General features: G+C 39.6%; 2 protein-coding genes across 2 annotated transcripts; both read left to right on the plus strand.

The window, feature by feature from the left end:
* Positions 1-3804: 3804 nt before the first annotated feature.
* On the plus strand, positions 3805-5727 carry LOC110942945. The gene is made up of 2 exons (XM_022184706.1): positions 3805-3991; positions 4145-5727. Exons 1-2 carry the CDS (start codon positions 3805-3807, stop codon positions 5725-5727), a joined length of 1770 nt encoding a protein of 589 aa, XP_022040398.1.
* Positions 5728-35331: 29604 nt separating this feature from the next.
* On the plus strand, positions 35332-36231 carry LOC110942946. The gene has a single exon (XM_022184707.1). The coding sequence runs from the start codon at positions 35332-35334 to the stop codon at positions 36229-36231; it is 900 nt and encodes a 299-aa protein (XP_022040399.1).
* Positions 36232-60948: the final 24717 nt, after the last annotated feature.

A 60948-nucleotide genomic window follows, 5' to 3' on the forward strand; every position in this document is an offset into this window, starting at 1 on the left:
TATAAATTTGTAACAATTCTTTGCATTGTTGTTTGTACTATGTGTATTGAAGTTTGTATGATGGTTTTAAGAAACCATGGTAAATAATAAATAAGCAACACTTTTATTTTTTATAGAGTTGTGCTCTTAGCATGAAGAGTTTTTCAAAAAAAAAAAAAAAATTGATTTTTCACTTTGATGCCCATACTTTTCATCTTTTTGCAAGTTTTTGCTTTACGTTTCGTTCTATATTTTGCAAGTTAACACGCCGCAATGTACGTGTGGGGTTCAACGTTTTTTCGTCATTTTTTCCCATTTGGCAGACCCGTTGCAACATGTCTATTTTTCCCTGTTTGGCAAGTTCGTCACAATGCGCGGGTCCTAGACCATCTTAGTTATTTTTTTCTATGTTTTACGATTCGGTCTGATTTCTTACATTAACACGCCGCAACGGGCGTACGTGGTTCAAAGATTTTACTTTGCTTTTCGTTCGGTGCTATTTCTTTCTTTTTAATTTATTTTGTTTTTATAAGCTTTTATGGTGTTGGTGGTCACTGACAATGGTGTAGCATTGGTGTAGCTTGGCCATGGTTTTACGGCCCCGCCGCAACACGGGTATGGTTTAATACTAGTTGTTATTAATCATGATAAAAAAAGGGAAACCAGACTTGGATCTAGTGTGCGATCGTGAGAAGCCGGGGGGGACTCCTTCCCTCTCAAAATCCTAAATCACTAAAATTCCATCAATTGAAAGCCAAATTAGTGAATAATCGAATGCATGAGCTAAGAATTCTGATTGTCTAAGTATTTGATGTGGGGTAAAATATACATATTTGTCCCATGTAGATTGTATAATTTTTGTACAGTTTTTATTTGCTTTATTTAGTTTTAGTATTATATTATATTATATTGTTTTTGTCAGGTCCTGGTGCAAATGAAGCAAAAACGATATGGAAATGACCAGCCAGTTGAGCAGAGTGATGTGCCAGAGACCGAAGTAAAATTGCCTCATAAAATTTGGGCTGCTAAGATATCCGTTAGACGAAAGCTGGCTATTGATATCTAGAAATCAAAAAGTCAACATATGCACAATGCCTTGAACATATGCACAATGCCTTGAACGAATGATGATCTCCTGGACAAATTGAGTGCAACATTATATTGGCCGAAAATAATTGAAAGGATCTCTAGTAGGCCATCAGCAAGCTACTTTGTGAATTTTAAGATTAGGCCATGGAACAATTATCTAAAACATAATGTTGATTATATATTATACCCTAATGTATACATCAGATAAGGGGCCGAAGCCCATTTATTGTTTAGACGAAAAAGAGAGTTAGACAGCAGCCGAAGGAAGCATAGGCATATATAGACGGCAGAGGGGTCGCACAAGATCAGTTACGAAGGGAAAAAAAAAGGAGGAAGGAACTCAGACCTGGACGAGATGTGAACATCAGTTAGAAGCTTTCTTCGCAAGGAATAAAAGACAAGAATCATTGGGTTGAAGCAGAAGCTTAGAGATCAAGAATTAAACGGGTTCTATTTATTCGGTTCTTTATTGTTTTCTTAGTCATTTGTTTCTGTGTCAATGAATTCAGATTTTAAACCTTGTTTATTTGTTTTTAAGACTATGTTGCTCGGCTAAACATTTAAGCCACCTAGACTTGATGAATGGATTGATATAGAGTTTTTACTGTTTTCGTTATTTGCATGAATATTATGGATTGAACGTGTTTAGTAAAGAGTTTGTTTTATTGAATTGATGCACATGCGTACTTTAACTTGGTTTATTATTGTCAATTGCTTCGTATGATTCTTAGTGACGGTCTTTATCACAACATAGAGTCATGCTAGGGTTTAGATCTTGGTGAATGTCTATATCACGTAATAGATCTTAATTCTTTAGGGTGGAATTGGCCAATAACCCCTATAAGTAATTGTTAGTAATTTGCTAGGTTTAGTGTTCTGCTAGTCCCAATACCTGGAAAGTGAGGGGCTATTGATAGGTCTTACCCGACGAATTGCTTTAGATAGTCCTTGGAAAAGGTCGTGTCTTAGTTGACCTGTCGGTTTTATTAGTCTATCAAGTCAAGTTAATTAATTCAAACTACCCTAGATCTATGATTGGAAAAGAGTAAGTCAACATTAGGGTACTTACACAATAATTAGACAACTTGAAAGGCGTCTAATAACTGGTAGGATTAACAGCCTAGGTAGTTCCACAGGTTTCTCCTTGAGAAGGGTCGAGGGGCTTAGTTGGTTCTTAATAGGTTTAGTACTTTAAGATCCCGGTTCCATAATTCATGCATTTAACTTAATTGGTAATTCTTTAAAAGTAATCCAGGATTCTTGTCTAGGTGGTCTCGTTCTCCATATAAGAAAAGCCCTTAGTCTTCATTCGTCTTTAGTTTAGCTTTAGTTAATTTTGTAGTTTAATATAGATTTTCTTAGTTTTTCCGTACCCCCCCCCAAAAAAAAACAAATAAACAAGTTAAGTCGTGTCTGTCAGAGTCTAGTTTACGTGATACATAGAGTCTCGTGGTTCGATATCCGAACTTTCTAGGGTTATACTACATTGATCGATACACTTGCCGATTGTGTGGTTTAGGTCGAGTCTGGAATTAAAGCTTTTTAGTGTCTAGCTTAGAGAGTCTAATTTAGTTAATTTTTATAGTCTGTTTAGCACACATCAAGTTTTTGGCGCTGTTGTCGGGGACTCTTGGCAATCGCGTTCATTAGCTTTGATAGACTTGTTTGACATATACGTGATACGTGTTTAGTTTGTTTAAGTCTTTTATTTGTGTTTTTATTTTCGTTTGAGTCATAGTGACCAGTGTTGCTTTTCTTACATTTAGGTTTTTGCTTGTAGTGGATGCCACATCTGCGCTCGCACGGACCGCCACCGAAGCCACCAGTCACCTAGTCATCATCATCATCTCGGTTGGGTCAAGGCCCACAGGTTAGTATTTCATCTCAGTTTCCAAATTTCGATTCCACTCCATTACCCACCCCACCTCATTCACCTAAAACATCACCTAAGGTTTCCCCACCCGATTGCCCTACTTCTAGTACCTCTAGCATCCCAGAAAACTTAGAACACATGGCCAACGCTAGGCAAACCGTTCACCAACAAGCCACCCAAGGCTTCACTGGTCTTGCTTCACCCATTACCGTTCCACCCATAGTTAGCGAGAACTCATGGCAGATTCCATCTTATGCCATGCAGCCCATAACCAATAGCATCCAATTCCATGGCCGAGAGGATGAGGACGCCCCGGCCCACATTAACCGTTTCTCCCGTATCCTTGCTACTTTTAGCCTTCACGAAGCCCCAAATGATGCTACTTACCTTCAGCTCTTCCCATTTTCACTAGCGGGGCGTGTGGCTACTTGGTTGGACTCTCAGCCAACTGGTACTTTTACCACATGAGCGGGCCTTCATCAAGCGTTTTTGAACAAGTATTTCCTGCCCGCGAAGGCCTCACGCCTTCGTGATCAGATTCACTCCTTCCGCATGGAGCCCGACGAGCCTTACTACCTTGCTTGGGAGCGTTTCCAAAACTTAGTCGCTCGTTGCTCCCAGCATGGTCTTTCCGATTGGGCTCTTTGTGAAAAATTCTATAACGGTCTCACCCAAGAGACTCGGGATCGATTTGACACTGATGCGGGGGGTCACATGATGGGTATTCTCACTGTAGCCAGTATTTAGAGCGTTTTGAGGCATTTGCACACTCTCAATCTCAATCGCAAGCCGATCAGCGGTATCAAAGTGGTAATTCTAATACCACTACTAGTGCACCCGCCCGAGGGGTGAACCATGTCACCATGGATCCTAGTTTAGCCGTTGTTTTGGAAAACATGTCTAGGGAACTTAAGGAAATTAAGGCTAAGGTAGACAAATGTGAGTATTGTCGAGGGGGTCATGATACGAGTACGTGTCCATTGCTAGTTGGTGAGGAGCAAGTTGATTTCGTAGAAGGAGGTTTCGGTAGAGGTCAATCTAGCGGGTTTGGTAATAATAATTTTGGTTCGGGTTGGCGTAATAATAATAATTATAATAATAATAATAATAATAATAATAATAATAATAATAATAATAATAATAATAATAATTTTGCTAATAATAATAATTTTCGATCAAGTGGACCCCCTGGTTTTCAAATAGCTCAAAATCCAAATAGGGGTCTAGGTTCACTCTTTGGTGGGGGTTCAAATGGGCAGGTCAAAGAAGGGGGGTCAAGTAGTCAGGTTCAAACAGGCCAGGGTTCAAGTTATGATCTAGGGGGTAGTCTAGAAAGAATGGAAGCAATGATGAGTCAATTAATTGTTAAGGACCAAACCACCCAAAAGAAACTTAGCGAACATGACCTTATGCTTAAGAACCACCAAGCTACTTTCCAAGACCTTCAAAGGGTTGTAGGTGATATGTCTAGGAAGTTAGAGGAGAGATTACCCGATCATTTTGCGGGTAACACCCAACCTAACCCGAATGCTCATGTAAAGGCCATTACTACTCGTAGTGGCAAAACAATAGGGGACCCTAGTGTTGAGGAGAGAGTAGTTGAGGAAGATGAAGAGATTGTAGATGAAGAGATTGAGGTGGAGGCTCCCGGAAAAGTGCAATCGAGGCTGCGCCCAGCAAGTACCGCACAGCCAGGTGAGTCTCAAGGTGAGAAGAGAGTAGAGAAACCTCCCGTAGTTGTTAGGCCTTCGCCTCTAGTAGACCTTTCGCGTGTCCCGTTTCCTTCACGTCTTAGGAACCAAAAATACTCTAATGAATATGGGCACTTCTTAGATATTTTCAAGCAGTTGAAGATTAATCTTCCTTTTATCGAGGCACTCCAGTCCATGCCTAAATATGCGAAATTTTTAAAGGACCTTCTTAGGAATAAGGAGAAGTTAGGGGAGTTGTCGAATGTCCCATTGCATGGAGGGTGTTCGGCCGTTGTCTCAAATAAGCTTCCCGAAAAGCTTACCGATCCCGGTATTTTCACTATTCCTTGTCTTTTCGGTAGTAACACCAATACTAAAGCTTTAGCCGACCTAGGTGCTAGCATCAATTTGATGCCCTTTCCTCTTTACGAGAAGCTAGACTTAGGCGAGCTTTCACCTACCCGAATGACATTATCCTTAGCTGATAGGTCTGTGAAACACCCGAGGGGCATAGTTGAGAATTTGCTTGTTAAAGTTGACAAGTTTATTTTTCCGGCCGATTTCGTCATTCTCGACATGGAAGCCGATGAAAACGTACCGTTAATTTTAGGACGCCCGTTCTTGAACACTGCTAAAGCTCCCATAGATGTCTTTTTAGGCACCATCACACTTAGAGCGGGCGAGGAATCAATAGTTTTTAAGGTTATGAATTCGAGAGGGCCTAGTGATAGAGTGCAGGTGGTATCGTTAGTGGGTGAGTATGAGAAGGACGAGAGATATGAGGAGAAGGTGATGAGTGATCCGAGTCTAGAGAAGGTGATAGGACTCAAGTGTGGGGATCCACCGGATAGGAAAGTAGAGGAATTAGAGGAGAGAATGGTGCATTTAGAATCTAAGATAGAGACGCTGAGCAAAGCTCGGTGTGGGGATAGTATTCGATATGGAGAGTATAGATTCAAACCGCCAGGTGAGGAGTTGAGAGGTGGTGAGAGAGATAAGAGTGTTTGGGGTGATTTAGGAAATGATAGGTATAATGGTGCTACAGCCCGTGAGTGTGTGTTTGGAGGTGAGCTGCATCTCTATGATCCTCCATAAGTATGTGAGAAGTTGTTACCCATTTGTAGAGTTTGTATTTTGAGTCTTTTATTTTGTACCATGAGTCTAAAGTAGTAGTTTTTGAGTCGTTTTTAGAATTGGTACTGCTTTGGGTTTTGTTTTGCTGTGTTTGTGCAGGTTTGGATTGTACCACCCGTACTCAATCTCCATTCGGGTGAGTTCGAAGCTGCCATATTGATAAACCCAAGGAGACTAGGCAACGATCGCGAATGAAATGCTATACGATCGTTCATTGGATTAAAGACTCGTACGGCTGGCACTGACTTTTGTCCTAACCAGCTAAGTCTTTTCCAACTCTCTCTGTATTTTATTTCTTGCTTAGTTATTGTTAGTTTCCGTCTTTGCATTAGGGGCAATGCAATCCTTAAGTGTGAGGATGGAAAACTGTCGTTTAGGTCTTAGCTAGTGAGTCTTGAGTCATAATATGAAAAATCAAAAAAATTAAAAAAATTTCAAAAATAAAAAAAATTGAAAAATCAGAAAAATGTCCTTTGAAATGAGAAGTTTGCAAATTAAAGCGGAAAATGATAGAAAAGATGAATTTTTGCTTGGGTTCGAATAATAATAATATGATTAAATAAATCGAGCTTGTGTCTAGTTAGGGATATGTGGATAGGCCCGGGTTTGGTTTTAAGTCCCTTTGAGTTAATACACCTTAATTGTCGGTCTGGTAGTGGGTTTTCGCCTGGGAGATATGGGAAAGTGATACTGCCGATAATAGTATAAGGGGCACCGTTATAAGTTAAAACCGTTAAAGTTTGTGATCATGCGAAAAAAAAAATAAAATAATGAGCTAGAAACTAAATGAAAGTAGCGCATTTCTATGTAGTCTGGGTTGGGGATAGTGACTTTACAACCGGATTACCGCTAGGATGTGTGAAATCGATCTTGCAAAGAAAAGAAAAAAAGTACCGAAGCCTAAGTAATCCGGGTTGGGGATAGCGACTCTACAGCAGGATTGCCTCTTGGTTAGGCAAAGCAACGTCTACGCTCATTAGGAAAAAAAAAAAAAGAAAGAAAAGCAATGAAAAAAAAAGATGAAAAAAATTTTGATTGTAAACTCTCTTGGTTTTGATATAAGACGGTTGGGAATTGGTCCAGTGATTGTTCCTTTAGTCCTATAAGCTTGAGGCGGGAGTAGGTGGAACGTAGATTCTAGCGTGAGGCCCTATGTAGATTGACCGCACTTAAATTAAAATCACATGATAAGGGCTTGAGATTGGATTCGGGCTTAAAGTGACAAGTATATTCGCAATCGCGGCTAACACAAGTTTTGGTTTTAATAAAATATACATAAGTTTTTGACCCGAGTAATTATTTGTCTCTGATTCCGTTGCATAATTCTTTTTCGGGGACGAAAAAAGGTTAGTGTGGGGATATTTGATGCGGGTAAAATACACATATTTATCCCGTGTAGATTGTATAATTTTTGTACAGTTTTTATTTGCTTTATTTAGTTTTAGTATTATATTATATTATATTGTGTTTTGGCAGGTCCTGGTGCAAATGGAGCAAAAACGAATAATATGGAAATGACCAGCCAGTTGGGCAGAGTGATGTGCCAGGGACCGAAGTAAAATTGCCGGATAAAGTTTGGGCTGCTAAGATATCCGTTAGACGAAAGTTGGCTATTGATATATTTGTTATTATTCTTAATATTAGAAATCAAAAAGTCAACATATGCACAACGCCTTGGACGAATGATGATCTCCTGGACAAATTGAGTGCAATATTATATTGGCCGAAAATAATTGAAAGGATCTCTAGTAGGCCATCAGCAAGCTACTTTGTGAATTTTTAGATTGGGCCATGGAACAATTATTTAAAACATGATGTTGATTATATATTATACCCTAATGTATACATCAGATAAGGGGCCGAAGCCCATTTATTGTTTAGACGAAAAAGAGAGTTAGACAGCAGCCGAAGGAAGCATAGGCATATATAGACGGCAGAGGGGTCGCACAAGATCAGTTACTGACGACGGGGTAGCCCAAGGATAAACAAAATGATTAATATGCAAAGAGCTTAAAAGGTTGAAAGGTTCATCGGATAAAAAGCTGCAAAATGAGGAAATCGAGAAACAGTAATCAGTCATGTCCAAGGACTAGTCTCACCAACCCATGCTCACCAACTCACAAAGTCAGAGCAGGTCTGCACAGGCACACTCTATTAACCAGGGGTCCAAAGCCTTCAACCCCAAAAGGGGAAACCCTCCATATGCAAACAGGTCTCGCTAGTATAGTTTATGCCATTTCAGGAGGAGTCTTCCACTATAAGAGGACAGCTCCTGAACACTTCAAAGACATTCCGAAAACACAGAGATTCCTTAATCTCTAGTCATTCAAAGAGTTCTTTGTCACTTCCAAACAACTCTTCACCTGATTCATCTTACATTCGTTCCATTTGCTTTCTTTTCTGGATCCGAGCTGGCCTCGGAGAAAGAACCTCAAAGCAAATAACAAAAACATACTAGTGAACCTCCTTCCACGTTTTGCAAACGTGGAGGGACCCCGCGACCTGCGTTAGGCAAAACTGAACCCTTCAGCCCTTTTGCCTAACCAGCTTAGCTACCATCCTTGGTCCCGTGTTTGTTGAATCAACAAGTTGGCGCCCACCGTGGGGCTACGCCGCTGTTTCTCCTCAAAAGAGACCTGGTACGTGTAGCTCCTTTCATTCAAAACCACCATGTCAGAAAGTGGATCTCCGGGAGAGGTAAACCAGATCCCTAACACCTCTACCCCGGGAAGTGGTCAAGCTCACACAACAATAACAACGCCTTTTTTCAACTCCGGGGAGTACACCCGAGTTTCTTACCTTTAACACACCAACCCCATCCAGATCTTGAGCTCCGTCTCCCAACGTTGGTGTGTCAGACACTCCGGCACGTGTTGAACTTACCCCCGAGGGGGTCGCTAATAACTTCCTTGAGCTAAGATCACTTCTTAACCAACATGTGAACAGAGAAAGGGAAAAAGGTGTAAGGATTCGTCTAGATTACGACGAACCTGAGCCAACGTTGTCTCCTGGGCCACCTCTACCACCCTTCGTTACAAGAAGTGAAGCCGGTCCCAGCAACCCTTTAAACCTTCACCCTTATCTGTCCACTGTGACAAACCCCACTGTTCACCCTATTCTCTCTTCCCAACCAACTGTTAGTGGTACTCCTCTGGGACACGAGTTAACACTCGACCAACTCCTACAATCCCCGGTGACCAGTTGTCCCACTTCTCTAACTACCACATGGGAGCAAGCCCTATCCGTGCTCCCTTTAGCACGAAGTGCCGTTGCCAGCACCCCTCTTGGGGTAAGTTGCTCAGTTGGTCCGGGAAGCTTTCAAGGTTTCAATTTCATACCCAACATGATGTCTCAGATGATGGCCAACTTCCCCTGGCAACACTTCATCAATCAAGTGCTTGCCGCCCAGGGAAACCATGGCAATAACAACAACGTAGGTACAAGACATGAAGAAGACCTGGCTAAACCTTACAAGCCAAGTAACCTTTCATGCTTTTCTAGACAGATAGCTGATTATGATTTTCAGTCTAAAATTAAGATGCCAGCTCACATCAGAACGTATGATGGGACTGAAGATCCCGAAGATCATCTTCAGATCTTCACTGGAGCTGCTCGAATAGAAAAATGGACGAACGCTGAATGCTGCCTAATGTTCATGCAGACTCTTGTTGGGTCCGCTAGAATCTGGTTCAACGACCTACCTGCTCAAAGCATTCGAAGCTTCGACGATCTCAGCAGAGGCTTTCTGGCAAACTTCTCCCAACAAAGGAGGTACGTTAAAGACGTAACAGTGATCTTTCAGATAAAACAACGAGATGATGAAAGCCTACGGGCATTCATTGAACGATACAAGAAAGAAGGGCTAACCTATGTGGGGGCTGATGAGAAAATGAGGGTTGCCGGTTTTATGAACGCCATAACCTCCAAGTATCTCACACGAGATTTCAATAAATCTCTGCCCAAAACCTTGGAAGAAGCCCTTGAAAGAGCCGAGGCTCACATTCGGGGAGAGGAAGCTGTGGATATCAAAGAACAAAGAAAAAGGGGTCCTAGCTGGCGAAGCAGTAGCCCAGCCAGAAAGAGAGGAAACTTTAACTCTTACGACAGACGCTCAAAGGGTTCAGACCCTCGAAGGGTTGAAGGGCGAAACCCTTCAAGCAGAGATAAAGGAATGAGTTTCACTCCCCTCACCAAAACCCCTCAAGAAATCCTGGCGACGGAAGAAGTCAAGCAAAACTTTAGACCTCCCAGACCTCTTCCCAAGAGTCGAAAAAATGAGAACTCCTCTCAGTTCTGTGAATTCCATGAAGAAAAGGGACACCACACCAATGACTGCTTCCAATTGAGAAAGAGAATTGAAGAGGCTGTTAAGTCAGGAGAACTCGCCCATTTGGTAAAAGGGGTTCGAGACAAAATGGCTGAAGGCAAAGGGAAGGAAGTAAACATGGTATATTCTGACGAAAAGGTCCCTTACAAGAAGCGACGGTTGGAGGATTGGGAGCTTCAGTGTGTCTGCTTCCCCCCAACAAGGAAGGACCCACTCCCTGGTCCCCTTGTGGTTGAAGCCATCGTGGGTACCTTGCAAACATGCAAAGCATACATAGACACGGGGGCAGCCACTGAAATCATGTTCGAGAAGTTTTTCAATCAACTAAGCAACGAGGAGCGTTTAAGGCTTCAACCCTCCGGGACCTCCATAAAGGGTATCGCTGATATAACCCTGAAGCCTTTGGGGCAAATAACCCTTGATGTCTGTCTTAAGGAGGGATCAAAGGAAAGAACCCGATCACTAACCTTCGTGGTTATCAACAGCCCTTCTAACTATGACGTAATCATAGAGAGGCCCGGACAATGTGCATTCTACATGGCAGTGTCCGTTGGCCATGGCACTGTCAAATTTCCCACTGAAAGAGGAATTGCAACCCTTCAACCCTCTCAGGAAGCTTATCTAATCGAAGGGGAAAGTTCGAGCGGTGAAAAAGACAAGCAAGGGTTAGTCATCAACCCTAAATACCCCGAGCAACGAATAAGGGTCAACCCCAACCTTTCTCAAGAGACCCTTTCATACCTTGAAAAGCTGCTGAGACATCACAGCGATGTATTCGCCTGGTCTCCCAAAGATATGACTGGGATCCCTCGAAGCATTGCTGAACACGAGCTAAGGATACCACCCAATGTAAAGCCGGTGGTTCAAAAGAAAAGAAGCTTGGCACCTGAGAGAAGCCTGGCAGCTTGCCAGGAGGTCGAAAAACTTGTATCAGCTGGCATCCTCCGAGAGGTCAAGTACCAATCATGGATTGCAAATCCTGTTATGGTCAGAAAACCCGACAACTCTTGGAGAATGTGCATAGATTTCAAAGATCTTAACAAGGCTTGTCCCAAGGATTGCTACCCTCTCCCGGAAATCGATCTCAAGGTTGATTCTCTCACAGGGTATCCGTTTAAGTGTTTTCTCGATGCATACAAAGGTTATCACCAAATCCTCATGAAGAAGGAGGATGAAGAAAAGACAGCCTTCCACACCGACAAGGGCATTTTTTGTTACCAAAAGATGCCTTTTGGCCTCAAGAATGCGGGTGCCACCTATCAACGACTCGTCGACAAGGCCTTTGAAAGCCAAATCGGTAGAAACATGGAAGCATATGTCGATGACCTAGTGATCAAAAGCAAAATGGAATACCAAATGCTTGACGATATCCAAGAAACCTTCAAAAACCTTAGAAAGATTAACATGAAGCTTAACCCGGAAAAATGCTCGTTTGGGTTTGATGAAGGAAAATTCCTAGGCCACATCGTTGGAAAGCAAAGTATCAAAGCCAACCCTAACAAGGTAAAAGCTGTCCTTGAAGCTAAACCACCAAGAACCAAGAAGGAGGTTGAAAGCTTGAACGGGAAGCTTGCAGCCTTGAAGCGTTTTACCTCAAAACTGGCCGAAAGGTCTCTACCATTCTACAAGACGCTCAAGAATTGCTCCGATAAAAGAGATTTCAAATGGACCGATGAAGCTGAGGAAGCTTTCAATCAAATGAAGCAGCACCTTGCTTCACTACCAGACATTGCAGCACCAGAAACTGGGGAGCTCATATCAGTGTACCTTTCAGTTGCCGACGAAGCCATCAGTGCAGTTCTCACTATTGAAAGAGACAAGGCTCAGGTACCCGTTTATTTTTTCAGCAAAACTCTAAAACTAGCTGAAACCAAATATCCTCCCCTTGAAAAACTCGCCCTAGCCTTGGTCCAAACAGCCAGAAGGCTTAGAAGATACTTCCAAGCACATCCTATACAAGTGGTCACTGACCAACCTGTCAAGAATGTGCTTGAAAAACCTGAAAACTCAGGTAGATTGGCAAAATGGGCAGTGGAACTAGGTGAACATAACATCACCTATGTCCCACGAAAAGCAATCAAAGCTCAGGTCCTGGCTGACTTCCTGGTCGAAGTCCCAAGCCAAAAGACTGAAGAAGTAAACACCACAACCACTGAACCCTCCAACCCTGAAGCCTGGAAACTATTCACCGATGGGGCTTCAAGCGTCGAAGGGTCAGGAGCTGGTGTAATTCTAATCAACCCTGAGGGGCTAGAATTCACATATGCTCTTCGTTTCAACTTTCAGACCACCAATAACGAGGCTGAATACGAAGCACTGATCGCTGGTCTCCGGCTAGCCAAAGAAATGAAAGTCAAAAAGCTTGAAGTGTTCACTGATTCACTACTAGTATCAAGCCAAGTTAATGACAGCTATGTCGCCAAGGAGCTAAACATGAGAAAATACAAAGAAAAATCTAAGGAGTTAATGAATACCTTCCAGGCATGCAACATCAAACAGATTCCGAGATCCCAAAACAAAAAGGCCGATGCCTTGAGCAAATTGGCATCTCTCACATTCGCCCACCTCACAAAAAAGGTGTTGGTTGAAGTGTTGAAGGCCATGTCGATTGATGAAGTGGAAGTACAAGATGTGGTCACCGAGGAAGATCCAAATTGGATGACTCCTATCAAAAAATTCCTTCAAAACAATGAACTGCCTAATGATCAAACGGAAGCTGAAAGGGTCAAGATCAAAGCAAGACAATATGTGTTGCAAGGAGAAACTCTCTATAAAAAAGGTTACCTTGCACCATTGCTAAGGTGTGTAGGCCCCGAACAAAGCAAGTATTTGGTTAAGGAAGTGCATGAAGGAATATGCGGAGCTCATTTTGGAGCTAGGTCGGTGGTTGCAAAACTCATGAACTTGGGATATTTCTGGCCTTCAATGCATCGTGACACCGTCGAGCAATTGAAGAAATGTGATGCCTGTCAAATCCACTCCCCAATACCAAAAAGTCCCAAGCATGACTTGGTCCCCATAACCTCAGCATGGCCATTCCATAAGTGGGGAATGGACATTGTTGGACCATTCCCTCCAAGCAAAGGGGGAGTAAAATTCCTGTTGGTAGCAATTGACTACTTCAGCAAATGGCCAGAGGTCAAACCCCTTGCCAAAATCACAGGAAAGCAAATCATAGACTTTGTATGGGAGAATATCATATGCCGCTATGGGCTGCCAGGGGTGATTGTCACCGATAATGGGAAACAATTCGCTGAGAAACCCTTCAGCCATTGGTGCAAGGAGTACAGGATCAACCAAATCTTCAGCTCAGTGGCTTACCCGCAGTCAAATGGTCAGGTTGAAAGGACCAACAGAAGCATAGTGGAAGGCATCAAAACAAGATTGGGGAGATATGAAAGTAATTGGCTGGAAGAATTGCCTAGCGTTCTATGGGCAATCAGAACAACAGAAAAAGCAAGTCACAGAAAGACACCTTACAGCTTGGTATTCGGATCCGAAGCCGTAATCCCTGCTGAAATAGGAGTTGTAACCCAACGAATTGTCAACATGGATCCCGAGGTAAACACACAAGAGACCATGTTGAACTTACAACTCCTAGAGGAGGCCTGGGATCAAGCAGCAATACAAGAAGCCAAATACAAGCAAAGGATGGAAAGCTATTACAACAAGAAGGTCAAGAACGAACGATTCAGGCCAGGGGATCTAGTCCTCAGAAACAACGAAGCAAGCAAAAAAGAAAATCAAGGGAAACTAGGCCCGAAATGGGAAGGTCCATACACCATCCTCGAAGCACACAAAGGAGGGTCCTACAAGCTGGGAGATCTGGAAGGCAAAAGGCTCCCAAGGCACTGGAACGGAAAAACCTTGAAAAAATTCTATGTTTAGAAAGTTTGGTTTGTAGCAAAACAAAAACCTTTTGTAAAAGCAGATGTTGCTTGAATGAACGAAGTTACTTTATCAAACTTGTCTTTCTATCCTAATATCAGGTTGAGAACCTAGCAAAAAACTCCATGGCAAGGGCCATGTAAGGGGATGAGCTCCCAGGCCATATCGCTCAATAGGTTCAAGGGTTGAATGGACCTATATAAGGGGTGAGTTCCTAGATCAATACAACTCCATGAGACTCATCAAAGAAAAACAACAATGTCTCATAGACAGGTTCGAACAGCCTACACCAATCGTTCCTTAAGTCTAAAACGTGTACTCAATAAATAGACTTACGAAATCAAACAAATTACAACGAAATAAAGAAAAGGATAGATACTACGTCTTGATGATAAACACTAAGGCAAAGTGACTGCAGCACTGAACCCTTTAAAGTGTAAAAAACATAAAGACAAAGTAAACAAAGGCAAGGCAAGAAAATAAAAACAAGGGACAAAAGATAAACGAACTTATCAACTAACCATGCAAACCAAACCAAAAGGTACCCAAATTTCAAGCCAACAGAAAACAAGCTTGAAAGGTTAAAGGCTTCAACCCACTAACAACTACACAAAAAGCCTGAAGGGTTGAAACCTCACAAGACAAACCAAGCAACTAGAGCAAACAAAAATAACACAAACAACAACCATCATGTCATAGTTAGGAAGGCCATAAAAGACCTTCAGAAAATAGTCAAAGCAAGCCCTAGTGACTTGCAAATAAAACTAGTGTTCAAATGGCCATACAGGCCCAACCAACCACAGGAACCTTAAGGGTTCCCAAAAACCTAACATTGTTTAAACCATTACAGACATAAAAGTGTTTGCTAAGAAAGCTACGAATAAATATCAGTTAATAGAAGGCTTAGAACCTTCAACTTTAGACTTCTTGGCTTTCTTAGTCTTCTTCATCTTAGCCCCTTCTTCACCACCAACCGCAGAGGTCTCTAAACCGGCATCCTTCGAAGCCTCAGGCAAACTCGAGAGGGTATCATCACTATCCCCAGAGTATGACCTCTTCCTTGACAAGGAATCCAAAACCTCGGCACAAACTTTCTCATTCAAACCCTCAGGCTTCAATCCCTGTAAAACAGACAAAGGCTTACCAAAGCAAGAGGATACCTCATGAATGTAAGGGTAGGTTAGCCTCTCCATCTGCTCAACAGAAGCCTTGAAGATATCAGAAGCCTCGGGGCGAAACATGGGGGACTTCTCCAAAGGTTGTCCAGATTCATAAAGTTTATAGCCAGCAGTAAGGCCTTGATGCTTCCCCAGGTTCAGCAGCTTTGTGTAAACATCACCAAGGGCAGAGTTAAATTCCTTGGAATGCAAAAGGTAAGTAACCACCTGCTGGAAACCATGCTCGATCAACCATTGATTGTCCGCAGTCACCTGACCAACTGAAGCTTTCAACCCTTCCTTTTCTTCACGAAAAGCCTGCTGCTGGACGGACAAGGCCTCTCGATCAGCCTTCAACTTCAACAAATTTGCTTCAAAGCTCTTCCTCAGGTCACCCATCTCAATATCATGCATCTTCTTCAAACCATCAACCTCCTTCTTCCACGCTGCCTCCTTCTCTGCAAACCCAGCCACTTCCTTCTTCAGTGATGCTAGGGAGGATTTCATCTTGTCCTTCTTTTTAGAAAAATCCTCATACTCCCGCATCCTTTGGCGAAAGCGAGTAATCCCTTGGGGAAGCATGGCAGCAAGGTTACAAGTGGTTAAAACCATGCGAGATAACATAAAGTCATCGTCCATCTCAGCAATGGTTTCACGAACAGAGGGAGGAGCAAGATGACTAAGAGCATCCTCACAAACAGCAGCATCCTTGAAGGTATCATCATTCTTCACTTGCCAAGCAGGCACATAAACACCTTCAGGGTCCAACCCTCCAGCGTCCCTGCTTGAAGATTCTTGAACAGGAATAACCTTCTTACCTCGAACCTTCTTACCATGAACAACCAACTCCTTATCTTGTTCAACACCCGCTTCAACCTGATCCTCCGAAACCTCAATATCATCAGTCAAATCCACTGGCTCAGTGGAAGTGGATTGAGGCCCAGCTTTCAGCAAACGACGAGAAGATCGGCGACTTGAAGACTTAGGGGCAGTAGACTTGGTAAAACCCGTAACATTAGCAACCTTAGCATAACCCGTGCCCTCAAACCTTTGCTCGGAAGTTCTCACCACAACATTCTCACCCGGAACAGTCGGGGCATCCTCAAAAACAACATCAGACGTGTCGTCACTTTTGATAAAATCCAAAGCAGACATAACTGGCAAAAAACAAATAAAGAAAAATAAGTCACAAACAAAGTAAAGTAAAAAGGCATAAAAGGGGAAAATGCATACCAAGGCCATTTCTCATTAACACCGGATCCCGATCGGCTTTTGCCCAAATATTACTAACCCCTAAAAGCACTAACAAATGTTCGGGAAAGGGACGAACCCTCGAAGGGCACCCCCGAATGGCTGAAAGAAAGGCATCGTTCAATTCAGACTCAGAAGGCTCCGGATCATTAAGAACAGCATCCGGACGCCTCCATACCATTTTGAAAGGAATGATAGAATCAGAAACCCAGAAAAACTGATCCTTCCAGGATCCAAGGGTTGTAACCATGGATGAAATGAGACAAGTATCAACCTTTGTCGTTTCAAAAGTAAACCAATCGCCATTTTTGGCTAAACGAAAAAACCTCCGGAAAAGCAACAGAGAGGGATCATAGCCAAGAGCACGACAGAGCACTTCAAAGTGCAAAACCCTAGCCATTCCTTTTGGATGAACTTGCCCAAAAGACACTCGGTAATACTCAAGCAAGTTTAGAACAAAAAACGAAAAAGGGTAACGAAGATTGGACCATTGAAAATGGCGACAATACAAAGCAATCGAACCAGGAATCGGTTTGTCAATAGAAACATCGCAAGAAGGGGCGGTTGGATTAAACTTTTTATCAATACCATATTCAAGGCAAAACAGGTCTACTTCCTCTTGTGTCATTCGAGAAAATGACCTCGCTAAATCCTTAAGGGCACCCATGATTGAACAAAGCAAAAACGAAAATGAAGGAGAGAAACTAACCTGAGGAAGAATACTGTGAATGATTGAGAGTAAAGTGAAGAAATTTTCCAAACACAAAATAAATATGATAATAAAGTAAGGGTAATAAAGGTAAATAAATGGTACCTGCAAAACCGCCGCCTGACACATGTCAATCAAATCAACTATCAAATCGTTTCAAAATCAAAATTCAAAAAAGTAACTGCCTCAAACCTCTCAAGCCTCCAAGCAACGAACCCTTGAAGCCTTTAAAAGACGTGCATAAAAGTCAGAAGTCTTTGAGTATACTACCCCAAAAACCTCTGACTTAGGGGGCTGACGACGGGGGTAGCCCAAGGATAAACAAAATGATTAATATGCAAAGAGCTTAAAAGGTTGAAAGGTTCATCGGATAAAAAGCTGTAAAATGAGGAAATCGAGAAACAGTAATCAGTCATGTCCAAGGACTAGTCTCACCAACCCATGCTCACCAACTCACAAAGTCAGAGCAGGTCTGCACAGGCACACTCTATTAACCAGGGGTCCAAAGCCTTCAACCCCAAAAGGGGAAACCCTCCATATGCAAACAGGTCTCGCTAGTATAGTTTATGCCATTTCAGGAGGAGTCTACCACTATAAGAGGACAGCTCCTGAACACTTCAAAGACATTCCGAAAACACAGAGATTCCTTAATCTCTAGTCATTCAAAGAGTTCTTTGTCACTTCCAAACAACTCTTCACCTGATTCATCTTACATTCGTTCCATTTGCTTTCTTTTCTGGATCCGAGCTGGCCTCGGAGAAAGAACCTCAAAGCAAATAACAAAAACATACTAGTGAACCTCATTCCACGTTTTGCAAACGTGGAGGGACCCCGCGACCTGCGTTAGGCAAAACTGAACCCTTCAGCCCTTTTGCCTAACCAGCTTAGCTACCATCCTTGGTCCCGTGTTTGTTGCATCAACAGTTACGAAGGGAAAAAAAAGGAGGAAGGAACTCAGACCTGGACGAGATGTGAACATCAGTTAGAAGCTTTCTTCGCAAGGAATAAAAGACAAGAATCATTGGGTTAAAGCAGGAAGCTTAGAGATCAAGAATTAAACGGGTTTTATTTATTCGGTTCTTTCTTGTTTTCTTAGTTATTTGTTTCTGTGTCAATGAATTCAGATTTTAAACCTTGTTTATTTGTTTTTAAGACTATGTTGCTCGGCTAAACATTTAAGCCACCTAGACTTGATGAATGGATTGATATAGAGTTTTTACTGTTTTCGTTATTTGCATGAATATTATGGATTGAACGTGTTTAGTAAAGAGTTTGTTTTATTGAATTGATGCACATGCGTACTTTAACTTGGTTTATTATTGTCAATTGCTTCGTATGATTCTTAGTGACGGTCTTTATCACAACATAGAGTCATGCTAGGGTTTAGATCTTGGTGAGTGTCTATATCACGTAATAGATCTTAATTCTTTAGGGTGGAATTGGCCAATAACCGCTAGAAGTAATTGTTAGTAATTTGCTAGGTTTAGTGTTCTGCTAGTCCCAATACCTGGAAAGTGAGGGGCTATTGATAGGTCTTACCCGACGAATTGCTTTAGATAGTCATTGGAAAAGGTCGTGTCTTAGTTGACCTGTCGGTTTTATTAGTCTATCAAGTCAAGTTAGTTAATTCAAACTGCCCTAGATCTATGATGGGAAAAGAGTAGGTCAACATTAGGGTACTTACACAATAATTAGACAACTGGAAAGGCGTCTAATAACCGGTAGGATTAACAGCCTAGGTAGTTCCACAGGTTTCTCCTTGAGAAGGGTCGAGGGGCTTAGTTGGTTCTTAATAGGTTTAGTACTTTAAGATCCCGGTTCCATAATTCATGCATTTAACTTAATTGGTAATTCTTTAAAAGTAATCCAGGATTCTTGTCCAGGTGGTCTCGTTCTCCATATAAGAAAAGCCCTTAGTCTTCATTCGTCTTTAGTTTAGCTTTAGTTAATTTAGTAGTTTAATATAGATTTCCTTAGTTATTCCGTAACCCCCCCCCCCCAAACAAGTTAAGTCGTGTCTGTCAGAGTCTAGTTTACGTGATACATAGAGTCTCGTGGTTTGATATCCGGACTTCCTAGGGTAATACTATATTGATCGGTACACTTGCCGATTGTGTGGTTTAGGTCGAGTCTAGAATTAAAGCTTTTTAGTGTCTAGCTTAGAGAGTCTAAAATTTAGTTAATTTTTATAGTCTGTTTAGCACACATCAGTATTCTTGATCTCAAGTAAGTGAAATTTCTTGATTTGATGATGTTTGATTATGTAGGTTTAGTGTAATTCGTGAATGTAATGCAAAATCTAGTATGATTACTGGTTGCTATGAATGTCTAGACATCAATAGATGCTAAATTTCGAATATGAGCATGATTAGGGCAAAACCCATTTGCATGTCAAGTAATGGTTAGCAATTGTGAAGTTCTACATGTTAATTTGATTGTCGTTGACGAAATTGTTATGAATAACTGATTAGGAGTCATATGTTTATGGTCAAAATAGTAAATTATGGATTAGGGTAATGATTATTATTATGAAAGATTTTGATTAACCATTGATGAGATAGGATGGACATGTTATAACTACTTGTACATCATGCCTTGTAGATAGTATGCACATCATATGTTTGATGAAATGTCTAAATGAATTTAGATATGATTTTGTATGAAAATTCGCTAAATTGATGAGATGTGATCATGGTGGGAATGTATGTGAGTTATAGATGACATATTTGGTAATAAGGAATGTGAAAGTAATGGAAGCTAAGTGAATAAAGTTATGATGTACAGAAACTAAAGAGGAAGAAGGAGCAAGTCACTCCAAAGCGTAAGGAGCTCATGATCACGGTAAGTTCATATGAGCTTAATTCTCCTTTTATGTTGTTCTACGGATGAAAGTTTATTTATTAATCCTAAATGTTGAGTTGTGTGTTGTTATTGGTTCGAATTGTCACACCCTGGCTTTGCGGAAGCGTGGTTAATTTGGTGTGACTTCTTAATACCATAGCTTAATCATAACAAGCTATATGAATTAAAAATATGCAAGATCATCCATTGATAATAAAAATATTAAACATTGTCTTAACGGGTTAACACCCAACAACCATAACCTTGTCTAAACATTACAAATGCAAACTTAAAGTAAACATGGTTCAGGGACTGTGACTTGTCCAGGAAAGAGTCACAAGTCTCGAACCCTGGATGACCTCGGGCCTAATACAGCGGAAAACAAGCCATACCGCGCCAGATCGTTAGTTCCCTGAAATACATGTAAGTTGAAAAATCAACAATAATGTTGAGCGAGTTCATGCGATAGTGAGTAAACAAACCTTTATCTTTATCAAAAATCTGGTATGTAGCAAATAAGGAAAAAGAGATCACCAATGGTTTGCAAGGCCATTGATATGTGTGAAGTGCAAGTAGGAAGACTCAAACCTAGCGGATTTATGCGTCGGGCACTAAGTCACCCCGAGGTCCGTTCAGCTGGACCTGGGGCTGGGCTCGCTACACCCAGATAGATCTACCGCTCCTGTCCCTCGGTCCTACTATGAGGATTAATGGCCTCAAGTTTCCGCCTACCCACTCACATGATCTAAGTAACAAACCTCCTTACGCTAAACATACCATGTATAAACATATTCATAATCATTGTAACATGTATTTCACCCCCGCAGTTTAGAAAACTGAAAACAGTTAAGAGAAAAGGGGGACATGAACTCACAGTCAGTGCGTAGCTAAATCAAGCACTCCAAATGTCCGAAAGCTGTGCAACGACCTACATGTGCTAATTCTATTAGACGGATGGCCGTGCTTTAGCTTTATAGTTTAAGTTTTCGGGAAACAGTTAGACAACTGTTCCTTGTATATATTTGGTAGTAAATCTCCTTCCCAAGGATGGGGGATTTAATACATGTGCGTTTATGATATTAAGTCTCACTTAATATATTTTGTTTCTCATTCCAAAATATAATTATTTTTCTCAAAAATAATATATTTTCTCTTCGTATAATACTTTCCAAAATAATACGTTGACAATATCCGCATTTATGAATATTTCCGTATAAAGCGTAAGTTACGTTTTGGCGATTTAGTGGTAATAATAATTACCGTTGTAACTTATATGTTTGTCGTGTGGGCGTTGGTATTATTTTGGGTTCGTCACAGTTTGTAAATATTATTTTTACTCTAAAAATAATATTTATATATTTTCACAAAATAATCGTAAACAGTGTGGTGAAAAATATATTTATCGAATAAATATTTATCACGTTTAGTTTTTGTGAAAATCCCACCTCCGATTATTTAATAAATAAAGTCATGACGAAATATATTTTGAAAACATTTCAAAATAGTTTAACACTTGTAAATAATTCTAAGTGTTAGATTTTTAGAAAAATTTCGCCAGAGTTTCCCCTGTAACTGGAGGTGGCCACACTTTCAAGCGTATCATTTTCTTTTACAAAATCATTCCAACACTTCTTTAGATCAACCAATCAATTTCCGATACTTCAAACTAGTTTCAATACATCAAATTTGTAGACTAGTATGTAAAATCACATTATTACATGAACTTGTAGTTTTTCCGAAAGTCATAGTGTAGATCACCTTATATTTAGTGGATCTATGTATAAAATAGTTTAGTCTTGTAAAAACCCCGTTTTTAGAACAAATCATCCTTTACAACTTCCCGACAACTTTTATAAAAAAATTGTTATTTTATCGGATCTTTCGTTTCACAAGTGTTTATACACTTGTAGTTTGTAAAAATCATATTTGTTAACATGTCATCCAACTTTTATAAAACATGATTTTCTCGACACTTGGTTCTACGAATATACCACTTGTACATACGTAGATCGGCTCGTTTTAAATACTATTTTACAAGTCAAAATACTTTTACACAAGTTCATGTTTCTCGTGTGGTGGAGTTTCACCTTTTAACCCTTGTACCGATAGAAACAAGCGTATGTCAAGATTCGTGATCTTAACAAAGTCGGGTTAAACGATGATAAGAGCCACCACATCGTAGATCGGGCCTTAATAATCAACATATTCGAATACTACGACTTTTACACGCGTTATAAACTTTTAACCAACAATATTCGAGTTTTAGTAGCCTTTAAAGATTCAAAACACATGATTCCGACTTTTTACCGTTAAAAATCATATTAACCACTTTAGATACGATCAAGAGCGAGTTTTAAACGTTATACCTCTAGCTCGGGGCTAGGGAAGATCTTTGGCGAAAATGGCGTGGATAAAAGCAAATGGGTGAGGTCCTTCAACTTCCGCTTGCTTCAAGCTTCCTTATCCGTGATCCGTAAGACTTGTATAAGCTTGGAATGGATGAACAAGAGCTCGAAAGATGGATGGTGACCCTATGTGGGTTCGGCCGAGAGTTAGACAAGAGGGAGAGAGAGTGATTTTGGTGGAGTGTGGATGTGAGAAGTCTTGTGTGTTTGGTGAGGATTTTATAGACAAAACTTTGTTCATCGTCCAACGGATTTTATGTTCTCTAGATATCCACACAATCAAATAAAATATTCAAAAGGTGTACTCCCTAGTTACAAAGGGACCAAACCGGCCCAGGGGGGGGGGTCACTTGGTTCGATTCCAAATGCTCAGTTAGTGTTCAGTTACGTTAAATTGGTTAACTTTAGGGATTAACCCCGTTAGTTGCATGACGCGTTATAAAGCGGGTGTTAGGGTAATCAGGGACCCTAACTGGCTCAGAAAAAGACCAATAATATTTTTGGCAATATTTTTATGTTCCGGGTATAGTCCGGTTGTTCGGTTGGATAGTAATCCGTTAAAGTGCTTAAGTAATCCTTTAAGCGTCGTAATTAATATTTTTAGCGACACAACTTATTCTGCAAAGTGTCAGGAATATTTCCTCATGTTTTGGCACTTTATTAGTTAGCTAGAAGCTAGTAGGTTGATAAAAGTGCTGTGTTTCGTGCTTGGAGTACGTTTTAGGCACATCCAATCTCTGTATCTTATTCCTAAAGACGCAGTTTAACAACCCTTGTATCCCTACACACACTATGGGTGTAGTAAAATATTTCTGGCTCATTCAGGCCTTTAGAGGCAGTGTTTGCCTGATGCTGTCTATATCAGCATGTTCAATAGGTTATCCGTTCAAATGCTACTGTGCTTTTGTGCATCATGTTTGTCACTAGAGTTCAGTAAGTAAATAATGTAGTGACGGAAAATCAAAGTATGATGCAGATATGAACAAGTATCAACAATCAAGTAGCAGTTCGTCAGTAATCTCAGTCAAGCACAGTAATTAGGCAACAATTAATAGTTAATTAAGTCGTACGGATACCTGGTTTAGTGAGGGTTGTCACATTCTCCCCCCGTTAAATAAATTTCGTCCCGAAATTTTAAATTCTGCTTGTAGAAGCAGGGTTCTCAGGAAATAAGTGGGGGTATTTCTCTTTCATTCGGTCCTCACGCTCCCAGGTGAATTCAGGACCATGTCTAGCATTCCAACGAACTTTGACGAGCTTGACACTACTCCGGTGGGTCTTGTTCACTTTCCAATCCGTGACCTCGACAGGTTCTTCAACGAAGTGGAGCGTGTCATCAACATGAATTTCGTCGGTAGGAATGGCAACGTTAACTTGAGTTGGACTTCTCTTTAGATTGGATACATGAAATGTATCGTGAACACCATTCAGTTCGGCAGGTAGGTCCAACTTGTAAGCTACTAACCCGATTCTCTCCAAGATCTTGAATGGTCCAATATACCTCGGGTTCAACTTTCCACGTTTCCCAAATCGTGCCACACCCTTCCAGGGTGATACCTTCAACAAAACCATATCCCCAACCTCAAACTCCTGAGGTTTCCTTTTCAGATCTGCGTAGGTCTTCTGACGGTCACGAGCCGCACTAATGCGATCTCGGATTTGCACGATCTTATCTGTAGTTTCCTGAACTACATCGGGACCTACCAATTGTCTATCACCCGCGTCAGACCAACAGAGCGGCGACCTGCACTTGCGCCCATATAAAGCTTCGAATGGCGCGGCACCAATACTGGTGTGGTAGCTGTTGTTGTATGAAAATTCAACCAGGGATAAATGCTTATCCCAGCTACCGCCTAAATCCATCACACATGCTCTCAGCATGTCCTCCAACGTCTGAATCGTCCGCTCACTTTGTCCATCGGTCTGCGGGTGAAAAGCAGTGCTCATATTCATCTTTGAGCCAAAAGCTTCCTGGAAGGATTGCCATATCCTCGATACGAACCTCCCGTCTCTATCAGAAATAATCGAGAGAGGTACTCCATGGCGTGTAACAATCTCTCTCATGTAGATTTCAGCCAATTTGCTTGTATGATCCTTCTCGCGGATAGGCAAGAAGTGTGCTGACTTCGTTAAGCGGTCCACTATCACCCAGATAGTGTCATGGCCTTTTGGCGTTCTTGGCAACTTCGTAATAAAATCCATGGAGATTTCTTCCCACTTCCACTGGGGAATTTTTGGTTGCTGCAGAAGTCCCGAAGGCTTCTGGTATTCTGCCTTAACTTTGGCGCAAGTTAAACATTTGCTCACGTAAATAGCAACATCGCCCTTCATCCTAGGCCACCAGTAATAATCTTTAAGATCCTGGTACATCTTATCTGCTCCAGGGTGGATAGAGTACCGCGACTTGTGAGCTTCATCAAAGATAATTTCTCTTAAACCACCAAACAGAGGAACCCAAATCCTTTTCTCAAAACACAACGTTCCTTCCCTGTTTGGCACCAATATCTTCTCCATCCCACGGAGATATTCTTCCTCAAGGTTTCCTTCCTTGAGAGCTTCCTTCTGTGCTGCACGAACGCGCGAGGTAAGGTCGGTTTGAATTATCATTTCCATAGCCCTAACCCTTATGGGCTTGATTCTCTCTTTACGACTTAGGGCATCAGCGACCACATTCGCCTTCCCTGGATGATACTTGATTTCGCAGTCGTAATCGTTCAACAACTCGACCCATCGCCTTTGCCTCATATTCAACTCCTTCTGGTTGAATATATGCTGGAGGCTCTTGTGATCTGTGAAGATCGTATGCTTTGTACCGTAAAGGTAGTGTCTCCAGATCTTCGAAGCGAAAACCACTGCGCCAAGCTCCAAATCGTGCGTGGTATAGTTCTTTTTGTGCACTTTTAGTTGTCGTGACGCATAGGCAATATCCTTTTGACGTTGCATCAACACACAACCCAATCCTTGACGCGATGCGTCGCAGTATACCACAAAATCATCTGTACCTTCTGGTAGAGCTAAGATTGGCGCGTTACAAAGCTTATCCTTCAATATCTGAAATGCTTCCTCCTGTTTGATTCCCCAATCAAACTTCTTGTCTTTCTGCGTGAGGAGTGTCAATGGTTGAGCGATCTTTGAAAAGTTCTCGATGAACCTTCGATAATAGCCAGCCAATCCCAAGAATTGCCGAATCTCGGTTGGCGTCTTTAGCGTTTCCCAATCTTTGATCGCCTCGATCTTGGTGGGGTCCACGTGGATTCCATCTCCATTCACCACGTGCCCAAGGAATTGCACTTCTCTTAGCCAAAACTCACACTTAGAGAACTTGGCGTACAACTGTTCCTTCTTCAGCAACTCTAGAATAGCTCTAAGATGTTGCTCGTGCTCAGCCTTCGTCTTTGAATAAATCAAGATGTCGTCGATGAATACAATCACGAACTTATCCAAGTACGGCTTACAAACTCGATTCATCAAATCCATGAATACTGCAGGTGCGTTTGTCAACCCAAATGGCATAACGAGAAACTCGTAGTGTCCATATCGAGTTCTGAAGGCTGTCTTTGGGATACTCTCCTCCTGTATCCGTAACTGATGGTATCCAGATCGAAGATCGATCTTTGAATAAAAGCTTGAACCTTGTAGTTGTTCAAACAGATCATCGATTCTTGGCAGGGGATACCTATTCTTGATCGTCAGCTTGTTCAACTCTCTGTAGTCAATGCACATACGGAAACTACCGTCCTTCTACTTGACAAACAAAACTGGAGCTCCCCAAGGCGAGAAGCTCGGTCGGATGAATCCCTTGTCTAACAACTCTTGAAGTTGTGTCGACAGTTCCTGCATTTCAGACGGAGCAAGTCTGTAAGGTGCCTTAGCCACAGGCGCGGCGCCTGGAACTAAGTCAATGCGGAACTCCACTTGCCTTTGAGGCGGCAATCCAGGCAAGTCTTCTGGGAAGACTTCTGGATATTCCCTTACGACAGGGATGTCTTCGATCTTCGGTTCTTCAGCTTTCTTATCCACAATGTGTGCCAGGAAGGCAGCACATCCCTTCTGCAAACACTTTCGCGCCTTCAAGCAGCTGATAATTCTTAACGGCGTATCACGCTTCTCTTCGTGAACCACAATTGTTTCGCCATCTTCGGTCGGGATACGAACGACCCTTTTCCTGACAAACTATCCCGGCCTTGTTTCCTGACAACCAATCCATTCCTACTACCACGTCGAAGCTTCCCAACTGGACTGGTAGTAAGCCTAGCGTAAACCCATGCCCTCCGAATTCCATCACACATCCTTGGACAACTTCACTGGTCTCCACTAGTTTTCCATTTGTTAATTCGCTCGAATATGGGACGTCTAACTTACTAGGCGTCAAACCTAGAATATTCTTAAATTCTAGTGACACGAAGCTATGATCGGCACCAGTATCAAACAAAATAGATGCAAAAGTCTTGGTTGTTAAAGAACGTACCAGTAATCACGCCTGGATCCTGGCATGCTTCACAAACTCCGATGCTGGGTGTTCTCTCACGGTCTTGTTTCAACTCCGGGCATTCTCTCTTAAGATGTCCAATGTCCCCACAATGGAAGCATCCTAGCATTCGGCCATTTCCTTTCCTGCTTCCACCTTAAGCGTTGTTACGGTTTTCTCCTTGTTTGGGACTCTTCATCCCACAACCATCCTTGTTATGCCTTTTCCTCCCGCACCTAGGCTTCCGACATCCACATTCATGGTGATATTTGCACCCAGCACGTCTTGCTTTAGTTTCTAAGCAAATCTTATCATTGGCCTGTCTGTTGTTAGGGCAATCTTTCTTGAAATGCCCTTTGTCTCCGCAGTCAAAACAACCTCGAATAGATCTTTGTTCATCATTATTTGTTCGGGTATCTTCGGTAAGCTTCCTTTTGTTCTTTCCAGATGACTCTACCTGAGTCCCCCTATCAGGATTTGCAAGTTTTTCTAGTCTAATGGCTTCCGTAACGTGTGCCAAACCCATCTTGCTTGCAGCAATAGTCGTTGGTGGCGTAGATGCTGCCATTAAGCTCATGACTTCTGGTGCCAGTTCCCAAATGAACTGTCCCAATTTCCTCATTTCTGGTTCCGCTAAGTGGGGAATAACTCGTGCCAAGTCATGAAGTCTTTGCATGTATCCCAACATTTTTGGACCTTCCATTATCAGGCTCTGGAATTCCCCTTCCAACTTCTGGGTTTCCTCTTTGGAGCAATACTTCTCATGCATCATTCCCTTCAGTTCATCCCATGATAATGCATATGCTGCGGTTTCGCCCTTCATTTGAACCCGAAGGTACCACCATAGTCGAGCTCCATCTTGAAACAACCCAGAAACGTATAGGACTTGTTGTTCTGGCGTACAACCACTCATTCGAAAGATGGAATCCATACTTTCAATCCATTTCACAAAAGCTATGGCACCTCCAGTGCCGTCGAACTTCGGAGGCTTGTAGTTGAGGAAGTGCCAGTAGGGACAACCGTTATCTTCCGAGGTACCTCCGTTGCGCTCGGAGTGATGGGCCTCGTATCGTGCGATGACTGCAGCAATGATTTCCTGAAGTTCCGCCTCGTTGGTGGGTATGCGCATTTCGCGTCTTGGTGGCATCTTCTAAAAGATGTTTCACATAGGTTAGGTCGTAGCAGGTAAAATGTACGTATGTATTCAACAATATCAGCACATAACATCTCATGCTATCAATAAATCAGCCACATAACATCTCATGTCATAGAACATAAACCATAGATCAAACATCACAAGTGATGAGAATACTACGATTGCATTACCACAAATCGAGACCACAATGTAAAGCTTATATGTACATAACTGTATCATACAACAATAATGACTTAGTAGGGGACGACCCTAGGCAAGTCGTGCGATTTCTGGACATGTTAAGGAATCTCGGGTCTCTCCATTTTCAAATTCCAGAACTCCACCTTAAGCTTCTGAATTCCAGTCCTAGAACAACATTTCTTCTCAATCATTTCCTTGAGCTCGTCCCAGCTCAGTGCATAAGTAGCATCCGTGCTAAGGGCCTGAACATGATGGTCCCACCATGAGAGTGTGCCGTCTAGTAATGACCTTGAGGTAAAGGTATCACTCCATTTGGGGCGAACAGTTTGTCTTTCTTAGAATGGAGTCAATCTTTTCGGGCCAACGAACAAATGCAATGGCGCTTTCTGTTTCGTCGAAGTTCAAAGGCTTGCAGTTTAGGAACTGCTTATAGGTGCGGTCAGCTAGGGATTATTTCCAATAGTGCCATTGCCGTGCTAAAAGCGGAGAGCTTCATGTCGTGCAATTGCCTGTGAGTTGCGTTTTTGCAGCTCGGCTCCTATCCTTGGCAACATACTGGTGTTTGTGTCACGCCTGGGTGGCATTCTCTTCTGCCGGAATGGCATGAAGTGGGTTAGACAACTTTCAAATTGTCTATGAGATACATAGCACCGTAAGCCATCATGTACTCACCCAATTTTACACATAAATATACTCAATGTATGGGTGGGGAAATAAATTTTCTGAGCCTCCACATAGGCTTGCCAATTTGGCTTGTTGTTTGAAATAGAATGAACTCGAGGCTTCATCGCCTTGGTCATTCGTGTTTGAGTTATTTCCTGCTACATTGGTTTTCATTAGCTTGACCCGCAGAGTCCACCAGGATTTCTGTGCACTACAAGTCGTTATTACGTGGGCCCCCGTAATAATAAATTGTCTTGCACAGTTACCCCACATTTTCTCTCGTCCAGGCAGATGATCAACCAAGGAGCGACAGCAGGTGCATTGGCATGAACAAGGTCATGCTCTAATGCGGGGTCAAGAGCAATGCCTGGCTCAGGGCCACGGCTGGCTCTGGATCAACAAACTCTATCTCAAAATTAGCTGGATCAACCATCACAGGGGGTTACAGGATCCTCCAAGGGCTGGCCTAAGCGTATGAACTCAAGGTCATGGTCTGGATCAAAACCAGATGGAAGAACAGGATTACCCTCAATAGTGTGATCAAACTCCAAGCTATGTGCGGGAACCGGTGCAGCTGATGATGCCGTATCAGGGTCGGCGTCGTGTAAATGGTGCTGCACTCCCAGCAGCAATAGGGTCTCGCCCTCGAATGGGTCCACTTCTAGTAGATCGTTATCGTCGACAGAGGCCACGTCGGGGGGGGGGGGCATATCAACAATGGGATAAGCGGCAAAGGGCACAGGAACAGGGATCACCTCGAGTGACAAATTCCCGACAAGATGGCCATCAGTAGGCTTTGCTACGACATCAGGCATCGCAAAAGGGGCTGAAAGTCGTCATCGTCTGTACCGGTAGTATCGGAAATGTACACCTCGTGCTCCGATGAAACTATGTCGTCTGATACTATGGCCATGGGATTCGTAGTGTCCATCCTTCTAGTACATGATGAAGGCATGATGTTTGTAACACAAACACACATACGTATAATAATCAATCATATATTCATATAAACATGTAAGTCAACAATAATCAATCAAATAATTCTCCTAGTCCCACTAGCCTCCCAGTCTCCTAGACTGACATTCCTAGTCCCACTAGCCAAATTCCTCCCAGTCTCTAAGACTGCTCTATCATCCACCTCGACCTCTTAGATCGAGCCTCGGCCTCCAAGACCGAGCCTCAGCCTCCAAGACTGAGCCTAAAACAACAAACATCTACCTCGATCTCTAAGATCGAGCCTCGGCCTCCAAGACCGAGCCTCAGCCTCCAAGACTGAGCCTAACATAAATAACATCTACCTCGATCTCTAAGATCGAGCCTCGGCCTCCAAGACCGAGCCTCAGTCTTCAGGACTGAGCCTAATAATGAATAAATGAAATGTGCTTAACATTTGTTTGTAAAAACGTTTTGGATCTGGACTTAAGTGGTATGCAGAAAATGTTTTCGTGAGAGCCCTAGTGATCATAGTCTGGACTCGAGAAGGAATCCTAGTTCGCTATGATCAGAGCTCTGATACCAAGCTGTCACACCCTGGCTTTGCGGAAGCGTGGTTAATTTGGTGTGACTTCTTAATACCATAGCTTAATCATAACAAGCTATATGAATTAAAAATATGCAAGATCATCCATTGATAATAAAAATATTAAACATTGTCTTAACGGGTTAACACCCAACAACCATAACCTTGTCTAAACATTACAAATGCAAACTTAAAGTAAACATGGTTCAGGGACTGTGACTTGTCCAGGAAAGAGTCACAAGTCTCGAACCCTGGATGACCTCGGGCCTAATGCAGCGGAAAACAAGCCATACCGCGCCAGATCGTTAGTTCCCTGAAATACATGTAAGTTGAAAAATCAACAATAATGTTGAGCGAGTTCATGCGATAGTGAGTAAACAAACCTTTATCTTTATCAAAAATCTGGTATGTAGCAAATAAGGAAAAAGAGATCACCAATGGTTTGCAAGGCCATTGATATGTGTGAAGTGCAAGTAGGAAGACTCAAACCTAGCGGATTTATGCGTCGGGCACTAAGTCACCCCGAGGTCCGTTCAGCTGGACCTGGGGCTGGGCTCGCTACACCCAGATAGATCTACCGCTCCTGTCCCTCGGTCCTACTATGAGGATTAATGGCCTCAAGTTTCCGCCTACCCACTCACATGATCTAAGTAACAAACCTCCTTACGCTAAACATACCATGTATAAACATATTCATAATCATTGTAACATGTATTTCACCCCCGCAGTTTAGAAAACTGAAAACAGTTAAGAGAAAAGGGGGACATAAACTCACAGTCAGTGCCTAGCTAAATCAAGCACTCCAAATGTCCGAAAGCTGTGCAACGACCTACATGTGCTAATTCTATTAGACGGATGGCCGTGCTTTAGCTTTATAGTTTAAGTTTTCGGGAAACAGTTAGACAACTGTTCCTTGTATATATTTGGTAGTAAATCTCCTTCCCAAGGATGGGAGATTTAATACATGTGCGTTTATGATATTAAGTCTCACTTAATATATTTTATTTCTCATTCCAAAATATAATTATTTTTCTCAAAAATAATATATTTTCTCTTCGTATAATACTTTCCAAAATAATACGTTGACAATATCCGCATTTATGAAAATTTCCGTATAAAGCGTAAGTTACGTTTTGGCGATTTAGTGGTAATAATAATTACCGTTGTAACTTATATGTTTGTCGTGTGGGCGTTGGTATTATTTTGGGTTCGTCACAGTTTGTAAATATTATTTTTACTCTAAAAATAATATTTATATATTTTCACAAAATAATCGTAAACAGTGTGGTGAAAAATATATTTATCGAATAAATATTTATCACGTTTAGTTTTTGTGAAAATCCCACCTCCGATTATTTAATAAATAAAGTCATGACGAAATATATTTTGAAAACATTTCAAAATAGTTTAACACTTGTAAATAATTCTAAGTGTTAGATTTTTAGAAAAATTTCGCCAGAGTTTCCCCTGTAACTGGAGGTGGCCACGCTTTCAAGCGTATCATTTTCTTTTACAAAATCATTCCAACACTTCTTTAGATCAACCAATCAATTTCCGATACTTCAAACTAGTTTCAATACATCAAATTTGTAGACTAGTATGTAAAATCACATTATTACATGAACTTGTAGTTTTTCCGAAAGTCATAGTGTAGATCACCTTATATTTAGTGGATCTATGTATAAAATAGTTTAGTCTTGTAAAAACCCCGTTTTTAGAACAAATCATCCTTTACAACTTCCCGACAACTTTTATAAAAAAATTGTTATTTTGTCGGATCTTTCGTTTCACAAGTGTTTATACACTTGTAGTTTGTAAAAATCATATTGTTAACATGTCATCCAACTTTTATAAAACATGATTTTCTCGACACTTGGTTCTACGAATATACCACTTGTACATACGTAGATCGGCTCGTTTTAAATACTATTTTACAAGTCAAAATACTTTTACACAAGTTCATGTTTCTCGTGTGGTGGAGTTTCACCTTTTAACCCTTGTACCGATAGAAACAAGCGTATGTCAAGATTCGTGATCTTAACAAAGTCGGGTTAAACGATGATAAGAGCCACCACATCGTAGATCGGGCCTTAATAATCAACATATTCGAATACTACGACTTTTACACGCGTTATAAACTTTTAACCAACAATATTCGAGTTTTAGTAGCCTTTAAAGATTCAAAACACATGATTCCGACTTTTTACCATTAAAAATCATATTAACCACTTTAGATACGATCAAGAGCGAGTTTTAAATGTTATACCTCTAGCTCGGGGCTAGGGAAGATCTTTGGCGAAAATGGCGTGGATAAAAGCAAATGGGTGAGGTCCTTCAACTTCCGCTTGCTTCAAGCCTCCTTATCCGTGATCCGTAAGCCTTGTATAAGCTTGGAATGGATGAACAAGAGCTCGAAAGATGGATGGTGACCCTATGTGGGTTCGGCCGAGAGTTAGACAAGAGGGAGAGAGAGTGGTTTTGGTGGAGTGTGGATGTGAGAAGTCTTGTGTGTTTGGTGAGGATTTTATAGACAAAACTTTGTTCATCGTCCAACGGATTTTATGTTCTCTAGATATCCACACAATCAAATAAAATATTCAAAAGGTGTACTCCCTAGTTACAAAGGGACCAAACCGGCCCAAGGGGGGGGGGTCACTTGGTTCGATTCCAAATGCTCAGTTAGTGTTCAGTTACGTTAAATTGGTTAACTTTAGGGATTAACCCCGTTAGTTGCATGACGCGTTATAAAGCGGGTGTTAGGGTAATCAGGGACCCTAACTGGCTCAGAAAAAGACCAATAATATTTTTGGCAATATTTTTATGTTCCGGGTATAGTCCGGTTGTTCGGTTGGATAGTAATCCGTTAAAGTGCTTAAGTAATCCTTTAAGCGTCGTAATTAATATTTTTAGCGACACAACTTATTCTGCAAAGTGTCAGGAATATTTCCTCATGTTTTGGCACTTTATTAGTTAGCTAGAAGCTAGTAGGTTGATAAAAGTGCTGTGTTTCGTGCTTGGAGTACCTTTTAGGCACATCCAATCTCTGTATCTTATTCCTAAAGACGCAGTTTAACAACCCTTGTATCCCTACACACACTATGGGTGTAGTAAAATATTTCTGGCTCATTCAGGCCTTTAGAGGCAGTGTTTGCCTGATGCTGTCTATATCAGCATGTTCAATAGGTTATCCGTTCAAATGCTACTGTGCTTTTGTGCATCATGTTTGTCACTAGAGTTCAGTAAGTAAATAATGTAGTGACGGAAAATCAAAGTATGATGCAGATATGAACAAGTATCAACAATCAAGTAGCAGTTCGTCAGTAATCTCAGTCAAGCACAGTAATTAGGCAACAATTAATAGTTAATTAAGTCGTACGGATACCTGGTTTAGTGAGGGTTGTCACACGAATGTCAATATGTTATATGTTAGAAAGTGGATAAGCGATACAATAGTGTCGGATGTATAATGATCACTCAAGTGAGATGAAGTTTTATGGAAAGTAAGATTATGAGATGATTAAGTAATGACTTGTTGTAAACGGGTTAAATGATATGTTTGTGTTAAGCATGTATGATAAGGGTTACCCGTCGTAAATGGGTAAAATAGGACGAGCATGACGATTTCGGTTGAGGTTTGAATATGGGCTCTTTACGAATGGGTCGAATGATATGAATGTATGAATGTACCGAGATGTTGGAATAAAATAAAGTTAATGGAAAGAATGTTTAATGAAGAGAATATTGTAAACAATATTTGTCAATGATTGGTATATTGTTAATGGGTCGATTAAAAGTATGTAAGGTATGTTATGGAATTTGTTTGAGCTTTGTGAATTTACTAATGTTTGATGTTGTGCATGATAGGTAAATCTCATGTTTGAAGTTGGCGAGCTCGGACGAACACACTAAGTTGCCCTTTTTGTGCTCCGGACCATGATGTCTTTTACTAATGGGTCAAAATCATTTTTGTGTAGTAAATGTTAAACTAGTATTTAGGATGATCATGGTAGTTTGAAGTTTAAACTTTATTTTGGATACTTTGGATAGATTGTTTTGGTAAAAATGTGTATGGTTTTAATTTAGCATCTTTTGAAAAGTGTCGTAGAATGTATTTTGAATGATTTCGTTAAAAAGCAGGAAAACGTTTACTTTAAGAATGGGTCATGTCTAAATTTTCCAAAAATTTGTATGAAGTTTATGTTATTTGTCAAATGTGAAAAGTGGACGTTTCAAGTTGGTATCAGAGCCGAAGTTTGAGGGATTCAAGTATTTGAGTCAAATGCTTGAACTCAAACTAAAAGCTCGTATGAAGGTGTGTTCGTTCCGAAGCTCTACGCAAGTAAGTAAATTATAAAATTTATTGTGTTGTAGTTAGAGATAGAATGGGATTTATAGTTTATTTGCCCTTAAACCGAGTCTTACGGCTAACTAATATGCTAAACGGGTCCGCAATTAAATTATGGACGCGTAGGAAAAAGAACCAGGTAAAACGGACTAGTAGAACTTGAGATATGATGTTTTTAAGAGTTAAGTTTGAGAATTTATGGAGCTGGGCATCAACAGCAGCAAAACAACGAACATTCTGTCAAAACCTGTTGCTCGCGTCACGCCACACCCACGATCCATGTTCGTCGCGTAGCGCGACGTTGCTGGCGTCGCGCAACGGAAGGGCGGGTAGGCCCTCGCGCCACTCGACCACCCCATATGCTCCCAATTTTTTTTTTGATGATTTTGAATACGGGACTCGTTCCAATTGATTTTAAAGGCCTTATAAACAATGTTTAAGGCAAATTTGATAATCAAAGGATGAAAGAAAGGTACATGTGAATGATGAGAAGGAAATTTGTTATGATTAAAGAATTCGGTCGAAATGATACGATACGATCGTCAATGACGATAAAGCATGAAGTATGAATGATGAATAGAATGTGTTATGATAAAATGATGTTAAAACTTGATGATGGGAAGTATGAAATAAAATCTAATGAATGTTTTATGTAGATGGCTGATACGGTGAATGTAAATGATGACGATGAAGCACGCCGAAATGAAATGAGAACAATGATTGTGGAAGAAGTAGAGAAAGCGATTGAAGCAAGTAATTCCCAACTAGCTCAAGAGGTGGAAGGTCAAGTATTGGGAGTAGTCGATACTCTAGTAATGTCCAAGGTGGAAGAACTAAAGGAGATGATTAGTGAACTACAAACAAAGAAAAGTACTCGAAGGTGCACGTACAAGGAATTCATGGCATGTAACCCCTTGCCGTATAAAGGGGAAATTGACCCGATAGCTTGTCAAAGATGGATTTCAAGCACCGAGGCAGTGTTTGTAAGAAGTAGATGTGAAGTGGAGGATCAAGTGATGTTTGCTACGGGCCTCCTACAACTCCAAGCAAAGGATTGGTGGGACGCACATTCGAAGGAATTGGGGGATGACAAAGTACAAACGTTAACATGGCAAGAGTTCAGGGAGCCATTTCTGAAATATCATAGCCCACAATCTGCACTTGATAAGATTCAAGAAGACTTCTTACGTCTTCGACAAAAGGATGAAACGATTGATGAAATAACGAATAAGTTCCTCGAGAAGGTGAAATTTTGTGGGGAGATAGCGGGGACTGAGAGGTTGAAAATCATACGTTATCATGCTATGTTAAAGGCTGAATATCAGGAGTTCGTAAATCCCTCCAAGTGTGCAACGTTGAATGAATTAATCGACTGGGCAAGAGATAGGGAGATCGAGTTAAGAAGGCAGGTTGAACGGGGAGAGAAAAGGGTGGCAAAGAAGCCTACCAACACAAACCCATCGAAAAAGGCAAAATATCAAGATCAAAATAGGAAAGGGAAGACAAGTAGTGGGATTCCGACTTGCAAGACGTGTGGGGAAACACCACTCGGGTGAATGTTTGCTTGGAAAGAAAGGTGCTACAAGTGTGGGCAAGAAGGACAACCATACTATAGATGTCTAGACAATCAGAAAACATGTTATATTTGTCATCAAGCGGGGCACATGAAATCTGAATGTCCAAAGCTCCAACAAACACCTAGGAAAGAAGGTAAGAAAGAGGAGCCGTCTAGGGCTCGTGGAAGGATGTTCCAGATAACATCTGAGGAAGCAAAGTCTCACCCGGAAATAGTTTCAGGTATATTCTTAGTAAATTTAATACCTGTAAATGTCTTATTTGATTTCGGGGCTAGTAGGTCATTTGTTTCGAATGAAATTTTATGTCATCCTTCCTTTATACTTGAAAAGATGTTAGTACCTTTAGAAGTGGAAATAGCGGATAGCAAAAGTTACCTATTGCATGATGTATGTAGAAACTGTAAGATCTTAATTGAAGACGAGGAATTTAGTATAAACCTTGTTCCAATGTGCATGGGGGAATTTAAGGTAGTTGTGGGAATGGATTGGTTGGCCCAAAATCATGCTGTGAAAAGAAAGTTATTCAAGTAGTAACCTCCGAGGGAAAGCGGGTAAGTATTCAAGGGGATAGGGTCGTCGAGTCGAAATTTTGTTCTATTATTGAAGCTGTCAAGTATGTAAAGAACGGGGGAAAGACGTACCTGTCTTACGTGATCGATACCAATCAAGTTGTACAGAAGCTGGAAAATGTGAAAGTAGTGAATGAATATTCGGATGTATTCCCGGAGGATTTACCGGGGCTTCCACCCGAACGTGAAGTGGAGTTTAAGATAGAGCTTACCCCGGGAGCCGCACCAGTAGCTAAAGCTCCTTATCGGTTGGCCCCGACCGAAATGAAAGAGTTGATGACCCAACTTCAAGAACTGCTCGACAAAGATTTTATTCGACCAAGTGTTTCGCCATGGGGAGCACCCGTATTATTCGTAAGGAAGAAAGATGGTTCGATGCGAATGTGCATCGACTATCGGGAGTTGAACAAGTTAACGGTGAAGAATCATTACCCCTTACCCAGAATTGACGATTTATTCGACCAACTTCAAGGGGCGAGCTGGTTTTCAAAGATTGATTTACGATCGGGATATCACCAACTGCGAGTACGAGAAGAGGATGTGCCAAAAACTGCATTTCGAACGCGGTAGCTGCATTTATGGATCTAATGAATCGGGTGTGCCGGCCTATGCTTGATAAGTATGTAATCGTTTTTATTGATGATATACTAGTGTACTCCCGAAGTGAAGCAGAGCATGTTTCACACTTACGTGATGTGCTGGAGACGCTCCACAAGGAAAGGTTATATGCAAAGTTCTCAAAATGCGCCTTTTGGCTTAGAGAAGTACAATTTTTGGGTCATGTAATCAATGCGGACGGTGTCCATGTGGACCCGTCCAAAGTGAAGGCAGTGATGAATTGGGTACCCCCGAAGAATCCAAGCGAGATAAGAAGCTTTTTGGGCTTGGCTGGTTGTTACAAGAGATTTATCCAGGATTTCTCCAAATTAGCCTCGCCCATGACAAAGTTAACGAAGAAAAGTAAGGAGTTTTTATGGGGCGAAGAACAAGAAAAAGCATTTCAGGCGTTGAAAGAAAAGCTCTCAAGTTCTCCTGTGTTGACATTACCGGACGGAACAGATGATTTGGTGGTATATACTGATGCCTCCCATCAGGGTCTTGGGTGTGCACTAATGCAAAGGGGTAAAGTTGTTGTCTATGCTTCAAGACAACTCAAGCAACACGAAAATAATTACCCAACCCACGATCTAGAGTTGGCGGCGGTCGTGTTCGCCTTGAAGATATGGAGACATTACCTATACGGGGTGAAGTGTACAATCTTCTCGGATCACAAGAGCCTCAAATATTTTTTTCGAACAAAAAGATCTTAATATGAGGCAACGAAGATGGTTGGAGCTTATCAAGGATTACGGTTGTGATATCCTGTCACACCCCTATTTTCCACGTGTCACCGGTGGGCCCGGTGGGGAGTACGTGACGTAGTTGATATTATCATAGTCAAACCACACAATTTAAATGCACAGCAGAAGCAAAAATATATTACAATCCGATATGAAGTAATATCCAAGTATTACAATACGGAAAGTAAAAGATCCACAGGTGGATCGCAAATAAAATAAAACATTGTTCAACAGACTTCAGGCATCTAAGCTTGCGAGACTTCTATATGATGCTAGGAGAAACCAGCCTATTACGCGTAGTACCTGCACTTAGTCTTTTTGGGAAAATACGTCAGTTTCCACTGGTAAATACAATTCAACTGACTCATTTTGAAAAGGTTTTTAAAAATTGACTTGAATGCCCGTGGCACAAAACATTTTATAACTTGGGATAATTATTTGCTTAATAATCTTATAAAAGAATTACATGTTCGTTATGCGTTCAGTGGCCCGGGTCGTGCCGGGTTAAAGCTCAATAGACACACCACTTAATATAAATCGCCGCGAGACTCCTCCCGTGCCGACGAATATATGCAATAAAATGCACTACGGGTGTACGCCTACACCCGTGTGCTAAGGTCGTGGCCATTCATGGAATGATGCCAAGGATATCTGGGACATGGTCATTAAACCCCCAAAGGCGTTAAACAAACAAAACAACATTTTCAAACGAGTTAATTTGACAGCACTTAACCATCAACTGGTTAAGGTCAATTCCCCGACCAAGCGGTATTTTATATACCATACCCCAAGCCCGTATAGGGAAAATAAGTTAAATGTATTTACCTGAGCTAAATATAAATTTAATCCCAGCCGTATACCACCAAGCAAGTACAGATAGCTTTTACTGGGCTCCTAAATCTGGAACGAAGGTTTTTAATAACCTATTAGATTTCTAACGGGTCTTTAATTTGGCCTAAGCCTAGACCGGTTAGTTCTTAAATGAAGATTACGGTTTAAACGCACGATAAGGCAAAGACCGTTTTTAGAATGTGGTTTTGACCCAACAAGCTTGCATACTTGTTTAATATGGGTAACTTAATCACATTCTGGATTTTGAGACCGAAATGATATGGTTTGACCCGTTTCGGCTATAATGGGTAAACTAGTTACCTACGCCGATCCGAACGCATAAAGTGCGTAACGAGTAACCATATGAGTCATATACAAGTTTCCTAAGTTAATATTCCTTAAACATGTTGTGATATCGGAATGATACCTTCCATCATGCCCCAAATGGTTTTAAACCCAATTTATGCCTCACAAGGGCATTTTGGTCATTTTAAAGGGTGTAAAAGGGTTTAAATAATAACCTGAGTTACAGGTCTGATTAAATCAGTAAATAAACTTAATTTACTAAGTTATAACAGTAGGGTATTAATCCTTATGTGAAATTTATCAATCTTAATCATTCTAGACACCGTAGGGGCGTTTTGGTAATTTCACAAATGCCTAAAAGGTCAAAACAGAAATTCTGAGTTTAAGTTATCCTCCTACTGTTAAAATATAAAATTTTACTGAATACATCAGTAGGTTTCAATCCCATATGCTTAAATAGGTTCTAGTGCATACTTTTGTGCTAAAAACGCTTAAAAAAGGCGATTTGGAGCCATTTCCGGGTTTTATAAAGAAAGCTGATATTTTTAAAATTCCAGAAGGCTTAAAATAATATATTTAATATATTAGATCAGTAGAAAAAGGTTTGGGGTCAATCGGATTTATAAAACTCATTTTATGGCTTAAAAGGGCAAAACCGGCATTAGCCGAATTAAGCTTAGAACACTAAGTTATGCTCAGCCTAAAATTGAATAAAAATCTTTAAAAATCCAAAAATATTATTTTAATACAGTAGGTATAAAGTTTTATACAAAAATTTGGGTTTAGATAGACTATATGCAATTTTACACTATTTAATTACTAAAGAAGCTTCTAATTACGCTATTGAGCATAACTCCTAATCTAGACCTCAAACTGATGTCAAATTTTATGGAAAACTTTATAATTCAGTAGTGAAGGTTTCTATCCTCTCACAATTTCAAAAATATCGTTTTAAGGTCAAAAGGGCATAACGGTCAACAATTCGGCATATAACGGAAACTTGCAAATGAATAGGATAACTAAGGATTCAGGTTGTATAACCTCAGAGGGTTACACTAACCTATAACATGATCCTAAAGGAATCCTAAGGCATATCTAAATAAATCTAATTCGGGTCAGAACTGAAAGTCAAAGCAAAAGTCAACTTTTGCGACTTTCGGTTCCGAACCGAGCCTATACTTAGAATTGTCGGGTTGAACATGCTTAGACATGTTCAATTAATAATTACCAAGTTATTAATATGAGAAAACTGATTTTATGGCTTCTATATTAATAGTTATGTATTTATTTAAAACTAACCCGTTTGACTTTTATTTGACCCGACAATTTAACTAAGTAAACGTGGTAATTAGGAGGTGCCCTTTTGAGGGTTTAACACCCACCTAATTACGGTCACGTAGCCATGTTCGTTGCGAACCATGGCTTAGCCGTTTAAAAGTCAAAGCGTTTATCGAAACGCTTGACTTTTCGGCTATAACCGCTAAACAATAAAACTAAGAACGAAAGGATACTCACAAAGGGTCCAAGCAAGGATGGAAATGACCTTGGATGTTCAGGTATGAAGCACTAAGGCCCCAACTTAGAACAATTCAGATCATGGGTGAAATGAGAGCAAGAATTAAGTGGGTTTATATAGGAAAGCAAGGACCGTTAGGATCGTTTCTTGGTAAACGTGATCAAATCTGGACCGTACACCTTTACCCACGGTTTTGGTAAACAATGGGCGCCCCAAAACAGCCCCTAGGTTGATAAAAACCCACTTGAAACACCTGGAAACATCTGGAACAGCTGGTAACAGCTGGAAATTAAGTTTCTGAAATGGCAGTTTTGGTCCCTGCATGCTTCTAGCCCCTTTCTGATGCGTTTGAGGCCCGTTAAACCATTTTTAAGCCTATACAATGATGCCTAAACATGAGGGACATGAAACATGCTCAAGAATATGTCGGATGTCGGTTCGTTTGGTCGTACGGTCACGTTGTGCGTCTAATTACGACGAAACATGAACGGACGCGAAAAACGATCCAAACGACGCGACGAATGGAATTTTATCATGGCGATCACTAAAATAAAATATTTTAGTGCTTACATAAATTTTTGGGTGTCCGGGGATATTCAGAATGCGAGATATGCGCAAAAGTGCAAACTTGTGCACTTTTTGACACTTTTAGTCCCTGCATGACATAAAAGTTTATTTTTGCGTACCAAACACCTCTAAACCTATATCTAAGCTATATAAAGGATAAATAGGGTATGTTTAACTTATGGACATATTCCGGAAGGTCCGTTACCATACGATTCGACCTCCTTTTGCAGTTTGACGCAATTAGTCCCTTAATTGCGCAAAGTAGCGCGAAATGCCGTTTAATGATATCTAAGCCTTCCATGGCCCATAATAATCATTCCCAAGCATATATTTAAATATTACTACGCTCCCGTTTGCTTAAATGGTCACCGAATGGCGTAGATTCAAAAGTTGACGCTTTAGGCCCCTCTATTGCGCAAACTTGCGCATTTCATCATTTATTAGCATGGCCTCATCTAATCCATATTAGGCATTCTTGAAAGTATTATCAAACATCATGATGCTTCGGGTCCGCCAAAAGGTCATTCAGAGGTATAATTAAACATATTGACACTTTTAGCCCCTCTAACTTGCAAAGTTGCGCGTAACTTTACTTATAGGCATAAAAACCCTTGTTGGCCATTACTTGGCATTCCCGAGAGTATAATTAAATATCATGAAGCTCCCGGTTTGTTAAAAGGTCACTCAGAGGTAAGAATTAACATGTTGACTCTTTTAACCCTTCATTGCGCAAACTTTCAATTAATTACGCAAACGGCCACACTTTATCATCAAGTGACACATTTGTGAACATCCCCATCGTGAGAGGTTATTTAGAAACTTATTTTAGGTATGCTAACACTTCCAGTCCTTTCAAAACCAAAGTTTTCGATTTTTCGAAAAATTAGTCCCTAAATTTCACTGTTCGACTTTATTAGGGTTTATTACACGTGTCAATACATCATTGGACGTGATTTTTACGAGGTGTTACATCCTCACCTCCTTAAAAGAAATCTCGACCTCGAGATTTGCTAAAATGCTGGAAGTTTCTTTTGTCGCATAACGGACTTAATCTTTCATAGCATGTCTGGAGTCTTTCCAAGCTCCCAAGTTGACCTCTATCTTAGGTACATGTATCCCTTTCGAATATTCTTAACCTGCCGGTCCTTAATCGATACAGGTTTCTCATCATATCATAGATCTGCCTATCATATGAGTTAATGCTTCTTGACTTATTGGTGAAACACATCCTTAAATCCTTAATGTGTAACGTATTGCGAGATCCGCCAAGCTCCTTAAATAGGTTTTAGCTTATAAGCTATTTGATCTTGATACATCTGATTCCTTCAAATGATTTCGTATATTTAGAGCTTAACTAGCCTAACAATTAACAGATTGGCACACCTTTCCAGGGTGATATCTTTTGTTGAACTTTATTTCTTAACAAGAACTTAGGAGGTTTGCTATTTCCATGAATCCTTGATTCTCTGCCGAATACTGGCAACTTATAAATGATTATGGATTTGCACGATCTTATTCGTTGTTTCCAAGGCAACTTTCAGATCCTGATAATTGGACTTACCAATTTTCTGTCTAACAATAGATGTTTAACATCTCATCTATACAAGGTCTCCCAAGGAGCAGCCTTGATACTTATATAACAACTATTATAGAAAAGCTAATCTTAAGGTGAGATGGTTATTCCAATCACTGCTTACAACTAACCTTAAGGGATAGCTAATCCTTTAAGTCAGTCGAATAAATCGACGATCCTGGGCGGCTGATGGAAATTCTTAATTGTTGTCCAATTAGGGTTGCGGTAATCAATGCATAAGCAAAATGAACCGTCTTTCTTAATTAACTACATTGAATCCTCAGAATATTGAGTTAGGCTATAAGAATCCTCTATTTCAAAACTTACTTAATCAGGGTTTCGATTCATCCAATGATGGTACTAGCCGTCTTGGAGATTTCATATTAATACAGCTCTAAATGGGATATAAATCTTAACTCTACTTGCCTCTCAGGAGGTAACAGGGTAATCTTAGGAGAAGAAAATTCAAGATACAAGGCGGTTGTAGAGATTTTCCAAATTTCAGGCTCCAGTTTACCCATTATTTCTCGTGTCAAATAAATGACACACTCATGTTATAAGTCCACGAATTCCTTAATCGGGAACATTTGCATGAAAACTTCCATTCTGGATATATTCCTTGAATACCATTAGTTGACCTTAATACCATATGACAATCGGGATATCTTTGTGGTCCCATGCATTAAACCTCCATACTGATCAGGCATGGAAGCAATCTATGGAACATATTAACATACCTCAATCCTCATATGGCGCTTTTATCATACTGTCTGGTATTCGCAATCGATTGAGATCAAGGAGATATCAACTGTATATGCCGACGCACTTCCTCTATAGAGAAGATACTTAAAAAATTTACGGCTGAAGGTTTCTGATGGGAACAAAAGAAACGGTTCTTATGATTTCGCTTGTAAGTTTTACCTTACACATAATATCTGGGGTTCTTACGGAATATTTTCTAAAAGTTTGCTAAGCTTATGGTTTTATGAGAAACTTATCAGTACCGGAAACCAAACGAAATTCTTAGTACTAATATCACAATAGGGGGGTTTATCTAATATCATTATTAATGCGAACTGCCTCTAATCATTCATCAGGAGGGTTAAACACCTCTATTCTTAATCCTTTTAAACTCAGCTGCAGAATCTTTAACAATTTCGAGGCAGTCTTAGCTTTTACTGGCTATTTCTTAATCTATATAACATGAGTAGCTGAGGTAGATCCTTACTGGACTTACGATGAGCAGGTTTTGAGAACTTTTCATGACTTTTCTTATATCCTTTCAAGCAGCTGTGTTAATTTCAATTTTGGAGACTAACTTCATTAACGTTGAGGCTCACATCTGTTGCGCCATTAACACTTGTCGCATCTCTAGCATCGCGACTGTTGTTTGTCCTTTCCGAGTTTTCCATACTCGAAGCTTTGGTATTAAATACCAATTTCAACAAGTGCTCAGGCAGTCCTTATCATGTTTCTTCCTTGAATTGCCAAGGGCTTAACATAAAAAAGTCTTGATAACCACTTGCTTCTTATTACCCACAATATGGGTTTAGCTATAAGATAACCAATCCATTCCTATCACTATATCGAATCCCTCTATTTCAATGGAAACAAGGACAGTGGAAAAGAATGGTTCCTAATAACATCCATCTAATATTGCTGAAGCAGTTTCTAGGGTACCATTGGCCATTCCTACTTTATACTTAACGCTTAGAGTTTTTAACAGGCAGATTTAAAGATTTACAAAATCCATTGTCTACAAAAGACTTATCTGAACCTGAATTAAGTAATACTCTAGCATGAGCGTTATTGATAAAGAAAGTACCTGTTGCGATGTCGTCATCCTGATTAGCTTCTTGAGCATCCATTTGAGAGTTTTCAGCGTTGGTCTTCTTAGCCTCCCTAGGCTTCTTGGTTTTATTTGGGCAATTAGTCCTGATATGCCCCTTCTCGTTGCAACCATAACAGGTTGCATCTTCCAGCTTCTTGCAATCCAACGTCTTGTGGCCTTTGGTCTTGCAAATTCCACACAATTTAGCACGTGGGTCTATCGTGCATTTTCCAAAATGTTGCTTTCTGCAGTTACTGCATTTGGGTTTTGCCTTCTTTGGCTTGGACTGGTTTGAACCGGCCTTACCCTTTTTGCAACCTTTATTTGGGGTGTCATCAGACTTTCGCTTATGATCCTTCAACGCACGGTCCACAGCGTTGTTTACGGCTACATCTATCATAGCCTGTAACTCGGTGCCCGTTAAATTCAGTCTTGCATCATCATTCTGATTAACTGGATGATTGGGAGTTTCGGAGGGGTCGGCCATGATGATGCTTCGAAGGCTACAAACTAAGTGGTAATAATTTATTTAATCATATAGGGAATTGTCGAACTTGATAATTAAATAGCCATGGTGCGAACAAACCATATAGGCCAATAGATAGTATAAGATTTATTTGATTATGTTTTGCCTAGGTTTTTAAATAAACCATCTTTGGCGTTCACACAGAATCTAATCCTTCTTATTAGACAGGGGATATAAGTCACAACTGTCAATGTCATACAGACACTTTATACAGCACAAAGGCTTTTTTTTAAAGGATTCTTTAGATGGCACAAAGCCTTGTCACAAGGACAATCTAAAACATAATCAATGATTCCTTTGGATCAGAAAATTTCATAACTCATTACCTTTTGACAGGAAGTTATGAATAACTATCTTTATCATGAATGCATCTTTGCCCGTAGGCATACATCTAAAAAGGATGTTTTGACATATACATCATGTTCGATGATTATTAGCCATGATTCCTATTGACCATTTAGGCTAAAAGAAGGGTTGGAAGATTTCTAATACAAGGATGACAAGTGTGATTTCATCGCATCACCCATTGTCAGGAGTGTTAACACGTTTTCAGGTGTTTAACAAGGATCCGAATCTCTTTAAACAGGTCTTACCATCGTAGCCAGGTCCCTAACGACATTCAAGCTAGGTTATACCCTTTGAGACTCTTTTTAATATAAATACTGGCAGGAAAGGAATGATATTTATTTATTCAGGATTTTCATTATAATTATCCTAAATTTATTTAAAATATAACTATGGCACAAAAAGCCTAGTCACGTAGACAAGTTTAATTTATAACCAGGATTTTCACATAATCGAGGTATTTGGGTCTGAATCACAGTTCATTACCCTTTCTTGACAGTGAGTTGCAGACTTCTACTGTCTCTTAGTCCCAGAGGACGTTATTTATTACCCGCAGGCACTTCATCCTTAAGGGATGGCTATTTTACTTACAGGGAATTTTAAATAAATCCCAATTTTCAAAGATGGCCTGTGTGATTTATACTGCATCACAATTTGCCCAGCATGTTAACATACTTTCAGATGTTAACCAAACTTTTGGAATCTTTTGGACATGTTCTACCATCTTGGCCATGTCTATAATGACTCGTGGCTAGGTTTTACCCCGAAGATTCTCTTTTAATATTAAATGCAGAATAATCCTAAGTTGAGATGTTAATTATGGATCTGAATCTAATTATGGAGATACCATCTTGGCCCTGTCTTATATGACACCTGAGCTAGATCTTGTCCTTTTTAGATTTTGCCATCTTATAATAATGGCAGATCCTATAATAGGAACGTTATTTTAAATCTAACCGTCCCACTAGAATTCATACAGGCACATGGTTGCCCTAAACGGGACTTCTAAGGAGTGATGCTGTCCTTGAAGGGACAGAAGGATAAATATGCCTTTAAAAGGATTACTAATGAAAACGAGCTTTAATAAAAAGGAGTTTCTTTTTCATTTTATTTCTGAATGCTTCTCCTTGGCTTCACGTTAACCCCAGTCGCAGCACGAAGCTCGGCCTTCCCTAGGCTTCTAATGGGGAGAAATTCCATTACGGCTTCTTTGCTTGGCGACGGATATAGAATTTAAAGCAACAATTCTCCGAATACAGATGAAAATATTCCTATGTTAAGTCTAGACTCAGAAGGTCAAGGAATGTGCTATTGTGTCATTGAGATTAAACACAAAAGGCTAGTGTTTAATTCACTCAACGTTGGCTCTGGTACCAACCTATCACACCCCTATTTTCCACGTGTCACCGGTGGGCCCGGTGGGGAGTACGTGACGTAGTTGATATTATCATAGTCAAACCACACAATTTAAATGCACAGCGGAAGCAAAAATATATTACAATTCGGTATAAAGTAATATCCAAGTATTACAATACGGAAAGTAAAAGATCCACAGGCGGATCGCAAATAAAATAAAACATTGTTCAATAGACTTCAGGCATCTAAGCTTGCGAGACTTCTATATGATGCTAGGAGAAACCAGCCTATTACGCGTAGTACCTGCACTTAGTCTTTTTGGGAAAATACGTCAGTTTTCACTGGTAAATACAATTCAACTGACTCATTTTGAAAAGGTTTTTAAAAATTGATTTGAATGCCCGTGGCACAAAACATTTTATAACTTGGGATAATTATTTGCTTAATAATCTTGTAAAAGAATTACATGTTCGTTATGCGTTCAGTGGCCCGGGTCGTGCCGGGTTAAAGCTCAATAGACACACCACTTAATATAAATCGCCGCGAGACTCCTCCCGTGCCGACGATTATATGCAATAAAATGCACTACGGGTGTACGCCTACACCCGTGTGCTAAGGTCGTGGCCATTCATGGAATGATGCCAAGGATATCCGGGACATGGTCATTAAACCCCCAAAGGCGTTAAACAAACAAAACAACATTTTCAAACGAGTTAATTTGACAGCACTTAACCATCAACTGGTTAAGGTCAATTCCCCGACCAAGCGGTATTTTATATACCGTACCCCAAGCCCGTATATGAAAAATAAGTTAAATGTATTTACCTGAGCTAAATATAAATTTAATCCCAGCCGTATACCACCAAGCAAGTACAGATAGCTTTTACTGGGCTCCTAAATCTGGAACGAAGGTTTTTAATAACCTATTAGATTTCTAACGGGTCTTTAATTTGGCCTAAGCCTAGACCGGTTAGTTCTTAAATGAAGATTACGGTTTAAACGCACGATAAGGCGAAGACCGTTTTTAGAATGTGGTTTTGACCCAACAAGCTTGCATACTTGTTTAATATGGGTAACTTAATCACATTCTGGATTTTGAGACCGAAATGATATGGTTTGACCCGTTTCGGCTATAATGGGTAAACTAGTTACCTACGCCGATCCGAACGCATAAAGTGCGTAACGAGTAACCATAAGAGTCATATACAAGTTTCCTAAGTTAATATGCCTTAAACATGTTGTGATATCGGAATGATACCTTCCATCATGCCCCAAATGGTTTTAAACCCAATTTATGCCTCATAAGGGCATTTTGGTCATTTTAAAGGGTGTAAAAGGGTTTAAATAATAACCTGAGTTACAGGTCTGATTAAATCAGTAAATAAACTTAATTTACTAAGTTATAACAGTAGGGTATTAATCCTTATGTGAAATTTATCAATCTTAATCATTCTAGACACCGTAGGGGCGTTTTGGTAATTTCACAAATGCCTAAAAGGTCAAAACAGAAATTCTGAGTTTAAGTTATCCTTCTACTGTTAAAATATAAAATTTTACTGAATACATCAGTAGGTTTCAATCCCATATGCTTAAATAGGTTCTAGTGCATACTTATGTGCTAAAAACGCTTAAAAAAGGCGATTTGGAGCCATTTCCGGGTTTTATAAAGAAAGCTGATATTTTTAAAATTCCAGAAGGCTCAAAATAATATATTTAATATATTAGATCAGTAGAAAAAGGTTTGGGGTCAATCGGATTTATAAAACTCATTTTATGGCTTAAAAGGGCAAAACCGGCATTAGCCGAATTAAGCTTAGAACACTAAGTTATGCTCAGCCTAAAATTGAATAAAAATCTTTAAAAATCCCAAAATATTATTTTAATACAGTAGGTATAAAGTTTTATACAAAAATTTGGGTTTAGATAGGCTATATGCAATGTTACGCTATTTAATTACTAAAGAAGCTTCTAATTACGCTATTGAGCATAACTCCTAATCTAGACCTCAAACTGATGTCAAATTTTATGGACAACTTTATAATTCAGTAGTGAAGGTTTCTATCCTCTCACAATTTCAAAAATATCGTTTTAAGGTCAAAAGGGCATAACGGTCAACAATTCGGCATATAACGGAAACTTGCAAATGAATAGGATAACTAAGGATTCAGGTTGTATAACCTCAGAGGGTTACACTAACCTATAACATGATCCTAAAGGAATCCTAAGGCATATCTAAATAAGTCTAATTCGGGTCAGAACTGAAAGTCAAAGCAAAAGTCAACTTTTGCGACTTTCGGTTCCGAACCGAGCCTATACTTAGAATTGTCGGGTAGAACATGCTTAGACATGTTCAATTAATAATTACCAAGTTATTAATATGAGAAAACTGATTTTATGGCTTCTATATTAATAGTTATGTATTTATTTAAAACTAACCCGTTTGACTTTTATTTGACCCGACAATTTAACTAAGTAAACGTGGTAATTAGGAGGTGCCCTTTTGAGGGTTTAACACCCACCTAATTACGGTCACGTAGCCATGTTCGTTGCGAACCATGGCTTAGCCGTTTAAAAGTCAAAGCGTTTATCGAAACGCTTGACTTTTCGGCTATAACCGCTAAACAATAAAACTAAGAACGAAAGGATACTCACAAAGGGTCCAAGCAAGGATGGAAATGACCTTGGATGTTCAGGTATGAAGCACTAAGGCCCCAACTTAGAACAATTCAGATCATGGGTGAAATGAGAGCAAGAATTAAGTGGGTTTATATAGGAAAGCAAGGACCGTTAGGATCGTTTCTTGGTAAACGTGATCAAATCTGGACCGTACACCTTTACCCACGGTTTTGGTAAACAATGGGCGCCCCAAAACAGCCCCTAGGTTGATAAAAACCCACTTGAAACACCTGGAAACAGCTGGAACAGCTGGTAACAGCTGGAAATTAAGTTTCTGAAATGGCAGTTTTGGTCCCTGCATGCTTCTAGCCCCTTTCTGATGCGTTTGAGGCCCGTTAAACCATTTCTAAACCTCTACAATGATGCCTAAACATGAGGGACATGAAACATGCTCAAGAATATGTCGTATGTCGGTTCGTTTGGTCGTACGGTCACGTTGTGCGTCTAATTACGACGAAACACGAACGGACGCGAAAAACGATCCAAACGATGCGACGAATGGAATTTTATCATGGCGATCACTAAAATAAAATATTTTAGTGCTTACATAAATTTTTGGGTGTCCGGGGATATTCAGAATGCGAGATATGCACAAAAGTGCAAACTTGTGCACTTTTTGACACTTTTAGTCCCTGCATGACATAAAAGTTTATTTTTGCGTACCAAACACCTCTAAACCTATATCTAAGCTATATAAAGGATAAATAGGGTATGTTTAACTTATGGACATATTCCGGAAGGTCCGTTACCATACGATTCGACCTCCTTTTGCAGTTTGACGCAATTAGTCCCTTAATTGCGCAAAGTAGCGCGAAATGCCGTTTAATGATATCTAAGCCTTCCATGGCCCATAATAATCATTCCTAAGCATATATTTAAATATTACTACGCTCCCGTTTGCTTAAATGGTCACCGAATGGCGTAGATTCAAAAGTTGACGCTTTAGGCCCCTCTATTGCGCAAACTTGCGCATTTCATCATTTATTAGCATTGAAGCCTCATCTAATCCATATTAGGCATTCTTGAAAGTATTATCAAACATCACGATGCTTCGGGTCCGCCAAAAGGTCATTCAGAGGTATAATTAAACATATTGACACTTTTAGCCCCTCTAACTTGCAAAGTTGCGCGTAACTTTACTTATAGGCATAAAAACCCTTGTTGGCCATTACTTGGCATTCCCGAGAGTATAATTAAATATCATAAAAGCTCCCGGTTTGTTAAAAGGTCACTCAGAGGTAAGAATTAACATGTTGACTCTTTTAACCCTTCATTGCGCAAACTTTCAATTAATTACGCAAACGGCCACACTTTATCATCAAGTGGCACATTTGTGAACATCCCCATCGTGAGAGGTTATTTAGAAACTTATTTTAGGTATGCTAACACTTCCAGTCCTTTCAAAACCAAAGTTTTCGATTTTTCGAAAAAATAGTCCCTAAATTTCACTGTTCGACTTTATTAGGGTTTATTACACGTGTCAATACATCATTGGACGTGATTTTTACGAGGTGTTACATATCCACTATCATCTTGGGAAGGCTAACGTAGTGGCGGATGCTCTAAGTCGTAAGGAGTACCCGCCCCCCGATTCGGGTAAGATCAATGAAAATGGTAGTCACTTCCAAACTTCTTGAAGAAATACGAGAGGCTCAAATTAAGTCCCTGAATGCCGAGGACTCAAAGAAAGAAAGGACGAAAGGATTTATCCACGAGTTGAATGAGAATGTGGATGGTATGAAAACGAGGTATGGTCGAATCTGGATACCTCGGGAATGTAATGTGAAAGAATTACTTTTGAATGAGGCACACAAGTCTCGATACTCCGTTCATCCAGGAGCTAAAAAAATGTATCGAGACTTGAGAATGAATTATTGGTGGCCAGGAATGAAAAGAGATATTGTCAAGTATGTGGCTAAGTGTTTAACATGTTCCCAAGTAAAGGCCTAACACCAAAGACCATATGGGAAATTGCAACCGTTGGAGATACCGGTATGGAAGTGGGAGCATGTAACGATGGATTTGGTGACTAAGCTTCCCAAGACAAGAAAAGGGCACGATGTAATATGGGTGGTCGTTGATTGACTGACCAAAAGTGCACATTTCTTACCTATTCGGGAAACTTATAATTCAGAAAAGATGGCGGAAGTTTATATGAACGAGATTATATCCCGACATGGGGTTCTGATGTCTATAGTATCCGACCGGGACACCCGGTTCACATCCCGTTATTGGAGGAAGTTTCATGAAGAATTAGGGACCCGGTTACATATTAGCACTGCCTACTATCCTCAAACCGATGGTCAATCGGAACGAACTATACAAACATTAGTTGATATGTTAAGGGCGTGTGTCATGGATTTTGGGGGAAGCTGGGATGATCATCTACCCTTGGTAGAATTTTCATATAACAATAGTTATCATAACAGCATAAAAATGGCCCCTTATGAAATGCTCTATGGAAGGAAATGTAGAACCCCGGTTTGCTGGGGGGAAGTGGGTCAGCGCGAACTCGCGTCAAAGGATCTAGTAGCCGAAAGGAATGAAAAGATTAACATGGTTAGATCAAGAATTAAGGCGGCGCAAGATAGACAAAAGTCTTATGCAGATCGACGAAGGCGACCAATTGAGTTTCAAGTGGGAGATCATGTGTTGCTAAAAGTCTCTCCATGGAAAGGGATAATTCGTTTTCGTAAACACGGGAAGCTAGGTCCTCGATACATCGGACCATTCAAAATACTCGCTCGGGTCAGGGCGGTGGCATATCAGTTAGAATTACCACCCGCGTTGGATGGGATTCATAACACCTTTCATGTGTCGCAATTGCGAAAGTGCCTCGCAGATGAGACGGCATACGTGCCTTTGGATGATATCGAAGTGGATGAGAAATTAAATTATGTTGAAAAGCCCGTCGCAATAAAGGATTTTAAAGTAAAGCAACTCCGCAACAAATCCGTTCGGCAAGTGTTGGTCCAATGGCAACATCGAAAAGGATCGGATCTCACGTGGGAAGCGGAGGATGAAATGCGAGAACATTACCCAGAATTATTTGGTACGTATTCAGGTTTCGGGGACGAAACCTTCTTTTAGGGGGATAGACTTGTAACACCCCAAATTCTCTTATGTCCTAAAAGTATAACGTGTAGTGATGTTTTAATAAGTTAAAATAGAAAATATATATAATTATGTCAAAGTAAAAGTTAATAAAAGAAAGATGATTAAGTTAGAAGGTAAATTACTAAAGTTAATAAGGACTAAAGGATGAGGGACTAGATGTGTAATATTGTTATTAAACATGATAAAAAAAGGGAAACCAGACTTGGGTCTGGTGTGCGATCGTGAGAAGCCAGGGGGGACTCCTTCCCTCTCAAAACCCTAAATCACTAAAATTCCATCAATTGAAAGCCAAATTAGTGAAGAATCGAATGCATGAGCTAAGAATTCTGATTGTCTAAGTATTCTTGATCTCAAGTAAGTGAAATTTCTTGATTTGATGATGTCTGATTATGTAGGTTTAGTGTAATTCGTGAATGTAATACAAAATCTAGTATGATTACTGGTTGCTATGAATGTCTAGACATCAATAGATGCTAAATTTCGAATATGAGCATGATTAGGTCAAAACCCATTTGCGTGTCAAGTAATGGTTAGCAATTGTGAAATTCTACATGTTAATTTGATTGTTGTTGATGAAATTGTTATGAATAATTGATTAGGAGCCATATGTTTATGGTCAAAATAGTAAATTATGGATTAGGGTAATGATTATTATTATGAAAGATTTTGATTAACCATTGATGAGATAGGATGGACATGTTATAACTACTTATACATCATGCCTTGTAGATAGTATGCATACCATATGTTTGATGAAATGTCTAAATGAATTTAGATATGATTTTGTATGAAAATTCGCTAAATTGATGAGATGTGATCATGGTGGGAATGTATGTGAGTTATAAATGTCATATTGGGTAATAAGGAATGTGAAAGTAATGGAAGCTAAGTGAATAAAGTTATGATGTACAGGAATTAAAAAGGAAGAAGGAGCAAGTCACTCTAAAGCGCAAGGAGCTCAAGATCACGGTAAGTTCATATGAGCTTAATTCTCCTTTTATGTTGTTCTACGGATGAAAGTTTATTTATTAATCCTAAATGTTGAGTTGTGTGTTGTTATTGGTTCGAATGTCGATATGTTATATGTTAGAAAGTGGATAAGCGATACAATAGTGTCGGATGTATAATGATCACTCAAGTGAGAGGAAGTTTTATGGAAAGTAAGATTATGAGATGATTAAGTAACGAGTTGTTGTAAACGGGTTAAATGATATGTTTGTGTTAAGCATGTATGATAAGGGTTACCCGTCTTAAATGGGTAAAATAGGACGAGCATGACGATTTCGGTTGAGGTTTGAATATGGGCTCTTTACGAATGGGTCGAATGATATGAATGTATGAATGTACCGAGATGTTGGAATAAAAGAAAGTTAATGGAAAGAATGTTTAATGAAGAGAATATTGTAAACAATATTTGTCAATGATTGGTATATTGTTAATGGGTCGATTAAAATTATGTAAGGTATGTTATGGAATTTGTTTGAGCTTTGTGAATTTACTAATGTTTGATGTTGTGCATGATAGGTAAATCTCATGTTTGAAGTTGGCGAGCTCGGATGAACACACTAAGTTGCCCTTTTTGCGCTTCCGGACCATGTTGTCTTTTACTAATGGGTCAAAATCATTTTTGTGTAGTAAATGTTAAACTAGTATTTAGGATGATCATGGTAGTTTGAAGTTTAAACTTTATTTTGGATACTTTGGATAGATTGTTTTGGTAAAAATGTGTATGGTTTTAATTTAGCATCTTTTGAAAAGTGTCGTAGAATGTATTTTGAATGATTTCGTTAAAAAGCAGGAAAACGTTTACTTTAAGAATGGGTCATGTCAAAATTTTCCAAAAATTTGTATGAAGTTTATGTTATTTGTCAAATGTGAAAAGTGGACGTTTCAAAAAAATCTATTTTGTAGACACTTTAAACATGTGTTAAGGTCTGAAGTGAATAATTTTTTGTGTGTTCCCTTACCTTAGCCAATTCAGATGTTTATTTTGGTAAAATGAGTTTGGTCAATTTTCATTTTCGTCAAGCTTAGCTCACGATCCAATCCGTCTAACTAGCCTTGTTCTCACCATTAACAATACAAAATAGTGGTCGTATGTTCGCCGCATTAAGGTGGCTTGGTTATGTTAATTGAAACATAGATAAAAAAAAAACACGTTGTGCGGCGAGGGTGTTGAATTGAAAATATATTTTTGCGGCGTCTCAGTTTTGCATATTGAAACGTTGATAAGACACAAACTTAGATAAAATAAAATGCACGGTGGTAGTATATTCAGAACTCACAAGAAGTTATGTTGTAATAAAACGTTAAAAATAAAAATTGATGAGTATTCATTTCAAAATTTGTTTATTAAATAAAAAAAAGATCTAAGTAACAAAGCTCTCTAAAAAACAGGGGAAAAAACAAAACGAATAAAGAAAACCAAAAATAAAAAATAAGAAAAACATTCTTAGTTAGTGATGAATTAGGAAGAGAGATTCGAAAACTGGGTCAACAATATTAAAAGCTCTAGAACAAACCAGGATAACCAATAGACCACTCTATTTGTTTGTAATCAATGCGGCTTATTTTTTATATAAAAAACATGATAGACAAATGTTGGATGTTGGTAAAAAGGCCCAATCCAATTCGTTTTAATCGATCATAAACTCCAATACCTATTAATTACGGCAGTTAATTTATCGATCATCAAAACCTGTAATCATTCAAACAATTCTAAATTTCGATTCTCAATGCTGCTTTTAACGGCCATCACTTTTGCTTCTTCAGGTATTGTTCAATACTTCAATTAAGGTTGTTCCATTTAAAGGGAATGTAAGACATCTGTTATGTTTATTCATATCACTTAGATCTAAAGTGAGACAAGTTATATCATTTGTGTTTTGAGTTCAGATTTGTGAATTGGGATGTGATTTTTCTATTGTATATATACTTCTGTTATGTTTTATTATATGTAACCTGAATAGAAGAATAATACAGTGTTCAAATTTCCCAATCAAGTTATCTCAAAAACTTAATTCAACTCAGTGAGTTTCAAGTAGGGATGAGCATACGGTATTTGGTACCGGTATCGGTACTGAACCGGTATCGATACCCACATTTAGCGAAATTTGGTATCAATATTTTCGATACCGGGATTTTGGTACCGGTACCGGTACTGATCTCATCCTATACTTTCAAGTTACAAATATGCATATTGACCAAAAAAAGTCAACTTATGAGTTTTATTACTTTACAGTTTGCTACAAATTTCACAATGCATTGGATATTTTTAGATTAAATGGTTGTGGTATTGGAAAGAAAAAAGTTCATATCCTTCCTAGTATTCTTATGAAGAAAGCAATATGGTTTATCTTCAACAACTGTCAACAACTTCAACCATACTTCGAGTAAGTTTTTTTTAATCTTTAGTTGTGAATTAGTATTAAGTGTGACATGTTAGTAGATTTATAGTTCATTCACACGTGGCAGAGAACACTTACAGTCTTTACAAAGGCAACATCCTGAATCATCAGACTTTTCAGAGATGCAACAGTCTACATTCCCGGATTGGTTTGCAAAACGGGTAACAATCACACTCTAGTTTACTTACTTTACTTTATGATATACTAATGCACTCTAACAACATGATTATTACGTTAAAAATTGAGAACAGATTCGAGAGATGTATTCACTAAATCCATCCCAAACTAATGAGGAGTTATATGCATTATCTTGCCCTCCTGATCTTGAGTTACGTCATACAAGGGATATGTAGTGAATGGAGTGAAATTTAGAGTTAAGTCAAGAGATGACTGCAAGAGAACGCAAAATTGTGGAGTTATGGTCCCGGGCGTTCATAATGATGTCGAAGATGATTACTATGGATATCTTGACGAAGTCATTGAATTATCATTCATAAGAGATTTTCGTGTTATTCTATTCAAATGCACATGGTTTGATACTGATCGTCGAAGAAAGCACGTGATATTTGAACCTCATTTCATTAGCATAGACACGTCCCGTAATGCTTATAAAGAAGATCCTTTCATTCTTGCATACCAGGCTAAACAAGTATTTTATATAGATGATCCAGTTAAACGAAATTCACAATGGAAAATCATTAAAATATTTTCCCACAGTCACTTGTGGGATATTCCAGAAGACAAGAATGCTGAAGATTTGTTAGAAGATGTCAACCTTCTTCGTGAAGATATTGCAGAAGAAATTGTTGAAAATGTTGATGTACAGGGTCCTAGTGACATTACTGATGATTTTATTGACGAAGATATAGATGATTCTGACTGCAGTATGGAAGATTTTGGTTCAGAGTTAAATCTGGATGATTCAGACACTGATAAGTTTAATCATGAGATTGAAAATGTTGAGTCTGACGATGATGATTTGTAATGTTCAAACAATAAATTTCGTAAGAGTTTTGATTTTTAAGTTTTACAAATACTATTCTTATACATGTAAAAGTAAAATTAGTTCACCTTATTCTAACATTATCCATTGATATTATGCTTGCAGGTAATGGTAGAATTACTAGGGATGGAAACACATGTAGTATCCAATAGAGTTTTGTCGAATTTGACTGGTACATCATCCGTTCTGGTTCAGTTTGGATTCATTGATAAAGGCATATGTCTTATTTCAGGTACTTTTTAAAGGAAATTTACTGTAATCTAGTTGAATTTTAGCTCATTTAAGTATGTATAAGTTGAGTTAAGCAATTGACTTAAAATGTATGATGTTTCATTTTTGGTTGTTTTTTTTTTTTTGTTAACACTTGGTTTTTGGTAGGCTTTTTTGGGTTTCATAATTAGTGGTCCTTTGCGGTTTTACATGAAGACCACCTATTAAACTAAAAAAAAATTATTTTAAGTTTTTGTTGAATATTAATAGTTAAATACTCGAACTTTACAAATTCTTGTAATTTTTAAGCAATTATGTCTTAACGGGTTAACTAATTTGACTATAATATCTTTCAGACATGCGATAAGGCTGGATTTCGAAAGAACTTATTTTAGAGGCCTGTGTTACTTGGGCATAAAAAGTTGTTGATACGATGCCGGTGCAAGTTGATTTGGATGCTAGCGAGCATTTTTTTTTTGTTTTTTGTTTTTTGAACTTCTTTTGTGCAATTTTGTTAGACTTGACTTGGACATATTATGTATTATGTTAAACTTATAATGCATATACCTTTTGAACAATTTATTACTGAATTTCCTTGTTTCGACAATTACTAACGCTCGATAGGTTTCATAAATAGTCTTGTGTTAGTTTAACATCTTTTAATCTTAGAAATTGATTTTCTGCCTTTTATTGTTCTTTAATAATGTCTGAATTAACCAAAACATACAAGAGACTGAATATAAGTCTTTAACCTCAATACCTGATATGGTTTGTTTCAAGTATTGTGAGGATTAATATTGAGTCTATAATATTTTTTTAAAATAGTTAAACATATATAGATTATTGGAGACTCAATATTAGTCTCTAGTAATTTCATATGTATAATACACCGGAGAGTAAATATGAGTCCCAAATAATATTGCAAAACAAAAATTTTTAAGGCTGATTTTTAGTCCTTCATACTTCTTATAAAATGGTAGAATTTATATTAACATAACTAGAGAGTGAAAATTAGTCGTTGACCATTTCCTATATCAAAAAGACATTCAAGACTGAATATTTTCAGTCCCAAATACATTTCTTTTATATTAGAGACTGAAGAATAGTTTCAAATACATTTGTACCATATTTCATTATATAGGAAATATATTTGAGATTGAAATTCGATAGCCAATTAGTATCCCTCCAAAATTATATATGGCACACACATATTTGCGACTGAAATTTAGTCTCAAATAAGGCACCTATATATCAATGACTGAAAAATAGTCGCTAAAATGTCTTGTGTAAACATTAGTCCCCAATGTTATCAGCAACTGAAAATTAGTCCCAGATACGATATATGTGAGACTGAAACATCAGTCTCTGATAATTTAGTCCAATTTAGTCCCTACTGGTCACTTTTTTTTTGTAGTACTAATAATAATACATGGTAAAATCTTATTCTCATATAGTGTATGCGGATCGTATAAGGTTATACGGCACCATACATACCATCTAAGGATAAGATTTTAGGGTGGTCGTATATAATGTCTATGATACATTTATACGGGTCGTATAACCTTATACCGCTCGTATACTTTGAATTTCGAATTTTCTTTTTAAATTGTTTGACTCGGCGTATTATTCCTCGATACACGTGCGACTAGACGTAAGCATTCGATTCGATGTTACATTCCTCGATTCTCATGTGAGTTATGTGATTAGACGTTAGATTCCTCAATTCGCGTATTAATCATTTGAAACGATGTAATATTCCGTAAAAACCTCTATATAAACGACACTAATCTTATTCATTTTCATTCAACTTCTATTAGTTTCTTCTATATTTCTCTGTATTCAAATCATATTACGCTATCAATGTCGTTTTGGGGTGACGGTAACTTTTTCGGTAGTGACTCGGCTAGCGAGTCGAATCAGAGGAGTTATGATATCAATCAAAATACCAATCCGGGTTTGTTTGATCTAAATTTTCCATTCGATCTCAATCTTGCGCCTGATGCAAGTCAGGATCCTTGGGGTTTGGATGCCTTTCAGGGTAATTATGTTGGTTATTATCCACTGTCGCCCGTTAGTTTTCAATCCTTTCCTAGTAGTTGTGGACCGCTGCCCGGTAGTTTTAAATCTCCTCCCGGTAGTGGTGGACTGTTCAAGTGTCTAAACAGTGACCAGGAACCTAGTGAGTTTGAAACCGATCAGGTTTAACATTTATTTATACGTTTATTTGCCACGTTTAATATTACTATTTATATGTTTGATGTCGTTTTCATTATCATCTTAGTTCGTCCAAGTACTATGCATAACATCTTATTAAATAGAGTTAATCATTAATTCAGACAAATAAGTGATTCGTTAGAAATTCGATAGCATGGACAAATTGGTGGAGTTGTGTAGAGAAGTCGGATGCCAAAATGGGTAAGCCATAGTCACCAAATGCACGATCTACGAGAAACCCCCAAGCGGCAAGCCATAAAAAAATTGGATTACGTGCGATTGTGCCGGCCAGCACAAGTAAATAGTCGCGGTCAAACATAGCGGGAACAGGAAAACCGGTTGCGAGTTCCAACTGTTCGGGACATACATAAAGAGGTCACATTTTTTGGAATCTAGAAGGTTGACATTGCTAAGCATAACCACGAACCCTTTCTTTATCTAGAGGGTCATCCATCCCTAATAAGGCAGACTCCAGCGGAAAAGAGGACGTTGGAGCAATTGACGTATCAGAACATGAAACCACATGACATTCTTACTACCATTAAAGAATAGAACCCCGAAAATGTCTCAACAAGAAATACCATATACAACGCACGGGCCAAATTGGGTCGAATGGAGCAAGTCGGCGAGACTCCAATGCAGATACTTTTCCACCGGTTGAAGACAGTTGGGTTTGTTTTCATCCACAGAACATCTGAAAACGACGAAAGGGTACATGATGTTTTCTTTATCAACCCGGAGTCGAACAGGTTGTGGCGCGCCTTCCCGCATGTGTTGCTTATAGACTCCACCTACAAGATGAACCACTATACTAGGTTATCAGCTCAGCTAATTCATCCCAAAGCACTCTCTTCCGGGACGCGTCATTGGGGGCGTGAATGTTGAGGATGTTTACTCTGTCTGCGACCCACGAAATGAATCTAGAAATCAGTAAGAATCTTTGATTTTTTAAAATCAAATCGACCGTAATAACATCCGGGTTCCTCATGGAAACCAGACCTCCTGATCTGCCAACTGAATCAACAGAAGCCGACTTCAAATTAGAGTTATCCCAAAACCGACGAAGGTCAATCTCAACTAACCCCCCCCCCTGATGGGATTCCTGGATACCTATAAAATCAGCCTTTAATTTACCTTTCAAACCTTTAACCCAAACACCTCCGCACATCGGACAACCCATTCAGATTAATCGAGATAAAATTCATGGACCAAGGTTTGTCTCCATCTCCCCACTAATCAAATTCCTAACATGATTTTTGAACCCGCCGACACCTATTCCTAGACGGAGCCCGAATTCCTAGGTTCGGGC

The sequence above is a fragment of the Helianthus annuus genome, chromosome 5 (genome assembly GCF_002127325.2).
Source record: "Helianthus annuus cultivar XRQ/B chromosome 5, HanXRQr2.0-SUNRISE, whole genome shotgun sequence".
In the NCBI taxonomy this organism is placed as follows: domain Eukaryota; kingdom Viridiplantae; phylum Streptophyta; class Magnoliopsida; order Asterales; family Asteraceae; genus Helianthus; species Helianthus annuus.

Coding starts and splice junctions, on each gene's coding strand:
- LOC110942945 (XM_022184706.1), top strand. CDS start 3,805: ATGGATCCTAGTTTAGCCGTTGTTTTGGAAAACATGTCTAGGGAACTT. Junction 3,992..4,144: donor AGGTCAATCTAGCGGGTTTG/GTAATAATAATT, acceptor GTTTTCAAATAG/CTCAAAATCCAAATAGGGGT.
- LOC110942946 (XM_022184707.1), top strand. CDS start 35,332: ATGGCTGATACGGTGAATGTAAATGATGACGATGAAGCACGCCGAAAT.